This window comes from Lemur catta, chromosome 1 (assembly GCF_020740605.2).
Source record: "Lemur catta isolate mLemCat1 chromosome 1, mLemCat1.pri, whole genome shotgun sequence".
NCBI classification, from domain to species: Eukaryota; Metazoa; Chordata; class Mammalia; order Primates; family Lemuridae; genus Lemur; species Lemur catta.
In genome coordinates, this window is record NC_059128.1 from 65,567,142 (window position 1) to 65,628,089 (window position 60,948).

At 54.6% G+C, this 60,948-nt stretch overlaps 5 protein-coding genes across 8 annotated transcripts in view; 3 read left to right on the forward strand and 2 right to left on the reverse strand.

The window, feature by feature from the left end:
* LOC123620271 (myosin-6) overlaps positions 1-23,248 on the forward strand; it is a 24,206-nt gene extending 958 nt beyond the window's left edge. Inside the window, exons 3-38 of the mRNA XM_045525365.1 lie at positions 903-1,046; positions 1,289-1,445; positions 1,539-1,566; positions 1,813-1,924; positions 2,227-2,319; positions 2,996-3,059; positions 3,289-3,387; positions 3,909-4,012; positions 4,105-4,243; positions 5,562-5,830; positions 6,131-6,301; positions 7,484-7,793; positions 8,450-8,520; positions 8,808-8,895; positions 8,983-9,100; positions 9,243-9,366; positions 9,647-9,783; positions 11,036-11,291; positions 11,451-11,693; positions 11,829-12,005; positions 12,276-12,421; positions 12,671-12,761; positions 14,832-15,221; positions 15,537-15,663; positions 15,755-15,873; positions 16,215-16,411; positions 16,935-17,118; positions 17,325-17,490; positions 17,583-17,707; positions 18,596-18,904; positions 19,152-19,355; positions 20,245-20,370; positions 20,577-20,852; positions 21,952-22,047; positions 22,688-22,822; positions 23,169-23,248. Of these exons, the coding sequence (XP_045381321.1) occupies positions 903-1,046; positions 1,289-1,445; positions 1,539-1,566; positions 1,813-1,924; positions 2,227-2,319; positions 2,996-3,059; positions 3,289-3,387; positions 3,909-4,012; positions 4,105-4,243; positions 5,562-5,830; positions 6,131-6,301; positions 7,484-7,793; positions 8,450-8,520; positions 8,808-8,895; positions 8,983-9,100; positions 9,243-9,366; positions 9,647-9,783; positions 11,036-11,291; positions 11,451-11,693; positions 11,829-12,005; positions 12,276-12,421; positions 12,671-12,761; positions 14,832-15,221; positions 15,537-15,663; positions 15,755-15,873; positions 16,215-16,411; positions 16,935-17,118; positions 17,325-17,490; positions 17,583-17,707; positions 18,596-18,904; positions 19,152-19,355; positions 20,245-20,370; positions 20,577-20,852; positions 21,952-22,047; positions 22,688-22,822; positions 23,169-23,192 (5,619 nt within the window). The 3' untranslated portion in view covers positions 23,193-23,248. The remainder of the gene's footprint in view (positions 1-902; positions 1,047-1,288; positions 1,446-1,538; positions 1,567-1,812; positions 1,925-2,226; positions 2,320-2,995; positions 3,060-3,288; positions 3,388-3,908; positions 4,013-4,104; positions 4,244-5,561; positions 5,831-6,130; positions 6,302-7,483; positions 7,794-8,449; positions 8,521-8,807; positions 8,896-8,982; positions 9,101-9,242; positions 9,367-9,646; positions 9,784-11,035; positions 11,292-11,450; positions 11,694-11,828; positions 12,006-12,275; positions 12,422-12,670; positions 12,762-14,831; positions 15,222-15,536; positions 15,664-15,754; positions 15,874-16,214; positions 16,412-16,934; positions 17,119-17,324; positions 17,491-17,582; positions 17,708-18,595; positions 18,905-19,151; positions 19,356-20,244; positions 20,371-20,576; positions 20,853-21,951; positions 22,048-22,687; positions 22,823-23,168) is intronic.
* Positions 23,249-25,483: 2,235 nt separating this feature from the next.
* On the reverse strand, positions 25,484-28,111 carry CMTM5 (CKLF like MARVEL transmembrane domain containing 5). 3 transcript variants are annotated; one of them, XM_045525389.1, is made up of 5 exons: positions 27,852-28,111; positions 26,729-26,881; positions 26,133-26,225; positions 25,863-25,947; positions 25,484-25,764 (listed from the first exon to the last, which is right to left on the reverse strand). In XM_045525389.1, exons 1-5 carry the CDS (start codon positions 27,975-27,977, stop codon positions 25,751-25,753), a joined length of 471 nt encoding a protein of 156 aa, XP_045381345.1. In that variant the 5' UTR covers positions 27,978-28,111; the 3' UTR covers positions 25,484-25,750. The 3 variants fall into 3 exon arrangements, with proteins under 3 accessions (XP_045381345.1, XP_045381363.1, XP_045381354.1); XM_045525407.1 differs by lacking the exon at positions 26,729-26,881; XM_045525398.1 differs by lacking the exon at positions 26,133-26,225.
* Positions 28,112-29,329: 1,218 nt separating this feature from the next.
* IL25 (interleukin 25) lies at positions 29,330-31,956 on the reverse strand. Its single transcript, XM_045539810.1, is given in 3 exon segments — positions 29,330-29,377; positions 29,379-29,586; positions 31,547-31,956. Coding segments are annotated over 3 exon segments (666 nt in total).
* An 8,261-nt stretch (positions 31,957-40,217) lies between these two features.
* EFS (embryonal Fyn-associated substrate) lies at positions 40,218-48,873 on the forward strand. 2 transcript variants are annotated; one of them, XM_045525430.1, is made up of 6 exons: positions 40,218-41,001; positions 44,426-44,704; positions 44,976-45,116; positions 45,211-45,921; positions 46,286-46,375; positions 47,881-48,873. In XM_045525430.1, exons 1-6 carry the CDS (start codon positions 40,984-40,986, stop codon positions 48,313-48,315), a joined length of 1,674 nt encoding a protein of 557 aa, XP_045381386.1. In that variant the 5' UTR covers positions 40,218-40,983; the 3' UTR covers positions 48,316-48,873. The 2 variants fall into 2 exon arrangements, with proteins under 2 accessions (XP_045381386.1, XP_045381394.1); XM_045525438.1 differs by lacking the exon at positions 40,218-41,001 and having other exon boundaries at positions 44,438-44,506; positions 44,593-44,704.
* A 4,233-nt stretch (positions 48,874-53,106) lies between these two features.
* On the forward strand, positions 53,107-59,252 carry SLC22A17 (solute carrier family 22 member 17). The gene is made up of 8 exons (XM_045525451.1): positions 53,107-53,280; positions 53,468-53,974; positions 54,067-54,170; positions 56,165-56,319; positions 56,913-57,078; positions 57,274-57,419; positions 58,368-58,479; positions 58,624-59,252. Exons 4-8 carry the CDS (start codon positions 56,256-56,258, stop codon positions 58,910-58,912), a joined length of 777 nt encoding a protein of 258 aa, XP_045381407.1. The 5' UTR covers positions 53,107-53,280; positions 53,468-53,974; positions 54,067-54,170; positions 56,165-56,255; the 3' UTR covers positions 58,913-59,252.
* Positions 59,253-60,948: the final 1,696 nt, after the last annotated feature.

Here is a 60,948-nt window from a genome sequence, read left to right on the forward strand (position 1 = left end):
CTCTCTCTTTGCCTCAGTTTCCTCCAGGGGTCCACTCGCTCAAATTCCCTTCACCCAAACCAAGAGCAAACTCTTACACCTAGATGAACACCAAGGGCAGAAACATTGGAGCTCAGTGCCCAGTCCCGGGGCTGGTGAGGCACTCAGAAGCCCCTGGTCCCTGGCTCCCTCACACCAGCCCTGAGAATTGCCACTGGTCACCAGCCGCTCAGAGCTGTGTGCCTCACAGACCCATGTGGAATAACAGGCCACGATCCACTGGGGCTCTGACTCTGATCCCAGCTCTGCCACCAGCTAGTCACCGTGCGGGCAACTCATTCAGTCATTTAGAGCCACAGCTTCCTCCACCATTCAAAGTGCTGGGATGCCTGCTGGCAGGGTCTAATGAGTTCAGGGCATGGCACACTGACCAATGCCAGTCAAGCCCCACTGACAGTGGCCGATAGGAAGCGTAGGGGAGATGGGTGAGCTGCTTTTGCAGTAGGGGTGAAGGTTTGCCCTGAGCCATTGACGTCCTGCGGCACTGCCCCCAGCAGACTGCGTAAGGCATGTGTGCACAGCTCCGAGAGCCGCTGGTCCCCAGGTCTGCCCTTAGACACCTGAAACACAAGGGTGAAGGGTGATGATCATGGGCACAGGGTCTGGGGACCTGACAAGAGAAAGGGACCTAGGACAGTCTCTAGGATGGGAGTGACAGTGGGCAGGTAAATTACCCGGGGAGAGTGTCCAGGGGGAGCTATGGGGTGGGGCTGGGGCACTGGTCAGGGAAGAGTAGGGGAGCAAGGCCAAGTCACAGCCTGTGGCCTGGGTGGAGGTCAGTGGGCAAGGCTGGCAAGTGCAGCTGGCAAGGGTCAAGGTGGGAGTATGCTCCCCCCATCCTCCTGCCCATGCGCCCTCTTTAGACGGTGACCGTGAAGGAGGACCAGGTGTTGCAGCAGAACCCACCCAAGTTTGACAAGATCGAGGACATGGCCATGCTGACCTTCCTCCATGAGCCTGCGGTGCTCTACAACCTCAAGGAGCGCTACGCGGCCTGGATGATCTACGTGAGTGGCTCCTACACACAGCACGGATTCGTGTCCTGGATGGAGGTCAAAGTAGTGCAGGGGCACTCTCCCGAGGAGAGGGGTGGGCAGTCTCCCAAGGGACCCAGATCCCATCTCCCACCTCCTCGCCCCTGGTCAGCTGCAGGAAGGGAAGAGCCAGCTGGAGTGACCAGGGATGCCCCTGCCTGCCACCACTGCCCACCCCCGGCTCTCCCCACCAACCTCCTTGTCTTCTCCTCCAGACCTATTCGGGCCTGTTCTGCGTCACCGTCAACCCCTACAAGTGGCTGCCGGTATACAACGCCGAGGTGGTGGCCGCCTACCGGGGCAAGAAGAGGAGTGAGGCCCCACCCCACATCTTCTCCATCTCTGACAACGCTTATCAGTACATGCTGACGGGTGAGCTCGGCGGCCCCTGACCTGTGGCCCTCAACCCCGACACCCACCAGCCCCTCAGCCCTGACCCATCGCCTCTCCTCTTTTCCCTTCCAGATCGGGAGAACCAGTCCATCCTCATCACGTGAGCAAGCGCCAACCATACACAGAGGGGCGTGGGCTGGGGGCACCCAGGCTGACACCTGCGGTGCAGGTGGGGAGGAGAGGTGCAGGGCTCTCATTAGAGGAGTGCCAGAGTGGTGACTGGTGACAGGCAAATCCTGTCGGGTGCTGGGCTCTGGTGGCCGGGCTTAAGGGGAGCGAGCAGTGCTGAGCTCTATGTAGAGACCAGAAGGAACCCTGAGTTCTGATTGGTCCCTGTGGCCCCCAGTGGAGAATCTGGGGCAGGGAAGACTGTGAACACCAAGCGTGTCATCCAGTACTTTGCCAGCATCGCAGCCATAGGAGACCGAGGCAAGAAGGACAACGCCAGTGCAAACAAGGTGCCACAGGCTCCACGGGGGTGGGGAGTGGGCGTGGTGGACAGGCTGACCCAGGTTACCCTGACCCTGTCCTCCCTGGTGGAGCAGTGGGGACACAGGGCTCCAGAGGGTCAGCGCAGTGTGGAAGACTGTCCTGGCAGGAGACACACACCCTGAGGTCTGTGCATGGCCTTTGGAGCCATAGACCCACCAGTAGTTCGTCCAGCCCCAGTCCCAGCCCCAGGGCCAGAGCAGCCTCCTTGCCATCCCACCACTGCCTGGAGGCGGACGGAGCTGAACCCTCCGCTCTGCTCCCTTTGCAGGGCACCTTGGAGGACCAGATCATCCAGGCCAACCCCGCTCTGGAGGCCTTCGGCAACGCCAAGACCGTCCGGAACGACAACTCCTCCCGTTTTGTGAGTGCCTCTGCACTGCCCACTGGCTGCATCCAGCCTTGGCAGGAAAAGCGGGTGCTGTTCTGCTGTGTCCAGTTGATTGTACTGAATCTAGTCTAGGGATATAAACAAATGTGTGTGCACGTGCATGCACACGCACACACTCACGCTCCAAACCCTCCCAACTCAGCCTGGCTCCCTGAGTTCTGGGAATCCCAGGAAAGAGACCCAGAGTCACCACAGCTGTTCCACAGCCAAGTAACAGCTGATCTGGGTCATAGTTTAGATTTTTCTTATGAATATTTCCAAAGCTCTTGCACACTGGAAGTGGGAAGAGAGCATAGGCTCTGGAGCCAAAGGCCTGATTTCCGCTTGCTCAGCAAGTCCCCACAGCTCTCGGAGCCCAGTTCCTTAGCTGTGGAACAGCGGTGCTGGTATCCACTTGCACATCTCGGGAGGAGTGCGTGCCAGTAGAGGCACGAGGAGGAAGCGTTCTGTGTGTGTTAGCCTGGCCCGGCTTCCATCCAGAGATCCTGGGTGAGACGTGGGGCTGGGCATCCTTTTCCCCATTTCACTGATAGGCAACTGAAACACAAACAGGTGGTTTGTATTTCCAGAACCATCCAGGGCATTGTGGGCTGAGTCGAGAGCCAAGATTCCATTCTGTCCCTTCTCTCACTGTCCCATCTGCCCCCAGGGGAAATTCATCAGGATTCACTTTGGAGCCACTGGAAAGCTGGCTTCTGCAGACATAGAGACCTGTGAGTACCCGCAGGGGCCGTTGTTGGGGGGGCCCTCTCTCATCTTTCCCTCTGTCTCCTGTCTTTGTCCACTTTGGCCTCTTGGCTTTAGTACCCTTTTTCTTTCAATCACGTCTTCTCCCCTGGCTCTCTCCATGGTGCTGTGGGAGCGCCCCCCACCATCTCCACCCTTTTGCTGGCTCTATTCTCTTTCCTTCCTCATCTGCCTTCCCCCCTCCCCCCACCTCAGATCTGCTGGAGAAGTCCCGGGTGATCTTCCAGCTGAAGGCTGAGAGGAACTACCACATCTTCTACCAGATCCTGTCCAACAAGAAGCCAGAGCTGCTGGGTGAGCCCAGCCTGCCCACCCTCCCCGCCGCCCTCCCCACAGCCTCCCTGTGTGCACGGCAGGGCCCTCCCCCTCCTCACTCTACCCGCCTCCCTGCTCACCCTTCTCCCCCTCCTCCCTTCCCCTTCCTCCTCCCTCTGTCTTCCCACCTTCTCCCTCCCTTGTTAGCTGGGCCAGCTCTCCCTTCCCCGCCTGCCTCTGCTCTCACCCCCCATGCACCTCACTCCTCCACTCCTCCTTCCACTCTTCCCTTGGCACGCGCCTTCCCTCATCACCCACCTGTCCTCCCCCACCATCCTCCCTCTCCCTTTTCATGGGGGGCCTCCGGTCCTCCCTCCCAGGCCCTGCTTCCACTCTCTCACTTTCCTTGGGCCTTCTCCTTGGTCCTCACTGACTTTCTTCTTCTCCATCCTGCCCTCTCCACCTCATTTCTCCCGGCCCCATCCCCTCCCGGCCCTCTCTGTCCCTTCCTTGCCCTCTTCCCGCCCCCTGGCCCCTGCCCTGCCCCTCGCTTGGCACAGACATGCTGCTGGTCACCAACAACCCCTACGACTATGCCTTCGTGTCCCAGGGAGAGGTGTCCGTGGCCTCCATCGATGACTCTGAGGAGCTCATGGCCACCGATGTGAGTGAGGAGACTGCTGCGGCCACACAAGGGCCCCTGGGGGTGCCAGGGCCACTGCTGCAACCCCCTCTTTGCTTTCTGCTGTGTCCCAGAGTGCCTTCGACGTGCTGGGCTTCACTCCAGAGGAGAAAGCCAGCGTCTACAAGCTGACGGGCGCCATCATGCACTACGGAAACATGAAGTTCAAGCAGAAGCAGCGGGAGGAGCAGGCGGAGCCAGACGGCACCGAAGGTGCGAGGGGCAGGCGGGCAGCGCTGGAGAGGCCCCGGGTGCTGGGCTTCCCACGCTGCGGCCTACAGTGGTACCTTTCAACAGTTCTTAAGGAATTAGGTTGACAACAAGGCTGTTTTTACCACAGTGGAGAAAGTGGAAGGAAACCAGGAGAAACATGAGAAGCAGGTGGTCAGAGAGTGGTGGCTTTTTCCAGGGGCAGGCTCTGCTCCATCCCATATGGTCCTGTCCCCAGGCTTCCTCTTCAGTTAGAACCCAGCTGGGCTGGCTCCCAGAGGACCTGAGGTGTGTGGAGTAGAGGGGTGGGGAGGGACAGAGATGTGGGAGAGGTGGACAGACAGGGAGTCCTCCCACAGTCCCACGGACTTCTCCACCTCAGCTGCACTAACCACAAGTGAGTTCGGGGCTTTTCCTCCTGTGCCCAAGACACACCCAGCCCCAGGAGGCACAGCCCAAGCTCTGCACATCGCCATCATTAGTGTGGGGTGTTTGCCTGCCCAGCCCTTGGGTGAGCCCCTCACAGGCTCATGCCACGTTCTATTTGGGAGGCAGCAGGCCAGGGGTCAGGACACAGCTCAGGGCATTGGTGTGTCACCCCCTCTGGGCTCAGTTTCCTCCTCAGTCCTCTGGAGGCTGCTGTGAGACTCTTTGGAGAAGGAGACGTGGAGACGTGAAGTGTGTTAGACAGATGCCCGGGAACTTTCCTCTTGGCCCACCTTCACAGACCCTTTCTCCAAGTCTGTCCAGATCAAAATGTCAGCTGGGTTTCACGAAAGCATGTCAACAGTTATCACAAAATTCTTGAAATTACACGAAATAAATCCCCTCTAAATAGAGAAATCCACATGTTGGATGGCACAACGGGATGGCTGGGAGTGGGGGATGGGTGCTGAACAACACACTCGTTGGGAGCCTTGATTTCCCAGCCAGTCAAATTGGTCAACATGTGAACTAAGAGCAGAGCACGCCCAGTCTGGGGCTAGATACTGGGGTGGAGAACACAGGAAACAGGGAACAGAGGACACCTGCCTCCATCAGCCACATCCCTGCCCTGGAGGGGCAAGGGCTGTAGTGAACGTAGGACCCAGTGCCTGTGAAAGGCCTAGCCCAGAGACGGGACAGAGAGACAGAGCTGGGAGGAGATGAGTGTGGCTGGAGGCCGTGGGCTAGACAAAGGGGCCTGGGCTCCTGCCTGACTCAGCACACGCTGGCTGTGTGACCATGGGCAAGCCTGTGCTCTTTCAGACCTCCACTTCCTCCTCTTTAAGGGAAGGAGGGTCAATTAAAGCGCTCACTCACCCCTTTCCCTCTCATTCAGATGCTGACAAGTCTGCCTACCTCATGGGGCTGAACTCAGCCGACCTGCTCAAGGGTCTGTGCCACCCTCGGGTGAAAGTGGGCAATGAGTACGTCACCAAGGGGCAGAGTGTGCAGCAGGTGTACTACTCCATCGGGGCACTGGCCAAGGCAGTGTACGAGAAGATGTTCAACTGGATGGTGACGCGCATCAACGCCACCCTGGAGACCAGGCAGCCACGCCAGTACTTCATAGGAGTCCTGGACATCGCTGGCTTTGAGATCTTCGACGTGAGTCAGGGGAGCCCTGGGAGTGGGCAGAACATCACTCACTCATTCGCACCCTCAACTGCCATTGCTGAGTGCCAGCCAGGGGTTAGCATGGGAAGGTGGTGGGGACTGTGTGGGATGGCAGAGGCAGTCATTGTCCCTGTCTCCAGGGGAAGCTCTCCTCGCTGCCCTGACCTGGGAGGGGACCAGCTGCACCCCAGCTGGGCTCGGGCACAGTGCATGGGCTCAGCCCTGGGCCGACCCCAGTGGCCACTCAGACACCCACCTACCTGCCTGCTCCCACCCCTCACTCCCCTGCAGTTCAACAGCTTTGAGCAGCTCTGCATCAACTTCACCAACGAGAAGCTGCAGCAGTTCTTCAACCACCACATGTTCGTGCTGGAGCAGGAGGAGTACAAGAAGGAGGGCATCGAGTGGGAGTTCATCGACTTCGGCATGGACCTGCAGGCCTGCATCGACCTCATCGAGAAGGTGCCACCTCTGCCCCACTGCCTGTGTCCTCCACCTCTGCCATCCCAGACAAGGAGGCAACCCCAGCCACTATACACCCAAAACACTAGAGTTCCCGGGATCCCAAGCCTCTCTCCAGGCTCAGCTTCTACTCACAGGGAAGTCATGGCAGGCATAGGACGAGCGCCTTCCTTCTTTCCCCAGGACCTTGCCCCTGTATGGTGGTCACCTCTCAGTGTCTTAAGAGTGAGATATAGTGAAGGAGAGGACCCTTGGCCCCTTGACATCCCATGAGAAGAAGCATCATTCATGGAAAGATCCTAGGCTAAGACTAGAGATGTTTGGCTTCCTCTCATCTTGCTGTGTGTTGAGAAATAAGCCAGTCTCCAGCCCCGCCTGTCTATAGGTGTTTCTTGGGAGGGACAGGGGCACTGGTGGCAGGCTCCCCCGTGCCAGGGCAGAGCTGCTCTCAGTGTGCCTTCGCTCTGCGAACACAGCACAGACCCTCACCCCACCCTAGCCACTGCCTTCAGAAATTGGGAGCTTCCGCACTGGCTCTGAGTCATTATCCCAAGATTCTTAACCCGGATTCTCATCTTTCAGAGGCCTCAGAATCACCTAAAACTGTGCAGGAGAAAAGCATACATGTGGGCTTGTTCATGTGTATGCATATATGTGTACATGCGTTGTTCTGGAGAGTCAGTCTTTGGCTTCATCAAATTCTCAAAAGGATTCCTGCCCCAAGAAAAGTCAAGAACCACCACAGTTTCTGAACTGCAGATTATTGTATAGAATCTGGGTCCTTCTAAGCATCCTTTGGAAAATTGCTACCAGAGTCACACAGATAGGCAGCTGGCCTGCCCCTGCAGTCTGGTGCCTCTGACACATCCGTCCCTGCCCTGGTGTCTCTGGGACAGAGAGCCATTGGGAGGAAGGGGCTGTGTTGTGAGGCTGTGGGGGCCTCAAGGGGTGATTAGGAGTGCATAGCTCTTTGTTGGGTCCACTGGGGCAGAAAGAGGCCAGACCTGAATGTAATTGGATTGAGGTTGATTTCAGGAAGATGGGCTTCCTATCTGGGCTTAAGAGGTACCAGCGCGGCCAGCAGTACTGGGCTGTAGAGTCTTTTGTCTGTCAGGGTGTGGGACTCTGGGAGCCTGGGAGTGCACTCAGTGACTCTGTCTCTACCTCTCACCCTGCCCTCAGCCCATGGGCATCATGTCCATCCTGGAGGAGGAGTGCATGTTCCCCAAGGCCACCGACATGACCTTCAAGGCCAAGCTGTATGACAACCACCTGGGCAAGTCCAGCAACTTCCAGAAGCCACGAAATATCAAGGGGAAGCCGGAAGCCCACTTCTCCTTGGTGCACTATGCTGGCACTGTGGACTACAACATCCTGGGCTGGCTGGAAAAGAACAAGGACCCTCTCAACGAGACGGTGGTGGGCTTGTACCAGAAGTCCTCCCTCAAGCTCATGGCCACGCTCTTCTCGACCTATGCTTCTGCCGATAGTGGTAAGGGGGCAGCCCCTACACTGGGCCAGGGGACTTCTGGAGGCACGAGGGGTCAGGGTCCTGCTGCTTCAAAGCACGTGACTCCAGAAGCAGAGGGAGCCCGGGAGCCAGCCCACAGCAGTCCCTCTGTACCTGCCACTTTCCACCTTGTGTTGCGGATGGTGGTGTTTCCTCAAGACTGTGAGCAACTGGAGGTCGGTGAGAGTGGCGCCCGCCCCACCGGAGCGTGCCCAGCGTGGAGCAGTGCATGCAGGAGTCCTCAGTAAATGTGAAGAGGACCACTGAACAAATGAGCCTCCAATCCAGAGAAGGAAGAGAAGGGTGTGGGTTAAAATGAAGAGGATAAAGTATGAGGAGAAAAGTAGAAAGGGGAAAGATATAAGAATGAAAGGTGAGGCCGGAAGAGGGAGGGATGGGGCACTAGCGTTATTTCAGTGCCTGCTCCACGGCAGGCATTGGTGAGCTGCCTCACATCTTGATCTTATCTAATGCTCTTTACAACTTCTATTAGTGCTGTCATCCTCATGGAAAACTGAGACTGACTTGGAGAATAGCTTGCCTGAAGTCACACAGCTACTGAGCAGCGGAGCCCTGCCTCTGCCTGAAGGCTTCTCTGCTTTCAAGCTCTTGGTCATTGTTCCTTCTCTTGTTTTTAGCGGATAGCGGTAAAAGCAAAGGAGGCAAGAAAAAGGGCTCATCCTTCCAGACAGTGTCAGCTCTCCACCGGGTAAGCAGGGCCCAGAGCAGCCAGGGCACCTGTGGGGCAGGCCTGGCTCGGGCCTCTTGGCTGCACCGCCGTGTCCTGATGCTCGGAGTCTGGGGAGGAAAGAGGCCAGAGCTATGTGGGGCTTTCTGGTATGTAGCTTCCACACAAACCTGAACTCACATCATAAACTATGTGTCAAGCCCCTGGCCCTTTGATTGTTCTGGTGACAGGGTGGCTGGGACCCAGGGCTCAGGGACCTAAGGGATGGTCCTTGTGGCCCCTAACTCCCCACCTTCATCCACTCCCAGGAGAACCTGAACAAGCTGATGACCAACCTGAGGACCACCCATCCTCACTTTGTGCGCTGCATCATCCCCAACGAGCGGAAGGCTCCAGGTGAGCCAGGGGGAAGGCCACAGTCTGGGGAGGATGCCTGGCATCACTTGCCCTAAGGCCGACTGCTGCCCTCCCCTCTCGCCGCAGGGGTGATGGACAACCCCCTGGTCATGCACCAGCTGCGCTGCAACGGCGTGCTGGAGGGCATCCGCATCTGCAGGAAGGGCTTCCCCAACCGCATCCTCTACGGGGACTTCCGGCAGAGGTGGGTATGGGGCTTCCCCAGAGCTCAGGGAACAGGAGCAGCTGGGCTGCCGTGAAGGGAAAGGGCGTCTGCCGGTGGCCCTGGCATTCTGCGGGCAGGGATCAGTGCAGAGCGTGGGTGACTCCGGCACTTCGCTCCCCAGGTATCGCATCCTGAACCCAGCGGCCATCCCCGAAGGGCAGTTCATTGACAGCAGGAAGGGGGCAGAGAAGCTGCTGGGCTCCCTGGATATTGACCACAACCAGTACAAGTTCGGCCACACCAAGGTGAGCACAGGAAGCAGACAAATCAGTTAGAGGAAGACATCTCTTGTCCCTTGACTCCTCACCTCATGACTCCTTTCCTTTCACCAGTCAGCTTGGCAACATCTCTGCCCCGCCTCCCCGTGCTACCCCTCCCAGTGGGACATCCAGCACCACTCCTGTCACCCCAGCTCCCGCTGCTGTGCACCTCCTCCCTCCAAGCCTGTCCTAGTAGTCACCCTTCCCACCATGCCCCGCCCCACCCCTGCCTAGCAGCCCAGGCCCAGCGCACACTTCCCTGCAGGTGTTCTTCAAGGCGGGGCTGCTGGGGCTACTGGAGGAGATGCGGGATGAGAGACTGAGCCGCATCATCACGCGCATCCAGGCCCAGTCTCGGGGCCAGCTCATGCGCATCGAGTTCAAGAAGATCGTGGAACGCAGGTGAGGCAGGAGGGAAGGGAGAGTTGCTGCAGAGATGTGAGAGCAAACAAGCAGCACCAACTACTGAGAGTCAGAAGACCTGGCTCCAGATCCAGGCTCCACCACTGACTAGCTGGCCTGGGCAAGTTACTTTGCCACTCTGGATCCATTTTGAACTCTTTTTTAAAAAAATAAAAAAGAAAATTCCCTATAGGAGAATACAAGTTAAGACTCCAATGAGATACCATTTAAAAAAACACTAGATTGACAAAAATTAAGAGGTCTGACCACACTTGCTTACAAGTGTGTAAATTAGTGCAACCTCTTTAAAAAACAATTTATCATTATCTGTTAAAGTTGAACAACTGTATACTTTTCAGTTTTGCCCCTGAGTGCATTCCCACAGAGAAACTCCTACATGTGTGCACCTTGAAATGAAAAAGAATCTTCATAGCAGTGTTGGTCATAATAGCAAAGATCTGGAAACAACCCAAATTTCCATTCACAGGAGAACAGATAAATAGTATTATAGTCATTCAGTGGAATATTACACAGCAATGAAAAAGAGTGAACCACAGCTCCTATGTCTGAACCTTAAAAGCATATTGTTGAGTGAACAAAAGCAAATCACAGAAGGATACATACAATATGATGCAATTTTCATAAACTTCAGAGTATAATAATTAAAACCACCAATACATTTTTAAAGATACATACATATACGGTTAAAGTTTTTTATTCAAAAAAGTAAAGAAAGGAAAAACAAGATTCAGAGTAGTGGCTGCTTCCAGTGGGGGGACCAGGGAAGGGTCCAGGGAGGAGCCACAGGTAGATCCAATGACTGGTGCTTTTGTTTGGGGTGGTAAGTTCATGGATAGCCATTTTGTTTTCATGCTTCATAAAGTACATATATATTATAGATATTCCTATATGTAAAACACTACATAATTTTTAACATAGTGAGGTTCTTATGAGAATAGAAACACTGAACATGGTAAACAGTCTATAACTGGTAGCTTCCATTACTACTAACACCCCAGTAGGGAAGATATAAACATTCCTTTCATTGGTTAATTAATAAATACCTATTGAACAACTCCATGTTCAGTGTAGTGATATTGGGGGTGGGAGTATATGCAAGGAGTAAGGTTACAAGACGGGACTCCTAGTGCCTACAAACTTGCTTAGATGGGGGAAGCCAAGTGCAGTTGGGCCCATGATTGTGAAGTGCTCTAACATAGTGTCCCTCCCTGCCACCATGTTTCCTTGTCAGGGATGCCCTGCTGGTAATCCAGTGGAACATTCGGGCCTTCATGGGGGTCAAGAATTGGCCCTGGATGAAGCTCTACTTCAAGATCAAGCCATTGCTAAAGAGTGCAGAGACAGAGAAGGAGATGGCCAACATGAAAGAGGAATTCGGGCGCATTAAAGAGTCGCTGGAGAAGTCTGAGGCTCGCCGCAAGGAGCTGGAGGAGAAAATGGTGTCCCTGCTGCAGGAGAAGAACGACCTGCAGCTCCAAGTGCAGGCGGTGAGGCCATGTGATTATTTCTTCAGCTCTCCCCTCCCCTCCCCTAGATTATAGTCCTTCATAATCAGGGACTGAGTGTCTAGGAGCGCCCACTCTCTTTAAGATGCTGAGTCTCTCCTCTCTTTAATCATCAGCTTCCTCCGTGTCCTCTTCTTCCAGGAACAAGACAACCTGGCTGATGCTGAGGAGCGCTGCGACCAGCTGATCAAGAACAAGATCCAGCTGGAGGCCAAGGTGAAGGAGATGAACGAGAGGCTGGAGGACGAAGAGGAGATGAACGCCGAGCTCACTGCCAAGAAGCGCAAGCTGGAAGATGAGTGCTCTGAGCTCAAAAAGGACATTGATGACCTGGAGCTGACACTGGCCAAGGTGGAGAAGGAGAAGCACGCAACAGAGAACAAGGTGAGGGCAGCTCCCTCTGGCTCCAGCCCAGGTCTCCCCAGGACTCCCAGACCAGAGTGTGGTCCTGGTCCTTGACATGAAGGTCTCCAGGATGATGACCTCTGACCCTAAAGGGGGTGGGGTTCTTGGTCACAGGTGAAGAACCTGACAGAGGAGATGGCTGGGCTGGACGAGATCATCGCCAAGCTGACCAAGGAGAAGAAAGCTCTGCAAGAGGCCCACCAGCAGGCCCTGGATGACCTTCAGGCTGAAGAGGACAAGGTCAACAGCCTGACCAAGTCTAAGGTCAAGCTGGAGCAGCAGTTGGATGATGTGAGTAGTAGGAACCATGCTTCCTCTCTCAAGGTTTTGCAGGCAACACCATTGGTCCTGGTCTCTAGAACTAACTTTTACGGCCCCTGGAGCTTTTTTGCTCTCTTCAGTTTCTCACTAGGCTGTGTTCCTGAATCATTTACAGTCGCAGGATTTCTCTGCTGGTTTGACTTCCAATCCCACTGGACTTCGAGTTAAGAAGGCAGCAGAAGAGCGTGCACTGTGGATTCCATGTTTTCTACACTTCACTCATTTTCTTCTCTCCGTCAGCTGGAAGGGTCCCTGGAACAGGAGAAGAAAGTGCGCATGGACCTGGAGCGAGCAAAGAGGAAGCTGGAGGGTGACCTGAAGCTGACCCAGGAGAGCATCATGGACCTGGAGAATGACAAGCTGCAGCTGGAAGAAAAGCTCAAGAAGTAGGAGCCCATGGTGGCCGGGAGAGGCTAATGAAGGTGTCTGGCCTGGTGGAAAGAGCACCGGGTGCTGTGCCCCCAGTGGCCACGGTTGCCTTGGGCATATTGGGAATGAGGGAACCACAGCCCTCCCCCTTCACTCTCTGGGCCAGGGGGAGGGAGCTGGCTCTGGCATGCTAAGGCAAAAGAAGAGAATGTGCCCAGAGGAAGAAGGACCACCTGTCACCCACAACCCCCACCCTTCTCCTCCAGGAAGGAGTTTGACATTAATCAGCAGAACAGTAAGATTGAAGATGAGCAGGCACTGGCCCTTCAGCTGCAGAAGAAACTAAAGGAAAACCAGGTAACTTTCTTCCCAGAGCAGCCAAGGGGGAACTCAGTGGCCGTGAGGTGGCTGAGGCTATGGAGCTGCTCAGGGTTCTGGAGAGTATCTGGAACTCCATGCATTCCCATAGACCCAACCACCCCCGATTCACAGGCTCCCGGGAACAACAGCCTTCCCCTAGTAGAGCAAGAATGTGTTATTTTAGCAAAACTATTTGGGGGGGGGTAATCATACCCACTAGAAGGGCTTCTCTTCCTGAGACATGCTCTGCCTCATGGACTTTCTGCTCTGGGACAAATGATGGGGCTCCATTCTCCTCTAACCCTCCCTTTGGTAATTCTCCTCTCTGTATAGTGGTGACCACTCATGGATCACCTTCCTATGGGCTGCTCTGTTCATGTCCTTCCTGGTACTAACCCCAGCCACTCACCCGGGCTAAGTCCCCATAGGGCACCCACGATGGGAATCAACTCCTACAACCTCGAGCAAGTCACTTACTCTCCCCAATCCTCAGATTCCCTTCTCATCTGTAAAATGGGACTGACAATACCTGCCTTACAGGACCAGAGGCAATAATGTATATGAAACCACTTTGTCAACTAGAAAATTCTATATAAATGTCATTTAGGTATACTCCCCCAATTCCTTCTCATTCCCTCTGCAGGACAACATTAAATGAACAGCCACAGTCTCTCTTACAATTAGTGTACCTCAAACTCTAACTGCTTTTAGTCTCAGGTTTGTCATAGGAGCCCTGGAAGTAAGGCAATTACTCTCACCCCCATTTTATAGCTGCAGAAGCTACATGGGCAGATCTGGACATAGTGACCCCAAGGGTAACAAGCATTCAGCTACTGAGGCAGAACTTTGTCCTCTCATTTTCTGGTCATACTGTAGCCAGTAAAAGAGCTAGTCTCCCCTCAGTACTTGGAGCCCATGGCTCAGGCTGCTGGTAACATGTGAACACAGTTCTACTCCTCTGGGGCTGCCGAGGGCCTGCCGTCAGTAATAATTTGACCTCCTGTCTTCTTGGATGCCCCCTCTGGGTTTTAGCTAGACTATTGGGTTATCCCAAGGTTCTTCTACCCTAGATCTGGGCAACTTCTCTGGCCTCTTGGACTCAGAACCACAGTACTGTTATCTTTACCAGGTCTTGGCAATGGGCTGTGGCTCCTCCCTCTTCCAGCTGAAGGTGGCATACAAGTCCCACCTTCTCCATCCTGGGAGCAGAGGCATGGTGGCCCTCTCTGTCCAGCTGCCAGGACCACCCAGGCACTGTCCGTTAAAGCTGTCTGTAACCCCAGATGAAAGGAGTCCCACCAATCCTCCCCTTTGCTCTTGGCTAGCCAGACAACAGATCAAAATGGTAGATGAGACATTTTCCCAATTTAGTTAAGACCAAGGTTAAGGCCAGAAATATGAGATAGAAGCATGATAAAGAAGAGAGCACCCTGCTAGCACTCACCTGCAAGAGAGCAATAAAGCTGAAACTCAGTCCTGGGCCTAAATAAGGCAAGCCCTGGAGAATGAAGAATGTGGTTGATTGAACTTTGTGGTTAACTTGGAAAATTACAAAAGAATTGATTGTTTCAAGGCATATTGTTGCAAATATTTTTAAAATACAAGCACCTACTTTCCTGTCTTATGGATAGCAGAGCAGAGCCTAGTGAATCTGTGCACACTTAGAGATTCATGATTGCGCAGGATCTCAGGATCCTCCTGTGGACCCAGATTCTCAGGATTCAGGGCTGCAGATGCTCAGACTGGGTCTGGGAAGCCCTCAGGAAATTCCTTGAAAGTTTGGCTTCTACCAAATTCCTACTGATGGCCTGTGCATTAGAGAATGTTTAGCAGCATCCCTGGCCTGTACCCATGAGATACCAGTAGCAACCCCCCCCCCCACCAAGTCATGACTATCAAAAATATCTCCAGACTTTGCCAACTGTTCCCTGGGCTGTAGAATTGACCCTAGTTGAGAACCACTGCTCAAGAGAGACCTGAGTCCTTGGGAGCCTTTTAGAGCCCTGGGGTGGGGGCTCTGGTGGAGGGGTCCAGGCGGTGGGTCCGAGCCCTCTGTGTCTGGCCCAGGCACGCATCGAGGAGCTGGAGGAGGAGCTGGAAGCCGAGCGTACCGCCAGGGCCAAGGTGGAGAAGCTGCGCTCAGACCTGTCCCGGGAGCTGGAGGAGATCAGCGAGCGGCTGGAGGAGGCCGGCGGGGCCACGTCCGTGCAGATCGAGATGAACAAGAAGCGCGAGGCCGAGTTCCAGAAGATGCGGCGGGACCTGGAGGAGGCCACGCTGCAGCACGAGGCCACGGCCGCGGCCCTGCGCAAGAAGCACGCGGACAGTGTGGCCGAGCTGGGCGAGCAGATCGACAACCTGCAGCGGGTGAAGCAGAAGCTGGAGAAGGAGAAGAGCGAGTTCAAGCTGGAGCTGGACGACGTCACCTCCAACATGGAGCAGATCATCAAGGCCAAGGTGGGCGCTGCTCAGCCTTACCTCACCTTCTTCCTCCAGACAGCTGTGCTGTCCTTCCACCTTCTCTCTCTACCTGCCATCTCCCTTGTCCTTCTCACTGCCTTCATCAGCCCTTGGTCTCGCTTCCTCTCTACACTGCCCACTCCTCACCCTCACTCACATTTGTCTCCAAATCCCTCCTCAGATTGTGCCCTCCTGCCCTGCCCCATCACCGTCCTGCCCTCTATGCCCTCCACACCTCAGCCCCTCTCTTCCTTCCTCTGGTCCACACCTCCCCTCCCACACTCACCCTTCCGTGTCCCTTGCTGCCTGAAGGCAAACCTGGAGAAGATGTCTCGGACGCTGGAGGACCAGGCCAACGAGTACCGCATGAAGCTGGATGAGGCTCAACGCTCCCTCAATGACTTCACCACCCAGCAAGCCAAGCTGCAGACCGAGAACGGTGGGTGCCCTCAACCTGCCTGCCCTGACTGTCTGGAGTAGGGCATTACTTGCCCCTTCCAGGGCCCACAAGCCCCTCATTCCACCTCCAGGAGAGCTGGCCCGGCAACTGGAGGAGAAGGAGGCGCTGATCTCCCAGCTGACCCGAGGGAAGCTGTCCTACACCCAGCAGCTAGAGGACCTCAAGAGGCAGCTGGAGGAGGAGGGCAAGGTGAGGCCACCATGGGCAGCAGGCCAGGCTCGAGGGCAGCCCCAGAACAGTTAACCTCCATGGCAGCCTAGAGCTGGAGAGAGGCCACTAACGGAAGACCTTCTAATCTAGTTTCTTCTACCCTGCAGCTAAGCCACACCAAAAAGTCATTTAATGCCTCTTCCCTTATTTGTAAGCGGGGGGAGTGGGCAAACTGGGAAGTTACTCAAAGATGCTGAGATGCCATCAGCCCTCACGCTGTGTGAGGCTGGGCTTGGTTGAAGTAAATAGATGTGAGAAGGATCCAGAGAATGGAGGGGGCAGGGATTCCCTCCTACCTTCTGGTGCCCGCCTCCCCCCAGGCGAAGAACGCCCTGGCCCACGCACTGCAGTCGGCCCGGCATGACTGTGACCTGCTGCGGGAGCAGTACGAGGAGGAGACGGAGGCCAAGGCCGAGCTGCAGCGCGTCCTGTCCAAGGCCAACTCGGAGGTGGCCCAGTGGAGGACCAAGTACGAGACGGATGCCATCCAGCGGACTGAGGAGCTCGAGGAGGCCAAGTGAGCTCCAGACAGGCCCATCCTGATCCTCAGAGAGGAAGGAGAGAGAGGACCTAGGGTGGGGACAGGCAGAGTTGTCATGGGAAGGAGGTGGGAGAGACTTGGTGGCCACAGAAGTGGTGAAAGAAAGCCTGGATCCTGCACTCTGTGAACCCTTTCTGGCCCTGACCCACTTCCTATGACGGGCGAGCTTTTGGCCCGGGTTATACCTGATGCTCACGTATAAGACGAGCAAAAAGCTTGTTGGTCAGAGGAGCTACCGTCGATCAGCCTGGTGTGGAGGAGCAGGGGACACTGACACCCAGATGCCACCGCATGTAGGGAGGATGCCTGGGCAACCGGTGCTGGGGGACTCTGTTCTAGGACCGGTCGCGGTGGCTCCCTCAAGGCTGGGCTTCCGGCATGCCAAGGAGCTGTGGGCAGGGGGTGCTTCCTCCTCGTTGGCAGTCGGTGGAGGGAAGGTCGACCCAAGGCCCCACTGCTGCCAAGTAGAGTCACACACACACCCCACCTGCCCTGGCAGGAAGAAGCTGGCGCAGCGGCTCCAGGACGCCGAGGAGGCCGTGGAGGCCGTCAACGCCAAGTGCTCGTCGCTGGAGAAGACCAAGCACCGGCTGCAGAACGAGATCGAGGACCTGATGGTGGACGTGGAGCGCTCCAACGCCGCCGCTGCAGCCCTGGACAAGAAGCAGAGGAACTTTGACAAGGTGGGCTGTGGGGGGGCCACAGCCAGTGTGCGGGGCTGGTGGGGGACCTCAGTGTGAGGCCAGAGCCATCCTGCTTGGAGACGAGGGAGGAGGCCTGAGCCCCGGGGGCACGGGGTGGCCTGGGACATCCCCGGGTGGTGGGGCTGAGGCTGGGGGCTGGGGGTTGCTGCACAGTGAGCCTCATCCCTGTGCCCGTCCCCGGGCAGATCCTGGCCGAGTGGAAGCAGAAGTACGAAGAGTCGCAGTCAGAGCTGGAGTCCTCGCAGAAGGAGGCGCGCTCCCTCAGCACTGAGCTCTTCAAGCTCAAGAACGCCTATGAGGAGTCCCTGGAGCACCTGGAGACCTTCAAGCGGGAGAACAAGAACCTTCAGGGTGCGCTGGGGGCCTGAGAGGCTGGGGAGGGGCTGGTGGCAGGGAGGCCCATGTTGGGACAGGCTTTGAGCTTCTGGCCCTCTGATCCCCAGAGGAAATCTCGGACCTGACCGAGCAGCTGGGAGAAGGAGGAAAGAATGTGCACGAGCTGGAGAAGGTCCGTAAGCAGCTGGAGGCAGAGAAGCTAGAGCTGCAGTCAGCCCTGGAGGAGGCCGAGGTGAGAGCCTGGTGCTCCCTGCTCCTCCAAAGTCTGCCACTGTCTCTCACCCCTCCCTCACCTGGGCATGGTCCCCACCCCAAGACAAAATCTATTAGTTCTGTATTCTTTGTCATCCAAGGTCATCTACCCACTACCCATGACTACCTCCAAAGCCAAGGTCTGCAAAAAGGAAAATGTCACAGTCTGATCATAGGCCAGAAGGCTTTTGTTCCCCCACCAGGTTTTCAAAGTTGGAATCTGGCCCTTATAATAACTCCTCAGACAATGGGTAGGAGCGTGGCCTCCAGAGTCAAACAGACTTGAGTTTCAAACTCAGCTTGCGGACCTCTGATGTGTCACTGGGCAAGATCCTTCAACTCTCTCTGCCTCAGTTTTATCATCTGTGAAATGGGATTTATTTTACATACCTCATAAGATTTTATGCATGATTATTATGAAGATTAAATGAGGTAACACACTTAAGCATTTAATACATGTTAGCTATTGCTATTATTCATTTTTAAGCACCTGGGCATAGCTCTGAGTTTTTTAGCTTCTAAATTTTCTCACTGAAGGGTGAGAGGCCTGGGAAACAAACATAAAATTTTGAATTTGTGGTTATAAAATTCTTTCCTTTTTCTATAATGTTTTAGATGAGTCAAGAACTCAGGCAATGTTAGTGCTAGACGGTCCAAACACTCCTTGACAAAGGAAGCCCAGAGAGTCTGGCACTGCCTCCCCTACAGCACCTTGGTGGGCATGGGGTGCAGGTCCCACCTCCCCATTTCTTCCCACCTCTTTTTCTCAGGGCTATGGTCCTGGCTGACACCCTGCATCCTCCCAGCCTCCCTCCTACACCCTGTCCTGTGCCCTGTCTGCCCTGACCCCCTCTCCCCACCCCTCCAGGCCTCCCTGGAGCATGAGGAGGGCAAGATCCTCCGGGCCCAGCTGGAGTTCAACCAGATCAAGGCAGAGATCGAGCGCAAGCTGGCAGAGAAGGATGAGGAGATGGAGCAGGCCAAGCGCAACCACCTGCGGGTGGTGGACTCGCTGCAGACCTCCCTGGACGCGGAGACGCGAAGCCGCAACGAGGCCCTGCGGGTGAAGAAGAAGATGGAAGGCGACCTCAATGAGATGGAGATCCAGCTCAGCCATGCCAACCGCATGGCTGCCGAGGCCCAGAAGCAAGTCAAGAGCCTCCAGAGCTTGCTGAAGGTACACGGAGACCTTGAAAGCAGGCGGTCACCTCACCCAGAGGGGACTGGCCCCATGTGGCCTAGTGAAGTGGTGGTGTCCCGTTGCAGGTGCCAGAGCCCTCTGCCCCTGGGTCATTGCAGAGACCTGTGAGGGCCCCTCCTGAGCCACCGCAATGGGCTCTCCACTGAGGCCACTTCCACCTAACAGCCTTGGGAAGGGCAGCGAGGCCAGCTCCCTACCTCATGCCCCTTCTCCTGGTCCTCAGGACACCCAGATCCAGCTGGATGATGCGGTCCGTGCCAATGACGACCTGAAGGAGAACATCGCCATCGTGGAGCGGCGCAACAACCTGCTGCAGGCTGAGCTGGAGGAGCTGCGTGCCGTGGTGGAGCAGACGGAGCGGTCTCGGAAGCTGGCTGAGCAGGAGCTGATCGAGACCAGTGAGCGGGTGCAGCTGCTGCACTCCCAGGTGAGGGGCCCTGGGGATGCCATGTGGAAACCTGCTCAGTGTCAGAGCCCAGGACATTTGTAAAAACCAGATGTTCTAAGTGAGCATGTCTATCCAGGGTTACAAATCATATCATCTCTTGGGCCAACTCTCATCTGTTAGTAGTGGCTGCCAGAACCACTGTCTTGAGAAAGAGGTCTAGACTTAAAAGCTAAGAGTGACATGATTGATTGGTGATGCCTGCCAACGCCACAAATCTGGGAGAAATAGAAAGCATGCTGTTATTTGATATCCTTGATCTAAAAGGCTACCTCCAGCTTGCTCTGTAAAGATGAGAGTTTGGGAGTTTAAAGAAGCATAACTGTATTTCTTGCAAACCAAACTCTGGATAGAACACCATTTTTCTGCAATCCCATCCATAGTACTTTCAGTTTTACTCTGCAATGAGTTTTTGTGCCCACCTATTGTAGTGCCTGGTGGAGTTTTGTTCTGTAATCCAGTATGTATGGGAATGACATCATCCTCTGACCTTGTCCCCTCTTCCTTACCCCACCACATTCTTGTTATACCTAAAGTCATTTCCAGAATATTGTCCTAATAAAAACGTTTCCATTTTCCTTGGAATATTGCCATGCTCTGACATAAACCATGTTACTAAAGAGCTCAGGAGTAGAAGTGTAGACCTTTTGCTATTTGAAGTCTTTTGTCAGAGCTGAGTAATTGTAGACCTAATATCCAGAACATATCCATTTCATAGGAAAAGGGAAAGCAGGTGCAAAACAAGGAATATCCTAAAAGCAGTGCTTGTTATTTTAAAAAAATGACCACCTTTCGTTCCCTCTGGATAAAGGTGTGGAATCAAATAACAAAGCACAGTATATATGTGATGGCTTTCTCTCCCCATGTCTAGAACACCAGCCTCATCAACCAGAAGAAGAAGATGGAGTCAGATCTGACCCAGCTCCAGTCAGAGGTGGAGGAGGCCGTGCAGGAGTGCAGGAACGCTGAGGAGAAGGCCAAGAAGGCCATCACGGATGTGAGTGACCACCCACCCCTCCCCTAAAGACACAAATGAGGCCCTGCGTCCGGGCAAGGCCACTGTGCTGTGACACCAAGTTGACTTCGCAGTTCTGTAGGTTTGAGGGCCTGAGGGAAGAAACACACAGATGGAAGAGAGGAGACCTTTCGGGGAAAGAGGCCAGGGTGGGCCCTTGTTCCGTGATACTTCTGCCCTGTGCACAGGCCGCCATGATGGCAGAGGAGCTGAAGAAGGAGCAGGACACGAGCGCCCACCTGGAGCGCATGAAGAAGAACATGGAGCAGACCATTAAGGACCTGCAGCACCGGCTGGATGAGGCCGAGCAGATCGCCCTCAAGGGCGGCAAGAAGCAGCTGCAGAAGCTGGAGGCGCGGGTGCGGGAGCTGGAGAGCGAGCTGGAAGCGGAGCAGAAGCGCAACGTGGAGTCGGTCAAGGGCATGAGGAAGAGCGAGCGGCGCATCAAGGAGCTGACCTACCAGGTGCAGCTTCTCTGGCCCCACACAGGGCCCTGCTGCACCACCTTCCAGGAATGCCCCGAAGCCCTCCTGCCACCTGCTCCTTGAGATGCTATCTGTAGATTAATCTTTCCCATTCTCTGCAGTCGCTTTGGCTTGAGTCCATACATTTTTCTAGCAAATGGAGAATCTACTTCTACTTCCTGAGAGCTCTTTTAACCGGCCTTTCTCCAGGCTTTTTAATAACTCCAAGTGCTACCATGAAAGCTTCAGAACAGTCCAAAGAGTCTTTTCACCTTCTACCAGCCTGACAGGGAGGGACACTGTGGCACTTTAGGGGTAAGAGTCAGTTGATGGGAAAAGACTGAGATATTTTCCATGGAACGTCTGCCAGAATGTTCTCAGACCTCCATCAGCATAGCTCAGAGCTTTTGCCCTTGGCTTATTATTTTTAGTGTGCCTGGGAAGGAAAGACAGAGGAGATAAAGTCATCAGTGCATTTGACAGATGGACACCAGAGGCACAGGAAAGAAATTGCGGATGTAGAACCCCATGTTTATTGCAGACAAAAAGTGGAAATGGCATCCTAGCACATGCAATGATTTGGAGACAGGAATGATCGAGTAACATCAGAGCCAGTGATCCTCCTGCCTGAATTCTGGCCCAGTACGATATGTTAGAATACTGAGCTATAATAGATTAGGATAATCTGGATTATGACAATACCCCCTTCTTTCTGCATTCCTCATTATTCCTCTCCTGGTCACTCCAGAACCACTGGCCAAGAGCACGTATTTTGCTCCAGGTTGGAGTTTCTCCACCAGATTGGAGCTGGAACAGACCTGGTGCCTCCACATTCCACTGGGATCTGGGCCCCTCTCCCCGCTCCCAGCCTTACAACAGAAGCCCTCATTGCTTCCTGGATCCCTGACTGAGAACCTTGCCTTGCCCCTTTGACCTATAAGTAGAGTCAGAAATGGAATCTTCCCCACCACCTCTTTGACCTGAGCCATTGGAGGGAGCGGCAGCCAGGTGTGGGGAGAAGAGTGGAACCATGGGGGAGGGAAAGGTGACTGCACTTGCTCCTCTCCCAAAACTGGTTTCTTCCACCCGTCCACCCCAGACGGAGGAAGATAAGAAGAACCTGCTGCGGCTGCAGGAGCTGGTGGACAAGCTGCAGCTGAAAGTCAAGGCCTACAAGCGCCAGGCTGAGGAGGCGGTGAGTTCTCTTTCATAAACATGCCCACTATGTGTGAAAACCAATGAGTGTCCCCCACAGCAGGGCCTGGACAAAGGGTTTGCTATAAATGTTAATTCTCAAGCATTTATTATACTCATCTGGTGTGCTCAAAGCTGTGTCAGGCACTCTGAGTTAACACACCTGTCCACGAGCTGCTTATAATTCATACACCATCAGCCCAAGAGGAGGCAGTGTAGATGCGAATGCAGGCCATGCAGCAGCCAGGGCTGAAGGCCAGAAGGTGGCCTGGACGGGGACCCGACTCCTCCTGGAAGGCACAGGGCAGTGGGGAAAACATCTGGGTGGACATGAGGTGTTGACGAGCACGCCTACACAGGAACCCGGGGTTGGGAGTGTCTCTGTGAGTCATGGTGGGGCAGGTGCAGTGAGACTGGATTCTGAGGGGGCCCAGACCAGGCAGCACGGGATTCATCTTGGCAGTGGATGGCCGGGAAGGATTCCAAGTGCTGGACAAGTTTGAGGAGGGTGCCAGGTGCAGGCTGCCCTTGGGAAGGCTGTTACAGGACCACGGGTGAGGAGCAAGTGGCTCAGGGACAGAGAGCTGGACCCCACCCTCACAGCCCCTCTCCCCTCACCCTCCCATCCTCCCACCCCACAGGAGGAGCAGGCCAACACCAACCTGTCCAAGTTCCGCAAGGTGCAGCACGAGCTGGATGAGGCGGAGGAGCGGGCGGACATTGCCGAGTCCCAGGTCAACAAGCTGCGGGCCAAGAGCCGCGATATCGGCGCCAAGGTGGGTCCCTCCCCTGGGCTCTGCTGGTCACCCCCACGTCAGCATGCCCCCTAGCATGAGTGCCCCTCAGGGTGGGCACTCCTTGTTCTATATGTGGGGGGACCCCCCCAAGGGTCCCACAGCACCCGTAACCTGGGAATCCACCCTCCTGCTCAAACCAGCCCCCTCTCCAAAAAGCCCCAGTCCTACCTCCTAAGCCACAAGCACCCCTAACATGGGACCCCAAGATCCCCAGAACCCTAAACTCTCCCTCCAAAGGCATCTCCCTGGGGGCCCTCGGGATTCCTCCCCACACTCTTCCTCCCTCGTGCGAGCTGTCCGCTCACACATCTTATTCCCTTCTCAGCAAAAAATGCACGACGAGGAGTGACGCCGCCTCCGAAACCTCACCCTTGGTAACATATAATAAATATGAATGCCAGCCTCTGCCTGAGCCACTCTGTCCTTCCTGCCAGCTGTCCATCCTGGGGCAGGAGTGTTGGTGGCCCGAGAAGAGAGAGGCCCCAGAGCCTGTGTCAGATGCAGCAGCTGGAACACCCCACATCTGTAGAGAAGGAAAACCAAGGCCCAGGGAAGTGAAGGGTCCTGCCTGAGGTGGCACAGCCATGGGTCCCAGTTCTGCTCAGTTAACCACACAAGGGAGGAGGGGGAGAAATTTCAAAAGTGGAGAAAACAAAGGCACTAAAATGGTGAGCCAGTTCTAGATCATGGGAGGTAGAATTTTGTTGCTAAAGCTGAAGCCAACCTCCCACCTCTCAGGCTGTAGAGGTTATAGGTGTCCTTGGATACCCACCCTTTCCAAAACGAATTTCCCACTGATGCCTGGAGGGGCTTGGAGCTGGCTGGGGACTGCGATATGGGGAAAGGAGATGAGAGAGATCTCCCGCTAATCAACGCCCTCCCTGTCATCCCCCAGGGGTCTGACCCCAGCCTCTGTGAGTCAGCCCCTTATCATGAGGGCAGCCTGAGACTCTGGGGCCGGCTGACACTGAGCCCAAACCAGTGTGCGGTGAGGACCAACCCTGGGCATTGCTTGTCCCATTTTGGCTCTCACACTCGCAGACAAGCACAGGTCTGTGTACAGGTACACACCACACGCTGCATTTCTGCTCTCTCTGAGCTCCTACCAGGGATGGTCTGGCCCACGACACACAGCCACTCAGGGGACAGGCCTGGTCCTGACCCCATTCTGGTCTGACCCCACTCCCCACTGGCCCTTGCAGTCAGACTCATCCCTTCACCTGGCACCCCATTGCCCCGATTCCCCAAGCTTTGTCCACCCCCCACCCCCCCCCAAGGTCAGTCAACTAATCTTGAGAATAGATTGTGCCTAAGGCCCTGAGGACTGTGAGTGGACATCAGAGAAACACAAAATCTGGCTTGTTCTAGCCAAGCAGGGGCTTCCAGCCCTGATGGGGAGCCAGGACACAAGGACAGGAAGACAGGAAGCAGGAAGCAGGAGGCAAGAAAAGTCAGACCAAGAGAGGAGAGGCCACCACCACGGGCAGCAGAGCACCACCACCAGAGTTCCAGACCTAGGGTTCAGGCAGGACTTGGGAGCTGGGGCCTGCCACTGGGAGGAGCACCCCAGAAGAAGAAGGATTGTGTTTCAGGGCAGGAGCACGTCCGCATTAGAGAGAGGAGACAGCAGGTCAGCTTGGATGGAGCTGCTGAGCCAGGCCAGGCTGGGCCACTCAGGCTCGGCAGGGTGTCCTGGCTGCACTGGACTGTCATGGGCCCCATAGGGCTGATGCCCGGGCTGCAGCAGTGCCCGCTTCAAACTCCCCTGGAGCTGAGCCCTTCCGTAGCATTCATCGTGGAGAGCCCTTCACCAGCTTGTCTCTCTTCCAGTCTGTGAGTGCTCAAGAACAGGCCCACCTGTAACCTCTGAACCCCTGGTGCCCAGCACAGGGTCTGTGCACGGGAGGCCCTCAGGATATGTGTGCTGAGGAGCTGGCAAGCTAGGAAGGTGCGTCCTCCAGTAGAGGGAGCTGCCGATGAGGCTGGCCAATTTTTTCTAGTTACGAGGGCACTCACTACAATATCCAGAGCACCTGTTCAGGTGTCAGGAGAGCTGGATTCTAGCCCTAGCTCTGTCACAAATAAGAGAGTCACTTCCCCTGGCTGGACCTCAGGGCATTGAGCCAGCTGATGTCTAAGAGCTTTTCCAGAGTCAACATTTTGTTCTCGAACTTCTGGTCTCAAGCAAACCTCCCACCTTGTCCTCCCAAAATGCTAGGATTACAGGTGTGAACCACCACGCCTGGCTGCTCTTTCCCTGTAACCTGCAGGCCATGTCCTCCCCACACCACAAGAGGGGGCTCTACACACGCCCCAGGCGAGGACTTCTCCTTGGGCCCCCTAACCTGTGTGACCAGGTATGGCGGGTGGGCACTCACATCAAGAAGGCTTGTGCCTCCTCAGATACAGAACTCCGGGTGCCCAGCTACCAGGCACACCACAAAGTGGCCTCACGCACGGCGTGGTAGCGTGGAAGTTCTGTGTTGGAGGGTGCCTTCCGCTTCTTCATGCTAGCCCCCACCTCCCCACTGCTCAGACCCGGTCCCAGAGGGAGCCCACGACCTGCTCCAGCAACATTTTCCTGAATACTTCTTGGCATCTTGATCTGCCTAAGTTTTGGAGAAGAAAAAGGCTCACCAGTAGGATTTGAATCTTTTAATCTGGGCATGACTTAGGGGCCCAGCTTTCTCCCCCTATCCCGTAAGTCCCCTCCTCTGGCCGGAGCTTCAGCAGGAGGCAGATCCAGAGCACCAGGCTCCACAGACAGGGCCCCAGTGACTTCTCAGGCCAGACATCTCTGTAGGCCTGGGTGGGGGACGGTGGGGAGGGGACTAGTGAATCCAAAGGAGATGTGTCTGGGCTCCACAGTCTCCTTTGGCTGAGCCTGGGATACAGGTAGCCCCCGAGTCACTGCTGGTCCCCTGTGAAGATGGAGCCAGGCAGGGAAGCCATGTCAGGATGAGTTAGCTAGTGGGAGGGGGGCGGGGACATCTCCTCTCCTCACAGCACAGGCACTCACCCTGGGTGGCCCTGGGCGCCATCTCGGTCCGGTAGATCTTGAAGGCATCATAGGCAAACACTGAAACCAGGATGATGCCAAAAACCTGTGGGAGTAGGAGCGGGGATGGCATAACAGAGGCTACTGAGCCATTGGATTAAGGGAGAAGGAGGTGGGTGGTATGGGTGAGATGCAACCAAAGCCTGGGCTCTGGCTTTGGCTGTTGACACAGTGTGTAAGCACCAGCCAGAGGTCCTGAGGGGCTGAAGAGCCCTGCAGGGCTGAACTCACAAAAGCAGCAATGGCAGCTCCATCCCGGGAGGTCACGGCTGCAAAGGAGACCACCAGGAAAATGATGATGGCGCTGACACAGCGGAGGAAGTCCTGGGGGCCAGGGGTGCAGGGTTAAAGGGACCTCAGAAGGCAGGGGCGCATCACCCTGAGGTCTCACAGGCTAGTCAGCAGCCTGACCCTCAGGCATTCTGAACTCCTACGGGAGGATATCCCCGGACACAACAGAAAGCACTTTGGAGAGAGAGCGAGCTCATACTGCCACCCAGGGAACGGAAGCAGATGAATGGAGAGCAACCAGGACGAGAAGCCAGGGGCTGGGGTGGGCTGAGCAGGCACAGTGGCTGGAGCCCAGGAGCAGAGGCTGGAGCACACCAGCCAGGAGGCCTGGGCCAGGGCTGGGGCTGCACCTTTGGTGAGTTGGGGGAGCAAATCTAAGGGCTGTGTCCTTATTGTCAGTAACCCCATAGCTGTGAAACCAATGTGGGGCAAAGCCCAGCTGGGTGTGGAAACTGAGGAAAGCTGGGAGAGGAAAGGAAAACTCAGCATTCAGAGAAGGAAGGGACCAAAGCAGGCTGGGAGTCAGGGTTCCTCACCAGACAGGGCCAGTTAAGCCGGTCGAAGCGCTGGTAGTACTGGGTGGCGTAGAGGAAGAGGAAGGCGAGCGTGATGAAGAACTCCAGCAGCGCTGCGGCCATGTAGGCAGAGATAGAGGCCGTGAAGCAGATGAAGATGATGAAGGTCAGGGCCTGCAGGACCAAGCATGTGGAGCTTGCCAGGGAGGGGACACAGACGTGTGCCAGGCCTTTGCCTTCCCCTCCTTGAGAGCTGCCCCAGACTGGCACCCACCACCCGTCCTGAGAGAGGGGAAGGAAGAGCTCTGGCATGTCTCCCCATCCCTGGTGTCAGGAGCCACCATTGCAGAGTATTTGACCATCAGGGGCATTCCCCAGCCTCCCACTGTGCCTCCGAGGCATCCCAGCAACCCCAGCAGTCTGGCCAAGCTGCACGGCAGCGGGGGGCACTATTCGAGGGCGTCTCCCAGGAGCACAGAGTACAATGTGAATGCCAGCCCCTGGCCACAGGGCCTGCCCCCAGGAGGCACCCCCTGCCCATAATGCTTCCCACTCCCAGACGCCTAAAACTCCTCTGACAAGGATCAGAGCTTTGACTCCACACCCAGAGAAAAGGCTCAGAAGGCAGATGCTGCACAGTGGACTCTGGGGGTCCCTTCAGCTCTGGCGCTATAGGATGGCATATATGCAGAGGCCTTAACTTTGCACTGGGGTCTTGCTAAGTGACCAGGGAAGAGCCTTTCCTGAGAATAGATGTCCATGGGCAGCAGGCAACAGATCAAGCGCAGCTGCAGGAATTCTGTGCTTTTTGATAGTTGGACTTCTTGGACATGGCAAAAAGTGGCCATCTTAGAGGCCAGGGAAAGACAGGCTGGTGTTACCCCTGTCCCATCCCTATGTCGCACACTCCCTCCTTGTCCCCGAAAGCTGTCCTTTTATCTAGTCTAACCTCAGTCTTTCCTGCTGCAGCTGAAATCTGCCTTAACTGCCTCCGGATGGAGAGGCAGCAAGAAGGAAGAACAGTAGACAAGGAAGGGGCAGCTGGGAACAGGAGAGGTGTCCCCAAAGCTTGGGGAGAGGGACTGCTGAGAGGTGAGCCAGGGATGGGGAGACAGAAGCACCAGGTCGGGGAGGCAGCTGTTACCAGCTCGGTTTCCAGCAGGATGCCTTTGAGGGAGGAGAGGAAGGTCTTGTCCACGGCGAAGCCCCGGAGCTCTGCAGCCGCCCCCTCCTCAGGGGGCCGGTCCCGTCGATCCCAAGCACTGAGCATCTCCGTGGGGCCCACCACACGGCCCCCCACTGCCACCAGCCCAGGAAGGGAAACAGAAACCTGGCAGGATGGGGAAACAGACAGGAGCGAGAGGGCACTTCAAGAAACCTGAAAGTGAAGCAGGGAGGCCTGCCTGCCTGTGGTCGCTGGGGGGGCCTTCACCCAGCTGCACCCAGAGCCCTCTGCTGCCGCTGCTCGGCCCCCAGGAGGCACGTGGGGTGGGGAAGCGGGGAGGAGGGGCTAACCCCTCCCCTCACTCGGAGCCCAACCCCATCTGGAGAAGGGGAGAAAGAAGGGGGAAAGGCCGAGAACAGAAACCAGGAGGAGCTGGGAGGTGAGCCGAGGAACTGGGGCAGGACTGGGAGCCCCCAGAGCCCTAAGCCTGAAGAAGTTTGTGTCCCTCCCCGCTAACCTTAACCCTCTTCCTTGGCCAGTCCTTTCTCCCCTTTCCCTTTGGGGAGGATGGGAGCTGGAGCCTGGCCCAGGCAGCACCCCCAGGACCAAGCTGCAGCAGCCAGGACCAGAGGACAAAGACGGATTGTTGGGGGGACAAGGGGGCGCTGTGTGCCCGCAGCAGTGCCTCAATGGGCCTCTGTCTCTCCAGCATGCCAGGAGCTGGCCTGGCCCCCACCCTGGTGTTCGGGGTGGGCCAGGGAGCCAGAGAGGGGAGGGAATGGGAGGCACAGCGGAAACTCCGGAGGGCAGAGAGAGCTGGCAGGGTGGGCGGAAGGTGAGGGCTGACAGTGGGAAGCAGAAGGGACAGGCTGGGAGACCACAAGATGTTCCGGCACCATGGACGCCAGGGACAGGTTAGGCATTTTTAAATACAGATATTTATTTGGATAAATCACTCCATGTTCAATAATAGCTTCTTCCTCAGAATTATCCATGTCAGAAGACTAGTAACTATACCAGAACGTGCCCAAAGTAGATGCTCGCTGAGTGTCTGATGAATGAATGAACAAATGAATGAACAAATAAAATGGAGGGCTCTGCACGGGCAAAGAGAAAATATCAAAAAAGTGCTTGTGCTGGGCCAGGGCATGGGGAGGAAAAGATATAGGAGTGGTGGCCTCAAGAAATGGGCAGAGTTTTGAAAACCTTCCCTGAGAGGAAATGCCAAGACACCAGCTTCCAGCAGCCCCAAGCAGCAGCTGCTGCCTTTAAAAAATGTTTCCAAAAAATATAAAAGTGCGGTTGCCTCCAAAGCCCCCCATCCTGTTCCACTTTCCAGCTGCTCCAGGTGGCACTTTGCAGGGGCAGAGTATTCGAGTGTCCTGGTGCACCGTGGCAGGGGCTGGCACACCTGGCTCCAGTCTTCCTAACAGGGGACCAGCCTCAGGCGGGCACAACTAGGCCATCACACGAGGCCGCACACACACACAAGCCAAGGAGACGCGGGTAGAGCCTGCGCTCCAGGCAGTAGCCGCTGTGGGCCTCCTGCGCCCTGCGGCACGGCCGCCGGTAGAAGACGGTCTGGTTGTGGTACAGCAGCTCCGAGTTGCCCAGGGGATCCATGTGGGAGCCCGTCTGGAGGCTGACGCAGTGTGGGCACAGGCAACGGGCGTGGTACAGGTCCTGGGGGAACCGGTTCAAGTCCCTGTCCAACCTGTGGAGGTGGCACTTGTCAGGCCCTGCAGGGATAGGCCAGAAGCAGAGAGGGCCGGGTGGGTGGGGTGGGGAGGCCAGAGGAGGCTGGGGGGCCTGGCTTCTTTGTCTCAGCTCTGGCAGCCACTTGCTGTGTAACTTTGAACAAGTCACCTCCCCACCTCTGGATTGATTTTTCCCCAACTGCAAATGAGGGTAGGGTGCAGAAGAGTGACTTTCCAACTGAACCTGGGACCTTTAGGAAGGCAGGGAAGAGGAGCAGGCTCCTGCCTTAGCTTCCAGCAGACCAGCAGTGCTTCTGTCTGATACAGACACTGGGCTCTAGCATGAGGTTTCTTGTTGTAATTATGAAGCTTAGATGGTTTTACTGTCATTATTATTATTTTGCAAAAGTAAAAACTACTCTGACATCTAAGTGTAAAAGAGTATGAAGTGAAAACTAACAGTCTCTCCCACCAGTTGCACTCCCCAGAGGGAGCCATCATCAACCATTTCCTGCACATCCTTCCAAACGCTGTCCCAGTACAGTTATACGCACACTAGAGAGTGCATGGGTGGCCAGGCGCACTGGCTCACACCGGTAATCCCAGCGCCTTGGAAGGGCCTGGCAGAAAGATCACAACAGAGTGAGAACCCCATCTCTATGTTCTAAAAAATTTTTTTTTAATAAATAAATTATAAGAGTGCACAAGAAGACTTCTTTACTTATTCTGAAAGGATTGCATGGCCAAAAAAAAAAAAAGAAAAGAAAAGAAAAAGACTTGAAATCCTCTGAAAAGTAGACCTTCCAAAGATCTGGGACTGCAGTAGTCTAGCAGGAAACAGCCCGCAGGTTATAGAACCATTCCGCATACGGACAAGCCTTGGCACGCGGGGCTTCAGCTAGCACAGCATTTCCCAAAGTGGGTTCCCTAATAAATTCCCCGCAAGAAAGGGGTTGGGTGGTCAAATGAGTTTCGGAAACACTCAGTTTAACTGTTTCTTTTCTACAGACTTTTTGCAGACTGGAATGTATGGAAGGCATTCTGAATCTCCAAGGAGTAGGGGCTGCAGCAGCCTTTCTCAAACTTACTTGACATCATCACTTTGCCTGAGGAGCAGCTTGTGGGATGAGGGTTGCACAGAACACACTTTGAGGAAACCCAACTGAGTGGCTGTCAGGAATTCATAGCCTCCCACCAAGGGGTCTGGATCAAAGCTGAGTCAACCATCTCAACCGTCCCCTTAAGAGGTTCCCACACCATTGGATTTGGCCCAGTAACCAGTCAGCCTTCTGAGACCACTCCAGAGCATTGTGACCTGTAGTGTCTACCCCTAGATCTAACCTCAGTTAAAGCCGACACCCTCCCCGCTCCACTGAACTTCTCTATCCCCAAAGCCAAGGCTAAGACTTATGGGGAGTGGGAATGCAGACACCTGGTGAGAACACAGGACAGAAGAAGAAAAATGTTTGAGACCCCTAAGGCCCTAGAATTGAGGGTTTTACTCCTTAGAATATTTGTAACCCATCCATGGCCCAGGGCAATACCACTTGATATTGGGATGCTTCATGCCTGTATCATGCCATTATTCTCTGATATTTTTGTTAGAAAAGCATGGGCCATTATAGGGATTTTTAAAAAAGAAAAGGAGAGAAACCACATAAGTATGGACTTTTACATACATTATATCACTTGATCTGCACATTAGCCTATGGGATATTATAGAGTTTTACAAATGACAAAAAAAAAGAAAGCTGGAGCTTCAAAAACTTGAGTAATTGGCTCAAGGTCACCCAATGAGAGTCAGAGCTAGGACTCAAATCCAGGCCTTGTCTAACTCCCAAACATTTATGGCCTCTTTGAGATCAAAAAGGGAAGGGAGGCTGGAATTGGATGGAACTCCCTGGTCCCTCACACATACTCTGACCAGCAGACATAGGGGAGCTCCTGCAGGCATTTGGGAGGGGACAGCAGACTCACTCATATCTCCAGGGGGAGATGGCTCTGCTGTTGAGGGGTCCATCTTCGCTGGACCTGCAGGATTCTGGGTGGGAGGCGAGGCTAGCTGGTTCTGGGGGAGTCATGAGCACAGTGCTCCACTTCAGCCATTCCTCAGTGGAGTCCTGCCCTTTCCTGGGGCAGCAGCTGGGCCGATGGCTGCAGTCCTTCTGGAATCCTTCATGGGAACCAAGAGTGTGGGTTCCCATGACCATTGCCAAGAATGCAGCCACCTGTAGGAAAAGGCCAGTGAGAGACCTGCTCCCACCTAATCCAGGTCCCCTTCCCACCCAAACCCAGCCCCAGCTGCTTTCTGAGATGCTGGTTTCCAGCTCCACCTGGCTTCCAGCCCCAAACTCAGGAACCTGGCCTCCCTCCACCCTCAGCAACATCTCTGCTCCTTTCTCTCTCAGCAGGCGCTCTGCTCTGCCCACCCTTTGTGCACTCACCTGGTACATGCTGATGCTGCTCACTCAGCCACAGGTGTGGAACCAACCAGCAGCCCTTCTGGAAGCAGGCTGACTGGAGCAGGTTAGGAGTCCTGGTTTTATTTTCAGCTAACCTGTTTTGTTTATTCAAATTTATTTCCACTATCTTTTGGAGGGAGTGACTTGAGATTTAAGAAAAACAAAAAACAAAACTGAAAGTACTCACCGTCAAATTGGTACTAATTGATAAACACTTATATGCACATATGGAAGTAACATTCACTGGGTGTCGGGCAGGTGGGAAGGGGATGGGTATATTCACACCTAATGGGTGCAGTGTGCACTGTTTGGGGGATGGGAACACTTGTAGCTTTGACTTGGGCAGGACAAAGGCAATATATGTAATCTAAACATTTGTGCCCCCGTAATATTCTGAAATAAAAAAACGAAAAACCCTGAAAGTATTTCCAAAAGCTGCTTAAAATGCAGTGAGCATCATTATAAGCCTGATAGCTGATTGGATAAACTTTGCTCTTTGCACTTTTCCAGTGTGGGGTCAAAGCAATAGTGTTCCGCTATTCTGTGTTCTTGCGAACTGCCATTATGGGAATTTCCCTGGCTGGTTTGGTACTCAAAATTAGGCAATATCTTCTGGCCTGGAGGCCTCATTTCCATGACCTCTGCTGCTCCCACCCAGGGTCTGGTCTCCACGATTTTCCTTCTTCTCAGATGTCCTCCTGATCACCCACCTTGGTGAGCACTTCCCTCTCTCTTGGTCTCCTTGGACCCCCATCCCCTTTTGTTCTCTGACCTCTTCCCCAACTTCGATGACACCAACTCCCATGATGCCCATCATCTGTAACTTCCCCCCCATTGTCCCTTCCCCACTCTCCCACTTCCCCTTGCCCTCTCCAGTCGCTGCCCCCAGCCCCATCCCCACACTCTCCCTGACCTCCTCCTTGGGATATGGAGGCAGCCCTCACCCCACAGGACTGCCAGGAAGGCCCTAGTTCCATGAGTTTGTTGGCCAGATGGGCAAGGTCTGATGGAAGAACCTGTGGGTGACTGTTCCCATTGCACAAATGAGAAGGTGAAGCAAGGAAGAGGAGGGACACTGTAACAGCCTCACCTAAGACCCAGGGGAGGTCTCAGTTCCAAGGACAAACCTACCCTCAGCCCCGCTCACAGGGCCTTGGGGACATGGTCCATGGCAGACATAGCTGTTGCTCTCATGCCATGGGTGAGTCCACTCAGCCCCAGCACCCCCAGCAACACGGGCCACTGTCAGCCAGGAGGGAGAACACGTGCCCCAGAGAGGCCTGGAGCTAGGCCTGACCTGGAAGACACAGGTCGGCCGGGGTCCAGCCTGCTTGTGGGCAGGGTGCTGAGAGCAGGCCAGAGCTCACACCTCTCCAGGCCTTTCTCTTCCTTCCTGCCTAGCACCCCCTCATTCCCCACCCCTCGTCTCTAGAATGATGCTTCCTGATTTGCATGTGCTTTCCCTTAGAAAATACTCCTGTAGTAACCAAGGACTCAGGAAATAAACAAAGGGAGCCAGGAATAACTTAAACTGTAGAGCAAGAGGTACTCCTTCAAATTTGAAATGCTTTAAGGCAAAGCAGCACCAAAGGAGAAGAGTGATGACGTCAGAGGCCATTCTGGAGAATTGGGAGAAGCTGCTCTGATGAGTCTTAGGAGGGCTGAAACCACAGGGGCTTGGGGGGGGGGTTAGGAGAAGCAGGTGGTGGCTGGGGGAGCAGGGCACTTAGGAAGAGCAATAAGACCACTGTTATCACCCCACTGCCACTGGCCCCCTCTGCCCCGTGTTCCCAGACTTCCTCCCCCTTCCAGATACCACAGGTCTCACCTCCTGTGCATTCACCTGTGCCAGGCATGGTGGTAGGCCCCGGACATTCTTTATCTCATTTTATCCTTACAATAAAACCACGACATGGAAGCTATTATCCCCATATTACCAATGAAGAAACTGAAAGAAACCCAATGAAACTTAGTAACCTGCCCAAGGTCACACAGTTAAAAAGAAGCTAAGCTGGCTTTCCGTTCCAGCCCTGACCAACTCCGAATCTAAGCTCCTGGTACAGAGATGCCACATTATGCCCATCCCCAGCTGGCTATGAATGGAAGGGGAGCTCCCACAGGGGGTGCTTTCCTACTCACCTGGGCTTGGGCTGGAACAGGTCTCACCTGCACCTGCCCAAGGCTACAGGGTATTTGTGGCCACTTAGGCATTCAGCCCTGCTGGCTGGGATTCACTCTCCAGCTTTCTGTTCCCCAGCCTGTGGTCTGGCACATGGCCTCTGGGTGGCTTCTGGTGTTCCTGAGCAACCCCTAACCCCAAGACAGGCTCTTAGGGGGCAGTGCTGCTTTAGAAGAACTGGATGCCTATGGGTCTCCCCATACCAAGGAGAACCGCAGGGCTAAGGAAGCAGTAAACCTTAGCCCAGAGGTCCTATCCTGGCCACTGTCCGGGAGGGGGTGCTCAGAGGAGCTAGAAATGATTCCAGCTACTTGTCTCACTTGCTGACTCTGCAGAAAGGACACAGCTAGACTACCAGGGACATTGCCCTTCAGGAGATGCCTTTGGGGTATCACCTTGAGGCAGAGGGCATGGCCCCCAAACACACAGTCTCCCCCAGGGTTGGCTCAACCCACCCTATGATGCCTGGGCCTGACCGGGGAACCTGTGCTCTGAGCCACGTGCCCCCACCCCACACCCATTTGCTCAGCCACTGCCCTTATCTCGGTACCAGCTCTGTGGGACTCCTTAGGGTGACTCCCTGTCATGATAAACATTTTCCAGAGGGGTTTCCTCTTGGGATGACTTGTTTTGGAACCCCTGAGTCATCTCAGCTTCCAGGGAATCCCAGGAGGTGTGGGGATACGGGGGTGGCAATGGGGAAAACGCAGGAGGCTGGAGCAAAGGAAAGTTTACACACCCCTCACATCAAGGGTCCCCTCCCAGCACGTCCCCATCTGCCTGAGCCTGACTTGGCAGCCAAAGAGGGCTTGCTGGGATTCCTACCCCCATGCCCCTGAGAAAAGAGGTCAGCACCTACCAGGAAAGGGCAGGGAAGATGTGTTGGAATACACCTGCCACCTCGGCTTGGAAAGGCTGTTGGGGCTTGCAGGAAGTTAGAATATGGCTGTCCTGCCCTTTCTCAGGAGGATATTCAAGTCCTTGTCTGCTACTTTGAAGTCTTGGCCCTGCCAGTGACCAGCTCTGGGGTCCTCCCTCCTGTCCTTGGGTGGGTGGGGGTCGGGGGGAACATTGGCCTGGATGGCCACAAAGGTGCCAACCAGATTAGCTACTCTGGACCTTAGCTCCTGAAATAGTGCTGGATCCAAAGGCCTCAGCAGGGTCTATTGAAGCTCACCTGTGCTCACCTTAAGCAAGGCTGGGGCACTGATGTTAAAATGTTGAAATGCTTCTGCATCTGCTCATAAGTAGATGCTGCTCTCAGCTTTGGGACACCCTCCTACCACACTTCCCTATGATCCAGCACCTAAAGGATGAACACCTGGCACAGAGAGAGGCCTCCAGAACATTGCTCCCATTTTCTGATTGGTAGGTGATAATGGTTTAGCTACAAAAATGCTTAGGAGTATAGCCTCAGGAGCATGCCCTCAGGGAGAACCCAGTTTGGCCTGGGAGACACATGAAGAATCAGAGTTAGCAGGACAAAGAGCCCAGCAACCCCCTACACCCAGCCCAGGGCTGGTGTCTCCCTATGGAGCCTTCGGTTTACTCAGCTTTGTCCTATAGTCATCGCTGTCCTTGTTCATTCAGCTGCTCACCACATGTTTGTTGAGCACTTACTATATGCCAGGCACTATTATAAATGCTAGGAATGCAGAGGAGGACAAACCAGATAAGGTAAGCCTCATGAAGCTTATATTTTTGGAGGAGACAGATGATAAACAAAGAAACAAGATAATTTCTGATAATAATAAGTGCTGTGAAGAAAACGAAACAGCGTTATGAGATAGTGGCAGCAGGGAGTTCCAGGGCTGGGGGAAGGGTTTAATGTTGTGAATCAGGGAAGGCCTTTCTGAGGATGCAGTATTTGACATAATGATGACAAGGGTCTGGGCAAAGAGTGGCCTAGGCCGAGGGGGCAGGACATGCAGAGCCCTAGAGGTGGGAAAGAGCATGGCATATTTGAGAAACAGAAAGCACGATGGTGTGGTTGGAAAACAGGGGATAATGGGGAGAGTGGGATGAGATGAGGTGGAAAAGGTAGGCAGGGACCAGATCACACAGGGTCTTACAGGCTACAGTGGAACATCTGCATTTTATTCCAAGGTCAGTGGGAAGGTACTGACTGGATTCAAGCATGAGTTACATGATCTGAGTTTCTCAAAGGCAAGCTCTAGGCTCTATGTCCTTGACATTCTGGTACCCTCTCAGGGCTGGCACCAAATAACAATAATAGTTGCTTTTGTCCAACATGTATACATCACGGGCCAGACACTGTTCTCAGGATGCTCTTAGTCCTCATAACAAGCTGGCACTATAGGTTCCTTTATTACCCCCACTATACAAACAAGGAACCAGAAGCTCCAAGAGTTCGCGTAGCTTGCCAAGGTCACTACCTACTGTTGGAACCAGGATTAGAACCCAGACATTCTGGATGCTTTGGGTCCAAAGTGAGGACTGAAGAATTAGTGAGCACGCAAGAAGTTTTGGGTAGCAGGAGGAACAAGAAGAGGTCCAGGAAGTCTCAAGGTGGGGTGAAGAAGAGACCAGCTGGCTGGATCCTGCAGGGAAGGGGAAAGAATTAGAGAAAAGACTGGGACCTGGGAAGCCAGAAGGAGGGGCTCCTTCTTTTCCACTCCCTGAATATGGCAAGGGCAAACCTTGAGAGCCTGGCTGCCTGAGGCTGCTGCCCACCCAGGATCTCAGTTACCCACCCAGCCTAGATTTTCTTCAACCCTACCTGTAGCCTAGAGCTTTCCCTGGACAAATCAGAATTACCTTAAACTTCTGTTTGTGAAGGAGAGGGCAGAGATGAGGGTATAAGGACAGGGGAAAAGCTTCTCTTGCCCTTAACAAGAAACACTTTCAGCTTTCAGGAAAGCGTAAGTTTGGCTGGGCAGTGACTCACACCTGTAATCCTAGAGCTCTGGGAGGTCAAGGTGAGAGGATCACTTGAGGTCAGGAGTTCGAGACAGCCTGAGCAAGAGCAAGACCCCTTCTCTACAACAAAAAGATAGAGCTGGAGCCTATTGTACTAAGTGAAGTATCACAAGAATGGAAAAACAAGCACTACATGTACTCACCATCAAATTGGTATTAACTATCAACACTTATGTGCACATATAGCAGTAACATTCATCGGGTGTTGGGCAGATGGGAGGAGGGTGGAGGGGATGGGTACATACTCACCTAATGGGAGTGATGCACACTGTCTGGGAGATGGACACACTTGAAGCTCTGACTCAGGTGGGGCAAAGGCAATGTATGTAACCTAAACATTTGTACCCCCATAATATGCTGAATTCAAAAAAAAATTAAATAAATATAAAAGAAAAATTAGCCAGGCATAGCGGTGCATGCCTGTCATCCCAGCTACTCACAAGGCTGAGGAAGGAGAATCTCTTGAACCCAGGAGTTTGAGGTTGCTGTGAGCTATAATGATGCCACTGCACTCTACCCTGGGTGACAGAGTGAGACTCTGTCTCAAAACAATAAAAATAAAAATAAAGTAAAGCATAAGTTAGAGGGAGCCAAGGTAAAGAGGAAAAACCATGGAAGAAGAGTATTGTGCTAGGCATTCTATACACATTTACTCCTCACCAAAGTCACTGTTAGAGATGAGGAACTGAGACTCAGAGATGTTATATAACTGGGCTAAGATCATGCAGCTAATAAACCAGTACTGACTCCTGAGTCTGGCTGGCTCCATTCCATGCCTGGGCATTCCAGAAGCACAGTCTTATTTCCCAGCGGGTTTGTACTCTGCTGTCCCTCATCTAAAATTTATTTCCCCAGGCAGGAAGCCCCACTGCCCATCTCCAAGCCACCATCTTGCTTGGTCTTAGCAGCTTCTTTCCTGCTTAGCCTTTTCTGACCTCCATCTATTTTCCCTAGTGCCAGTCACAGCATTAATCTTTGGGGACAGGGTTCCCTGCTCACCTTCAACTTTGGGCCCCAATTTTTCTTGGCAGTCCCCTGGGCAGAGATCACACAAAGTCACTCCCCTACTTGAATGCCTGCACACCAGACAGCCAGGGCTCCCAGGTCTGGGTTCTGGAGGAGGCTGGAAAGTCTTCCTAATGGTCACCTCTGACCAGACTGGAGCTGGGAAGGGGGAGCTCTCCTTTCAGATGTACCTGGAAACTTAAAAGTTCCTCTACTAGCCTAGGGCAGTCTGAGTCTGTCCAGGATTCCCAGCCCCTTGCCCAGATCTGCACTCCACTGACCGTCAAGTCCGGAGCCAACACCATTCATCCCCATGTTCACCCTAGAATCTCTCCCCATTCTACCCCATAGGCTCACCCCTCCCCTCTGCAGAGCGTTCTTCATAGGTGCCCAAGCAACAGGGTGTGCAAGGAGCTGGGGCAGATGCCCCTGCCCCATTCACTGTCCTAAGAGGTGCCTGGATGTGTCGGCCTGTGGAATGGGGGGCCGGGGGCGGGAATCTGTCCAAGGCCTCAGGTTCACAAAGAGGCTTAAATTAGACTTCTGATCTTACCGACAAATGAGGTTATGCATAGACTCATTCTCCATTTTATGTGTTTGAAGTGTTAATTTGTTAAATGTAAACACTGAAAATACACTACAGCTTTTCAATCCTGTTTGGCATCTTGCTTTTCAAATATCAGGAAGCTCGAAAATGGAAGGCGGCAGGCTTCCCTGAAGCCTGAGAGGCCCTGATGTGTGCCCCAAAAGGAAGATCCAGGAAAGCGGGGTGGCTGGAGGGAGGCAGCACACACTAAGGAGTAATATAGGACACAGGAGGTGTGGGGCCTAAAAGCCCAGTCCTTTCAGATGAAACTTCTGAGGAGCCAGATCCCAGCTCCTGAAAGAGTTCTAGACCTTTTTGTGCCTGCAGTCCCCGCTTCTTCTCCTCACAGCCGCAAAAGTGAGCCAGGCTGCGGATGCCGACAGGCCCAGACTAGCACGGGAGTGTAAGAGGCCGCACAACCGCCCGCCTGCAGCTCTGGGGCCAGACGCTCAGGCTTCAGGTTCTTCCGCCAGGGCCAGAATCCACGTCCAGCGCCAAGCTCCCGGGCTGTCCCCGACAAGAACCGCCGGCCTAACCCTGCCACCCTGCACGGCAGCACCAAGGGGCGGAGAGGCTTCGCTAAGGACCCCAGCAAGGCGGAAGGAGCGCGCTCCCTCCCATGGGAAAGACAGATGTGGGGCTAATGAAAGGGAGGCAGAAAGAGGCGCGGGCCGGCGGGGGAGAGCGGGGGCGTGGCGGGGAGAGGCGAGCCCCCGGGAGGGAGCGGACCAGACCACCGCCAGGGCTGCAGCGGAGTCCGCAGGAAGAAGGCGCGGGAGAGAGGGGCCGGGAGGGGACGCGCGGTTGGTCCCGGAGGGTCGCGAGCTGAAACTCTACACCCGCCTTTGGAAGGATCGTCCCCCTTTCTCCTCCGCCCCTTCTCTTCCCCTCCCTTTTCCCTCCCTCCTTTCTCTTAATCCCCAGGACTGAGACCCGCGCAGGAGAGGAAAGGGCCCGAGGGCAGAAGGAAGGAGCCGCACTGAGAGGGAGCCGGGAGCCCGGGAAAGGGAGAGAAGGGCAGCCGCGAGCCAGGGGGCGAGGCTGGGGGCCAGGCGCGACCCCCGGGGCCTTCCCGGCCCTCTCAGTGCCCCCACCCCCGACCCCGGCGAGTCCTCAGGACCCCGGCCCCTGCTCCTCCGCCTTCTCTTTGCTCCTTTTGCTTTGTGGCCTTTCTCTTCGTTCCCAGAGACACCTGGGAACTGCCCCAAGCTCTGGGGCGCAGAGGGCCCGGCCGAGGCTGCGTGTGAGCGGGGGCGGCCAGGGGGCCGAGGGTGGGAGCGGGAGCTCGTGGCCCCGCGCCCTGGAGCCGAGGGCCGGAAGGGGGCTGGGCCCCTCTGCTGCCTGGGTGCGGGCAGCGCGGTGGGAAGCCCGTCCCGCCTCTTCGAGTCGTGCCCGCGTGCGGGTTGCAGCGGGCCCGGCAGCCGCCGGCGAGGCGGCGTCGCGGCGTCCCCAGACCCCCGGGGCGTGCTGAGAGTGCGGGAGAAGCCGCCTCGCCGCCGCGGGTGCGAGTGTCCCAGCAGAAGCACTCACTCGGGCAACCCGGCCCGACGGCCACGCTCTCGGAGGCCTTTGGTGCCAGCCTGGCCTCCCTTCGCTAACTTGGGCAAGTTTGACGAGAGACAAACGTCTCAGTTCTCGCTCTCCCTCCCTCCCAGCGGGTCCCGCTGCAGCGCCCCGGGCCGCCGCGACCACAGCCCTGAGAGCACCGCTGCCCGGCGCGCTCGGCCGGCGGGGAGGGTTGGCCCCTAAACCCGCTAGTCCAGCCCAACCGCCCCGGCGGCTTCTCCCAGCCCTCGGGGCTCTCCGGGGCGGCCTGGAGAGACGTCGAGCGCAGCCCCAACTCCCGCCTGCTCGCCCGCCTCGGCCCCGGGAGGGAGCTTTGGGCCGGTGCGGGTCCGGGGGCCTCCGCGGCCTGGGGCAAAGCGGGTCCGGGGGTCTGGCCAGCCCGGCGGCCCCCGGGAGGCCGCGGGGACAGTACAGAGCGCGCGCCCTTGGATGCGGTCCCGCAGCGACGCCCCGGCCCGCCCCGCTCCTCCTCCTGCCTGGTCAAGCTGCCTCCCATTTGGGAAGTTTTGTGGGTTTTCTTTCTCCTCCTCCAACCTTGGCGGAGGCCACGACTCAAGCGCCACAGCCGGGGGCGGCCTCCTAGCCTGGAGGCCGCGGACCATGGTTCAGGGCAGCCACCGCTGAAGTCAGCAAAAGCGAGCCTAGCCTGAAGCAGGCTGCACGGGAGGCCAAGGCCATGGCCATTGCCACGTCGGTGAGTCCACCAAGGAGAGGAGACTGCCGGGCAGAAACCTCCACAGCCTGCCTTGCACTCTCCTGTGACTTTTATTTCTGCCCTCTCTTTGTCTCTCGAAGGCCCCTTTCTTCTCACTTTTGTTTCCCTTCTCCCTCGCACTCCTCGGCCCCTGCGGCTTCTGGTTCTGGGTTTGCCCCTCCTCCTCTCCTTCTCCCCCTCCCCAGTCTCCCTTTTCTTTCTAGAGTCTGGTTCTGGGTGGAGGGGAGGAGGCAAGTGTAGCCCGAGTGCCGTCTGCTCTTCTCTGGGCGGGAACAGATGGCCGCTAGTGGTTGGCAGGGGCTTGTGATTGGGAGGCAAGTAAAAGGTTGGGAGGGGGCTGAAAGGACCAAGTGGCTCAAGGAAAATGGGAGAGGCCCAAGGACTCCAGGAGGCCCATCTCTAGAGAGGGGATGGAGGAAAGGGGGAAACAGATCAAAGGAGGGAGATCTGGCTGGGAGAAAGAGAAAATAGAGGGAGGAGGGAAGGTGATGTCAACCAGCCTCAGGCCACTTTCCGGGGATTGGGGACAAAGGGAGGAGACAGCTGGCATGACGAGACAGTGGGAGGAGGCCTCCCAGAGAGCACTGTGGCCCCCTGCCACCCCCATTAAGCCAGCCACTCCCTCACAAGCCAGCTGGGCCTCTGAGGAGGGGTAGCAGGGGCGGCCACACCCGTCATCAGTCAGTCAATCAGCAACTCTGGCCTGGGTTCTTGGAATTGCAGGACCCAGAGGTTTGGCCCCATTGGCCAGAATTCAAACCTAACACAGGGAGGAGCGCTGCACAGCCCCACCTCTGCTTTCTGTCCTGCACTCTGTGCTGTCTGAATCCAGGCAACTCCATCCACTTTCCACCCTTTTGGAGGTCCTGCCTGGGATTTCTAGGGAAAGTGAGCTTGCCACCTGCTTTCTGGTGCTCTCTGAATGGGGACTCTGGGAAAGAGAATTGTGAGATGGGGAAGAGAAGCACAGAGCCACCCAACATCCTCCCATACCCCTTGAGGATGGGTTTGATTTGGGTTCCTGAGACCAAACTCCTTTTAGTTCCTCAATCTGTGGTGCCCCGAAGACCTTAGCTCAGAGCTGGGAAAGAGGGAGGTCCTTTGGAGGTGGAGCACCTCTGGGGTACTCTGACATAGAGATGCTGGCCCAGGAGCCAGCTGCTCAGTTTCCTAGTCCCATAGCTAGATTTTCCCCGTGTATTGGGGTGGGGGGATGTTTATGCTAATAGAGCTCATGAGATCCTAATAATAGCTATTTATTAGCGTTTAGTACACCTGGCCCCGTGCTAAGCTGTGTCATGATTTTTTGATGCAATTATCTCATCCAGCCCTCACAACAACCTTGTGAGGATAGTACTGTTATTATCTGAAAACGGATATTTGGATAGGGATTGGGAATTCTACAAAGGAGGAAATTGAGGCTCAGAAAAGTTAACAATCTGCCCATAGATGCCCAGCTAGAAAGAGATGAAGCCAGGACTCAACCCCAGGTCTTTCTGCCTCTAGAACTGTGCTTTTATCCCCCTGGCTAGATACAAAACACTGATTTATAATTTACAATTAGAAAAGTGTGGTGCTAACCAGGAATTTGTGTCATCTGGTTAGCATATTTTCTTTGCATGGGACAATATCCTTTAAAAGCCAAAATATAATCAGAAAATGTTTGATGGGTTTGGACTCAGGCAAGAGGAGGAGTCTATTTGTTGTTAAAGTCACCCCGCCTGGACAGCCTCACCACCAGAGGGAAACATCAGCCAAGAGGAACATGAGCTCCTGCTGGCTAAACAGGGCATCCTTCTCCCCTGCCCGATGGCAGCCTGCCTGAGATCTTTAGCTTGAGATTTTTTGCCGAAATTAGTAAGTCCACATGGTTACAGGGCCTACCGTGCCCAACTAGCTGCTCTCCAACACTACGTGTAAGCCACCACTGCCTGGGACCCTACCCTACCGGCAGGCCCAATCATTTATAGTTATAACCGAAGCTGAATGTAATCTCACATTTTAAGCGCTTTAAGTTTGATTCTACTAAAGGACATCATGGAGCAAGAGCACTGAGAAGGGCTATAGCAAAGGGTATAAGGAAGCCTTCATATGTGCTTTACTCATCTTTGAGTTATGGACCCTCTCGATTTAACCACTGTTTCTAATTTTAAAAAAAGAAGTAGATTTGAACATTTGTAATTGTGGAGAGGTTGTAGAGTGAGTAATTGAGAGAGTGCACGCTCTGGAATCAAACAGCCTGGGGTTCAAATCATGCTCCACCAGCTGTACCGGCTGTATGTCACTGGGCAAAATACTAACCTCTCTGTTCCAGTTTTCTTTCCAAAATGGGGATAAGGATGGCTTCTGCCTCATAAGCTGCTTGTGAGAATTAAATGAAATGAGATGATTAATGCAAAGATTTGCATGGTGTCTAGACATACCATTTGCATTTGGTACCTGGACTTTATATTACCTGAGCATGTGGTCCTCATTGGAAAAAGCTTAGATGCCCCCACCAGACAGAACTAGAAACAGGCTGATAAATGTTTGCTTTTGGTTGCTCTGCCAACCGCACTCCATGCACACTACACTAGAGCGTGTACACTTTTCTCTTCTCCATGGTAACCTCAGCCTCTTCTGGTAGAACCTTATTTGCTCAGACTGAGAACAAAACAATTGCTTCGTTTCTGTTTTCTTTCTTATTAGGCCTAGGCCTAGGCTGTCTGGACGAGGCTTCTCCCAGTCTCTCCCAAAATGAGGGGTCTCAGCAGCTGCTTAATCTAACCTTTTGCTTGTGAGGGACAATGGCTAGGGAACAGAGGGAAGGTAAAGGAGACTGTACGGGAGACCTTAGCAGGACTTCTTCGTGTGGAGACTGTACGGGAGACCTTAGCAGGACTTCTTCGTGTGCTGTGGAAGAAATTCATTCAACGTGTGTATTAAGGATTCCAAGTCAGACCTCACTGCAGAGGCTAGGAATATGGCAGTTCCTGTCCTCATAGGGCTTACAGCATACGAGAAGAAATAGATAATTAAAAAGTAAATAAACAAATAGTATAAAGTATTATGAAGGAAACAATAGACGGAGACAGACACAGAGAATGGAGCAGGAAGAAGAGTGAAGAAAAGGCCTCTCTGAGGAGGAGACATTTAAGCAGAACTGAAGGATGAAAAATGACCAGTCAGGAGAAGAGCACATTGGGTAAATGACGCAGCAAGTGCCAAGGCCCTGAGGCAGGAAAGAGCTTATTTAGTTCGAGTAATAAAAAAGAAGAGGGAGCATATGGTCAGGCAGAGCTGTGTCAGGAGCTCAGATTTTTAGCTTGAGGGAGATGAGGAGCTCTGAAGGGTTTTGAGCAGGGGTGACATGATCTGATATGTGTGTGAAGACCCCTCTCCCCACCTCCCCCTCACCCACCAGGCCCAGCTGGCCCGGGCACTGTATGACAACACCGCTGAGTCCCCCCAGGAGCTGTCCTTCCGCCGAGGGGATGTTCTACGGGTACTGCAGCGGGAGGGCGCTGGCGGGCTGGACGGCTGGTGCCTCTGCTCCCTGCACGGTCAGCAGGGCATTGTGCCCGCCAACAGAGTGAAGCTCCTTCCTGCTGGCCCAGCACCCAAGCCCAGCCTCTCCCCGGCGCCCCCATCCCAGCCTGGTTCACCATATGCAGCCCCAGATCACGGCAATGAGGACCAGGAGGTGAGAGTGGGAGCCTCCCCAACCCCAAGCCAGGAGAACCCCATTCCTCCCCACCGCCTCCCACCCCGGGCCTGCAGTGAGGTGGGCAGCTAGAACCCTGAGGCCGCAGCTCTTCCCTGACTGTGCTGTGTGAAGCCTGTCTGCCAACCCTTTCTGAGCTGTTTCCCTCTCAGTACAGGGCAGTTTGGAAAGTCTCTAAGCTCCTTGCACTCAGACGTTATCAATTCACTGGCCCCTACTCCTGACCCACCCACCTATCTTGACCCCCCAGGTATATGTGGTGCCACCTCCAGCTCGGCCCTGGCCTACCTCAGGACCTCCGGCTGGACCCTGCCCACCCTCCCCTGACCCCATCTACAAGATCCCCAGAAGCAGTGGGACCCAGCTGGCTGCCCCCGGAGATGTCTTGGAGGTGAGGGCTACAGTTCATGTGTATGTCGGTTGGGGACAAATAGCCCTCAGGGTTCATTGCTGAGTGAAGAGTAACTCACCACTCCTCTCTCCAGGTCTACGATGTGCCCCCAACTGCCCTCCGGGTTCCATCCAGTGGCCCCTACGACTGCCCTGCCTCCTTTTCCCCTCTGGCCCGGGCTGCTCTGCAGTCCCCTGGAGAGGATGAAGCTCCCTACGATGTGCCTCTGGCCCCGAAGCCACCTGCAGAGCTGGAGCCAGATCTGGAGTGGGAAGGGGGCCGGGAACCAGGGCCCCCCCTCTATGCTGCCCCCTCCAACCTGAAACGGGCATCAGCCCTCCTCAACCTGTATGAAGCGCCCGAGGAACTGCTGGCAGATGGGGAGGGCGGGGGCACTGACGAGGGTATCTACGATGTGCCCCTGCTGGGGCCGGAGGCTCCCCCTTCTCCAGAGCCCCCAGGAGCCTCAGTCTCCAATGACCTGGACACCTTGGCCCGGCTTCTGGCCCCATCCCCACACAGGCCCCGGCTGCCCTCAGCTGAGAGCTTGTCCCGCCGCCCTCTGCCTGCCCTGCCTGTCCCTGAGGCCCCCAGCCCTTCTCCAGCTCCCTCTCCTGCCCCAGGCCGTAAGGGCAGCATCCAGGACCGGCCTCTGCCCCCACCGCCACCCCGCCTGCCTGGCTATGGGGGCCCTAAGGTCGAGGGCGATGCAGAGAGCAGGGAGGTGGAAGACGATCCAGCAGGGCTACACAATGAGTATGAGGGCATTCCAGTGGCCGAGGAGTACGACTATGTCCACCTGAAGGTAAGCTCCCCTGGGCAGCCCCACCATAATTCCCCCAGGCGAACTGGGGGAGGAGCGTGGAAGCCTGGGGCACACAAACAGCCACCCCCTCCCCTCCCTTCTGCCCCTTATCCTCTCCCTGGCCCTCCACCCTGCAGCCTGAGACCCCAGTGCTTGGCCACAACACTTGTACCAGTGCCACATTCCGCCCCCAGACCCAGCTTAGGGCCACTAGAGCTCTCAGACCAAGAGTCAAGGGACTGCCGTGTCTGATGACAAGAGCGTCCTTGGGAAGGAAGGGGGACTGGGTACAGAAAGAAAGGCCACATGGGCCTCCCCACCCTGTTCCCCTACCCCTGCTCTGAGACCTGATCTCCTCCTGCAGGGCATGGATAAAGCTCAGGGATCTAGGCCCCTCGATAAGGCTTTTGCAGGGGATCCTGAACTGCTGGAGAAGGGGCTGCCGGCCCAGCAGGTAACCCTGGTTGGGATGGCCTAGAGAAAGGGGCTGGGGAAGGAGGAACAGGAACCTGGGAGAAGGAGCATTCCTAACTGAACCATGGAGGGAAGTAGATTAGGGTGCAGTGAGGCAGCAGGGTCAGAGTATAGAGGAGTTAGAATTCAACAGGAAGGAGCTGGAACTTGAAAGAGGATGTTAGGAATTCAGAAAGAGGGGAAAGAATGTGTTGGAGAGGAGTCAGAAAACCGAGCAGCCAGGGAAGCAGAGTTTCTGGGCTGCAGGTCAGACCTGGGCCGGGTGACTTCTAAGGCTCCTTCCAACTGTGAACTCCTAGATTCCTAAGAGACCTGGCTCCCAATCCCTGCTCTACTACTGAGAAGCCAGGGGCTCTGAAGCCATCAGTTAATCTCTCTGGGCCTCAGGAAAGTGAGGTGGTTTTCTCAACCCTGTCTAGAATGTTCATAACACAATAGCCATCATCTATCGGGTATTTACCAAATACCAGACCCTGTGCTGAGCACACTGCATGCATCAATATTAATTATAGTCATAGTTAATACTCATGCAGTGGTTACAGTGTGCAGTGCACTGTGCTAAGCCCTTTCTATATATTATCTCAATCTTCACTGCAGGCCAGGTGCGGTAGCTCACGCCTGTAATCCCAGCGCTTTGGGAGGCTGAGGCATGGGGATTGCTTGGGGCCAGGAGTTTGTGACCCACCTGGGCAACACAGGCGAGACTGTCTCTACAGGAAATAAGGAAAACTTAGCCAGGTCTGGTGGCACACACCTGTAGTCCCAGCTACTTGAGAGGCTGAGGCAAGAGGGTTGCTTGAGCCTAAGAATTCAAGGGTGCAGGGAGCTATGAACACACTGTTGCACTCCAGCCTGGGCAACAGAGCAAGATCCTGTCTCTTAAATAAATAAATAAATAAATAAACTTTACTGCATCTTCATGAGGTCCATACTAGAACTACACTATCCCATATGGTAGCCACTAGCCACAGGTGGCTGTGGAGCACTCGAGATATGGCTGGATCAAATTGAAATGTGCTGTAAATATAAAAGGTACGCTGGATATTGCAGACTTAGTATGGAGAAAAACTCAAGAATTTTCATATTGATTACATGTTGAAATCAGAAATTTTCTTATATTTGGAGTTAGATAAAACATTTGTTTCTTTTACTTTTCTTAATGTGGCTACTAAAAATTCTAAAATTTCACACGTGGTTTGCATTACATTTATATCGGGCAATGTAGTTCTAGACTCCCTGTTATAGAGATAAGGAAACAGAAGTTCAGAGACTTGAGGTTATTTGAATCCACCTCTATCTGACATCAAGTCTGGGCACTTCACTGCCTCTCTCTCTAAGAATCTAAGTTTTGTGAGGGGCAAAGGTAAGAGCTAAAGGGATCGCCCTTGGGAAGAAAGGAAGGAAGGAAGAACGAAGAGAGAGAAGCGGGGGAAGAACGTGGCACTGATGAGCGCGTTCCCACTGACCACTCTTCTTGCCCCTCAGGAGGCCCTGTCCCCAGGGGAGCCGTTGGTTCTGTCCACCGGAGACCTACAGCTTCTGCACTTCTATGCAGAGCAGTGCCAGAACCACTACTCGGCGCTGCAGGCAGCTATGGCGGCCCTGATGTCCAGCACCCAGACTAACCAACCCCCACGCCTCTTCGTACCCCACGGCAAGAGGGTGGTGGTGGCTGCTCACCGCCTGGTGTTTGTTGGGGACACGCTGGGCCGGCTGGCGGCCTCTGCCCCTTTGCGAGCACAGGTTGGGGCTGCAGGTACAGCGCTGGGCCAGACATTGCGGGCCACTGTGCTGGCTGTCAAGGGGGCCGCCCTGGGCTACCCATCCGGCCCTGCGGCTCAAGAGATGGTGCAGTGTGTCGTGGAACTGGCGGGTCAGGCCCTGAAGTTCACCACCCTGCTCACCAGCCTGGCCCCCTGAGGGGCCCTTGGCACATTTCTGCCCCTCTCCTGCCTGCCAAAGCCCCCTCCAGTCCTTGGGTGGCTGGAGGGCTCTGTTTTAGGGACTAGGAGAGGTGGTGGTATCTTTCCCCTTTCCTGCCCCTTCCTGTCATCTCAGCCTTTCACAGAGGCATCTCCTCCCCCAACCCGCAGCTTTTTGTACGAGCCATTTTGTATAAATTATTTATATTTAATATTATTCCCTGCTTTGTCAGGGGCAGGCATCAGGCCCTCTGGGGCAGGGAGGCACTTGACTCTTCTCCTCCAGCATAGGGTGGCAGTCATTGCACTGCCACCCACCTCTGGAAGCTTGCCTGCCCAGAGAATGAGAGGGGCAGAAACCTGGGGCTACATGGAGCTTCTCTCTGTTTCTTGGCTCTGGAACATCAGTGCCACACTGTTAGCTGAGAGTAAGGGCAGGACGTGGACTGCACAGAACGAGAAGATTTGGGAGAGACCAGGCTGCTCCTCCCCTCCAAAGGCAGGAGAGGGCTGGGCTCAGGTGTGGCCGTGCACCTCAATAAACCCTGTTGTCTGCTTCCCCGACTGCTTCTTGGGAGCCTGGGGGGCGGGCTAACGCCCTTTGGCCATACCTATGGGACACTCGCTGTGAGCAGGATGCCTTTAGGGCTTTGGGGGAGATTTTGCTCCTTTTTTCAACACTATTCAGTGGACAGGTTCTCGGCTCCCATGACACACCAGGCACAGTTCTGAAAGTACACTGTGAACGTACCTTCCTAGTGAAGGTGGTATAGACATAAAAGTCAGTTAAAATAAGTAAATAAAGAAATAAAACAGATTTGACAGTTGCTGGTGATGGAAATCAACAGGGTGATGTGAAGAGATTAACTAGAGGAGGGGAGGCACCAGTGAAGGAGACTTTAGAGAGGAGGGTTGGGAAGTGATATATGAGCTGAAACCAACTTGGAGGCTGACAGAACCAAGGAGAGTCTCAAGATTAGTGTTCCAAGCAGGCAGACACCAACTACTGACCTGAAGGGGCTTCCTCCAAGACTTCATCATCAAGTGATGTCATTAGAGAGATGTCGATGTGGAGAGAGGTTGACCCCATGAGAGCCTCAAAATGTGCTGCCCTGGCCAGCCATGGTAGTTCATGCCTATAATCGTACACTTTGGGAGGCCAAGGTGGGAGGATCACTTGAGGCCAGGAGTTTGAGACCAACCTAAGTGGGACCCTGTCTTTACAAAAAATAGAAAAGTTAGCTGGGCATGGTGGCACATGCCTATATTCCCAGGTGCTCCAGAGGCTAAGACAGGAGGACCCCTTGAGCCCAGGAATTTGAGGTTGCAGTAAGCTATGATGACATCACTGCACTCTAGCCCTGGGGGACAGTGAGACCCTGTCTAAAAAAGAAAAACAAAAATGGCATCCTGGAGAGGCCACCCCAACCAAAGGCCTAGCCCCAGCTTTGCACCGTAGGATAGTTCTAGCCAACTGGAGACTGCTGTTGGCCAGCCTGGCACCCTTTTCCTTAGAGGACCCCAAGAGAGTCTAGCCCCTTACACTCTGCTTCCCAGGCTTCCTGCTGATCATCCTGGACAAACCATCTTTTAGAGGAGCTGAGACAAATGCAAATGTGTTGGAAGTCCATAGTCCTCAGGACTTTAGTGAAATTGATGGGGCCAGGGCTTCGATGAGGGATTACTCCAGCCATTTACAAGGGAAGTAGTCTGAGCCACAGATCCATTGCTTCAGTTCTGCTTTCCCAGGATGTTACCCTGACATGGTGATTGGATTGCAGGCACCCCAAGTTTCAATCACAATCTTAGTCTCTTGGCACCCCTATGCATTTGCCCCTTCCATTTTAGTCTCCTTTCTCACTTCACTCAAAGGAAAACTCATTTCCATATTCTGGGGCCAACAAAATTTACCCCTATGTGTTGAAGGCCATCCCTCATCTTCCAGACAGAATTTCAAGAAGGTAGCATGAAATTAGAGTTTTCAGCTCAAGTCTCAGGTCTGCTATGTACTTGTGTGTCTGTGGGTAAATCATGCCAGTCCCTCAGAGTCCTGGTTTCATCTTTAATATGAGGATGATCATAATGGTCTTACTGGGTTGTTGTGAGGACCTAACCGTATAATGCTTGTGAACAGCCCAGCACCACATAAAATTAAGAGATTATTATATTCCAGGACAAACACAAGGTTGCAGACAAATAAATCCCCAAAGAATATTGGCTATGACAGCACCATAGTAAATCCCAAAGAGGTGCTGAAATGAGTTGGGGGAAGGGAAGCGGTGGGAGGCTGGTTGATGCATTAGAAAAAAGTCTCCTCTATTTGGAAACAAGTTAAAGGTGTGGTTTGGTGGAAAGAAGGGGGAATGATTTCTGGTCTGAGATGCTCCTTTCCAGCCTGTACCTGGGATTAGAGAATAAATTAACTATCAGGTAACAAATCTCTTAGAGAAGTGTGTCTCTAATGTACATACATCTGGGGACCTGGTTAAAATACAGATTATGATTCAAGGGCCTGGGTAAGGCTTAGACTCTGCATTTCTAACAAGTTCTGGGTGATATGGATGCTGCTGGTTCATGAACTATGCAGTGAGTAGCAATTCTAGGGGTTAGGAAAGGTTTCCCTGAGGCAAAGATGTTTGAGCCAAGAGCTGAAAGCATGAGGAAAACTTGATTAACAAGACTTCTAGACAGAGGAACCAGCCTATGCAAAGGCCCTGTGGCACTGGAAAAACTGAAAGGCAGCCAGTGTGGCTGCAGTGCAGAGAATTTGAGGAAAGAAGTGAGGTGGAGCTGCAGAGAGCATGTGGCCAGGCATGCAAAACCAGGTATGAGGTGTCTGGATTATTAATATTCACCTTGACAGTGAGAAGAAGCCATTGAAGGCTGTTAAGCAGGAAACGGACATAATCAGATCTGCATTTTGAAAAGCATTCCATCTGCACTATAAATGACATATGGGGGCCAGGCGCGGTGGCTCACGCCTGTAATCCTAGCATTCTGGGAGTCTGAGGCGGGTGGATCACTCAAGGTCAGGAGTTCGAGACCAGCCTGAGCAATAGCGAGACCCCGTCTCTACTAAAAAAAATAGAAAGAAATTATCTGGCCAACTAAGGTATATATATACAAAAAAATTAGCCGGGCATGGTGGTGCATGTCTGTAGTCCCAGCTACTCGGGAGGCTGAGGCAGGAGGATTGCTTAAGCCCAGGAGTTTGAGGTTGCTGTGAGCTAGGCTGTCGCCACAGCACTCACTCTAGCCCGGGCAACAGAGCAAGACTCTGTCTCAAAACAAACAAACAAACAATAAATAAATAAATAAATAAATGACATATGGGGAGTAGAAACAAAGTGGATACAGAACACCAGTTAGGAGTTAGGGGGCTAATGTAGTCTGTGCAACAGGTAGCTTGACCAACAGTGGTAGAGATGGAGAGAAACAAGATATCTGAGAATATATAGGAAATAAAATGGACTGAATTTTGTAAAAGGATTTGACATGCAGTGAGGAAGAGGGCACTGTAAGTGCTGTCACCTGAACATCTGGCCACAGTTGGATAAGGAGGGTGCTGTTCACTGAAGAAAAAGGCACTAGAAAACAACCAGGTTATATTGAGGGAAGAGCATGAGCTTGGTCGTGAAAGTATTGAGGTCCCTGTGAGTCATCAAAGGTGAGAGGCCTAAGGTCATATAAGAGGTGGCTTCATGGATCTGGGGCTCAGAAGAGAAGTGGGAGCTGGATGTGTCAATCCAGGAATAAGGTTTGTACTGTTGGCATTGGTGGCGATCAAAGCTGTGGGCATGGGTGAGAGCCCAAGGTGGAGACAATAGTGTGAGATGACAGGAGGGACCAGGACCAAGCCTCTGAGGATTGCAGACACTGGATGATTGTATCTGAATGATGCAGCCAGGAATGGTCCTAGCAGCTAGCACTGCCAGAGGTGTCGCCACCAGTATGGACTGCTACATGCAGTGGCCTCACCTGGCTGGACTTCAACCATTGCCCCAAAGACTGGACTGTAACAGCCTGCCGGTGCTCACCACCACCATGGGCCAAAAGAGGAGGATGAGCCTGCAATGGCAAAAAGGGGAGCAGGAGAGGAACAACCAGGGGAGTATGGCACTTAAGAGCCAAGGAAGAAAGTGTTTAGAGGAAGGGTTGGTTGACAGTGCCAAGTGCTATTGAGAAATGGAGATCCAACCGGGATGCGGTGGTGAAACGCAGAGAAGTGGTCCCCTTGTAGAGGACTGAAGCTAGAGCTGAGTACAGTGCCAACCCAGTCTTCCATATGCATAAGCTGTGCTGTAATTGCCATTCACGTGTGTCTCCGCCTCCCCACACTAGTAACTGTCCTTAAGGTGGGTCTTGTGCACCCTGTTATGCCCAAAACCTAGTGCAAGGCCTGGAACATAGTAGATACTTAACAAATTTTACTGATTAATTAATGAGCGCACGGATGAGTGAACGAGTGATGGCGAAGGATTGGAAGCAAAAGAGGAATCTCTGGCATGTGCCTGGGCTAGCTATTATCCTTCAGCTTTTTTTCCTTTTTACCGCAATGGCCCGCAGACCCAGGGAACAGACGACAGAGCCCCCATCCCCTCCCTCCCCTGGGCCCTGGCCCCCCTTCCTCTCTCTGACGAAGAGTCTGGACCGAAGGCTCTGCTGACGTGGGAAGGGGAGGAGAGTCTGGAGGAAGGGGAGGGGAAAGCAGCGCAGAGATCGCAGAGACCAAGGAGGCGCCCGCGGCTGCAGAGCTGCAGAGCGGGGTCTCTACGGGCTCTCTTGAGTCCCGCACCCAGTGCGCAGCTGGGCCAGAGAACCGCGCATCCTTTCGGCGCGGGCCGGAAGGGCCCCTGCGGTCGGCAAGCTGGCTCCCCGGGTGGCCACGGGGACCCCCGAGCCCAATGGCGGGGGCGGCAGCAAAATCGACAGCACTGTAGAGATCACCCCCAGCACCAACGGAGTAAGTGCCCGCGCCCCAGGGGGCTACGCCATCCTCTCCCCGTACCCCCGCCCCCGCCGAGCACCTGGCATTTTCCTCCTGCGCATCCGCCGCCCCTGACTGCCTTCCTAGCCCTCGCTCCCGCCCGCCCCCTCCCCTTGCCTCTGCGGCTTTCCCCGCTTCACCCTTCTCCTCCCCCCCCACCCAGCAGGTCGGGACTCTCGGAGATGCGGTGCCCACGGAGCAGCTGCAGGGTGAGCGGGAGCGCCAGCGGGAGGGGGAGGGCGACGCGGGCGGCGACGGACTGGGCAGCAGCCTGTCGCTGGCCGTGCCCCCAGGCCCCCTCAGCTTTGAGGCGCTGCTCGCCCAGGTGGGGGCGCTGGGCGGCGGCCAGCAGCTGCAGCTCGGCCTCTGCTGCCTGCCCGTGCTCTTCGTGGCGCTGGGTTTGGCCTCCGACCCCATCTTCACGCTGGCGCCCCCACTGCATTGCCACTACGGAGGCTTCCCTCCCAATGCCTCCGGCTGGGAGCAGCCCCCAAATGCCAGCGGCGTCAGCGTCGCCAGCGCGGCCCTAGCAGCCAGCGCCGCCAGCCGCGTCGCCACCACCAGTACGGACCCCTCGTGCAGTGGCTTCGCCCCGCCGGACTTCAACCATTGCCTCAAGGACTGGGACTATAATGGCCTGCCGGTGCTCACCACCAACGCCATTGGCCAGGTGAGGCGACCAGGCGGGCCGCGGGTCCGGGGGCGGGCTGAGGGCGGCGAGGGTGGGGCCTCACGCCCGCTGCACCCTTCTCACATCCCCAGTGGGATCTGGTGTGTGACCTGGGCTGGCAGGTGATCCTGGAGCAGATCCTCTTCATCTTGGGCTTTGCCTCCGGCTACCTGTTCCTGGGTTACCCCGCAGACAGGTGAGGGCTGTTGTGGGGGCAGGGCTGGTAGAAAGGAGGGGGTGCTAGGGAAGCTAGACCAAGCATCTTGGCGTTTGCAAGAGGTCGAAGATGATTCGCTGGACTCTGCAGTCTTCTCTGGACTTCTTCTAGTCAATGACCTACCCCTGTCTCAACTTCACTCCCCATCAAGAAATACTCCTTCCATATCTCTTCTGCACAAGGGAATGACCCCACCTCCCTGGAGTCTTAGCCCCGTTCCCACTGATCAGTTGCCCTTTACCCATGGATCAATGGCCTCATCTCCAGATAGTCTCGTGTCTCACCCCACTGACCAAAAATCCTATCTCCACAGATCAAAAGTCCTATCTCTCTGTGCATTGCCCTCATCACCCTAACCACCTCCCTCACCATCTTCATGGATTGATAGACTCATTTCCACCGACTAGTAGCCCACATGGGCTGTTAGCTCCATCTCAATGGTCTCATTCCTAACAATCTATATGTTAATTCCTAAATATCAACAGCCCATTCCCCCGACCAGTAGTTCAATTTTACAAACAAATCACCCAAGCTCTGACCAGTGGCCCCTCCCCCACAAGTCAGTAACTATCTCCAAAGAGCATTGCCCCCATCCCCAATAACCATAGTCCCATGCCTGCCACCAAAGGACTCCATCCTCATGGGTCAATAGCCCATAGATTAATAGTCCCACCTCATGGATCCTCAGGGCTCTCAGATCCTCTCAAACCAAAATCCCCATTTCCACAAATTAGTGGCCTCACCTCCAAAGATCCATAGTCCATCACCACCAATCAATAACTCTCCCCACAGATCAAAAATTCCATCTCTGATTCTGAACACCATCACCTCTGACCAGGTACTCCAACTCCACTGACCATCCCCACTGATCTATAGTCCCTCCAAATGAATTAGCAGCTCACCTTCCATGGATCAAAGGCATCCTAATGTTCAGTAGTCCAGTTCCTTAAAATCACCCATCTTCACTGCCCAGTAGTCACACACCCCTGTGGGCCAGTGATTGTAAACCCACAGGTCAATAGCCCGTCCCCATGCATCAATGGCCTTACTTCCACAGTCCTACAGAACAATGGCCTCATCCCCAAAGATTAATAATTCAGTCTCCTAAAATCAGGAGTGTTCACCACATTAATCAATAGGTTCATCTTCATGAAAATAATACCCTGCTCCATGGGTCAGTAGCCTCACTCCCTTTCCAATGACCAGTGGCCCCCAATGTTCATCTCCCACAGATCAGTGGTCTTATCCCCAATAATCAATAGCCAAGGATCAATAGACCTGTCCTCACTAACTCGTAGTTAGTGACCATCTTCACTGGCCAATAGTCTCATCTTCCCTGGTCTGTGACCCTGTCCTTACTGATTATCCCCATGGATTAATAGATTCATCCCCACTGATCAATAGGCCTATGGATTAATAGACCCATTCCCATGAATTAGCAGCTCCATCTCCCAGCCAGTGTCCCATCCCCACTGACCATCCTTATGTATTAATAGACCCATGTCCCAATTCCGTGGAACAATGGCCTCATCCCCCAAAATCAATTACTCAGTCCCCTAATATCAATAGCTCCATCTTCACTGACCAGTACTATGCCCATGCACAAGAGGCCAATGGCTTCACCTCCACAGATGAATAGCTCCAACCTCCTATATCCATGACCCCCATCTCCTCTGACCAGTCGGAGTAAGACAAGCTCCACCCCCACTGACCAGTAGCTCTATCCCTAGGGATTAACAGTCCCAAATCCCATCCACTCTGATGGGTGATCTCACATCCACAAATGCCCTAATCTTTGACCAATAGCCCTATCCCCAAGAGTCAATGGTTCCACCCCCAACAGAACCACAGCCTCACCCGGTGCCCAGTAGCCAGACTCACTACCCACAGCCCCCATCTTCTCTAGCCTCTGAGACCCACTCAGCAACTCCTCCAGAGAGTCTGGGTGACCAGAACCCCTCCCCACTTGCCAGGTTTGGCCGGCGTGGGATTGTGCTGCTGACCTTGGGGCTGGTTGGCCCCTGCGGAGTGGGAGGGGCTGCTGCAGGCTCCTCCACAGGCGTCATGGCCCTCCGATTCCTCCTGGGCTTTCTGCTTGCCGGAGTTGACCTGGGTGTCTACCTGATGCGTAAGTGCCATCCTCCCTGAAGTCCCTCCCTTGGGTCTCACACACCTGCCTGTCTGCATCGCCAGGCCAATCCCACTGCCCCCTAGGGTCCCCTTAGTCCCTTCTTCGGCCCCAAATTTCAGCTGCCTAGAATCTCAGCTGTCTTCCTACCCAGGCCTTTGAAGACAGAGGGGTCCTGCTTCTCTCCACGTCTGTTTCCCCAACCACACACACACACACACACACACACACACCATCTTTAAAGCCTTCCTTGCACTGGACTTAATGCTGTCAGGGAATAGCAACTTATTTAGAAAATGAAATCCTGACTAGCTATGTGACCTTGGACAAGGGTTGACATGAAGGTCAAATAAGAGGCCTGCAAACTGGGAATGCTGAACACCCACCAGCGACTCTGACCCTAGAGCCCTCCTAGGTTTGAGCAGGAGAGGAGAGAGGACTGGACAAACCTCTCTGTTCCTTACCACCCAGAGGTTAGTCTGTGGGAAGCAATGGCTGCAGCCTGCACTCAAGGTCTGACCTTCTCTCTGCCCTCCTCCCTCCCTCTCTTCTCTTCTCTTTCATGCCTCCCTCCATCCCTGCTGTATCTCCAGGCCTGGAGCTGTGCGACCCAACCCAGAGGCTTCGGGTGGCCCTGGCAGGGGAGTTGGTGGGGGTGGGGGGACACTTCCTGTTCCTGGGCCTGGCCCTTGTCTCTAAGGACTGGCGATTTCTGCAGCGAATGATCACCGCTCCCTGCATCCTATTCCTGTTTTACGGGTCAGTATTGCCCTTCACCTGTCGTTTGGCAATTCCCATTTCTACCTCCAACCTAGTTCTAGCCCAGAGACCCCTCCTCTTCTCCAACTGCCCCTGGTCCAGGCCTACCCCAGCCCCAACCTCAGAGGTGGGAGTTTCCCCTCCCCGGATCAGGAGAAGGGAGGCCTCACAATGCACCTCCCGCCCCGCCCTCAGCTGGCCTGGTCTGTTTCTGGAGTCCGCTCGGTGGCTGATCGTGAAGCGGCAGATCGAGGAGGCTCAGTCTGTGCTGAGGATCCTGGCTGAACGAAACCGCCCCCACGGGCAGATGCTGGGGGAGGAGGCCCAGGAGGCTCTGCAGGGTAAGAGACAGGGGCCCTGTGAGTGATGCCTCACGTGCACACATGCTGCTGCCCTCCGCATGGTTGTAGCTGTGCCATGTTTTCCCAGGGACCCCACCACCCATGTGGGAGGATCCTGGGTTCCCACCTGTTCCTTCTAACAGTCAGCTCCTCTCTCTCTCCCAAAGACCTGGAGAACACCTGCCCTCTCCCTGCAACATCCTCCTTTTCCTTCGCTTCCCTCCTCAACTACCGCAACATCTGGAAAAATCTGCTTATCCTGGGCTTCACCAAGTGAGCCTGGGTGTCTGAGCTGAGGGCCAGGCCAGTAGCTGGGATGGCGGATGGCTGGGTGGGGAAGGTCCAAGCACCCCTGCAAAAGACGACCAGGGTTGTGGAAGGCTGCAGGTGGGGATTCCGACATTGTTCTTTCCTTCCTCGCCCCTTCTCACAGCTTCATTGCCCATGCCATTCGCCACTGCTACCAGCCTGTGGGAGGAGCAGGGAGCCCATCGGACTTCTACCTGTGTTCCCTGCTAGCCAGCGGCACAGCAGCCCTGGCCTGCGTTTTCTTGGGGGTCACCGTGGACCGCTTTGGCCGCCGGGGCATCCTTCTTCTCTCGATGACTCTCACTAGCATTGCGTCCCTGGTCCTGCTGGGCCTGTGGGATTGTGAGCATCCTCCCTCCCCCACAGCGTGGGCTCGGCAAGGGAACCCTAACAGAGGTGCCTCGGACAGGCTCAGCCATTACTTTTGGCACAGGCCTCCCAAGACAAGACCCAGACCCTGCCCAGATCTTCCACAAGCCCCCACCTGGCCACACACCCTGTCTGTTCTCCCAGTCACTTAGTGAATGCCCAGAACCCACCCAGCTAGAGCCATGCGATCAGAGCCAAGGGGATGACACTGGGGATAGGCCAGGCATGATCTCCCCACCTCCACCCATATCATCCCTCTTGGTCCTCCAGATCTGAACGAGGCTGCCATCACCACTTTCTCTGTCCTTGGGCTCTTCTCCTCCCAAGCTGCTGCCATCCTCAGCACCCTACTTGCTGCTGAAATTATCCCTACCACTGTCCGGTGAGAGCAGGGTGCAGCTGGGGCAGGGCCAGGCCTCTTGGCTCAGTGGGAGGCTGGGCCTGAGGGCTGAGGGAGGGAGGGCTGCTGGAGAAGGGCTGGGCAGGCCCGCAGCTGTGAGCTGAGTGCCTCCTGCATCTCTCCCAGGGGCCGTGGCCTGGGCCTGATTATGGCACTGGGGGCACTTGGGGGGCTGAGTGGCCCGGCCCAGCGCCTCCACATGGGCCACGGAGCCTTCCTGCAGCAAGTGGTGTTGGCGGCCTGTGCCCTCCTCTGCATTCTCAGCATTATGCTTCTGCCGGAGACCAAGCGCAAGCTCCTGCCGGAGGTGCTCCGGGATGGGGAGCTTTGTCGCCGGCCTTCCCTGCTGCGGCAGCCACCCCCTAACCGCTGTGACCACGTCCCGCTGCTTGCCACCCCCAACCCTGCCCTCTGAGCAGCCTCTGAGCACCCTGGCGGGAGGCTGGCCCACACAGAAAGCTAGGTAGGGCCCTGGCGAGGAGGTCGGGAAGGCTGAGTGAGGAAGGCAGGGCTGCCCAGAAGGCTCAGAGGCACCTCACGCCAGCCAAGGAGAGCTCAGAGGGCTGTCCCCACCCCCATCTCCTCCCTGCTGCTTCGTGTTCACTTCCTCAGCAAGAGTCAGGGGACAGGGAGAGAGCTCCACACTGTAACCACTGGGTCTGGGCTCCATCCTGTGCTCAAAGACATCCACCCAGACCTCATTCTTTCTTGCTCTATCATTCTGTTTCAATAAAGACATTTTGAATAAATGAGCATATCACAGCTTGCACTTCCCTCCCTTCTGTTGTCCTTCTGTCCTGGGGGGTGGGGGGGTTCTCAGTGGAAAGCAAGCAAACCAATAACACTCTCCCTTCCCCTCCCTCTGCCCTGCCCCTAAGTGTTAACTCACAACTGTCACCACTTACTGACCGCTTGCTATGCTGCCAGGACTGGGCTAGGCACTTTACACACTTCCCATCATTTAGTCCTCACAACATTGCGAGGTAGGTGTTTGATCAATTATGGTTTTTGTTGTTGGTGGTAAGCAATAAAAACTGACTCTAATGAAAAACCGAAAGGGAATTTATTAGATGTGGGAGCTCACAGAATGGAAGAAACAGAACTAGTCACAAAAGGTCAGGAACCGAGAGGCCTCCTGGTCCAGGGAGCAGGAACCAGTGACATTTTTATCAGGGCTTCTGGATGAATGAACTCCAGTGGGATTCAACCTTTGGGTCAGCCCACTGCAGATTCATTTCCAGAGGGCATGTGACTGGGTAGCTGGAGTAACATGCCTCCCCAACCCCTGTTACTGGCAACTGGGGAGAGGGAAAGCAAAACATCTGCACTGGTGGCAGAAGTGGGACCGCTTGCCCACCCATGGTATTATTACTCTTTTGCGGATGCTCAGAGAGCGTCAGTGACCTGCCGAAGGTTACAAAGCTAATAAGTGACAAAGCTGAGATATGATTAGATCCCGGAGCTACAGCTATTCACCAATGCACACTGTGGCCACCTTCCCAACTCTGAACTTGTGGGCACTTCCTTGGAAGTGAGGAGTCACATCTCTTGGCACCACTGGGAGAAGGCAACCAGAGACTACGACTTCTACCTCAATGTCAGGGCCTACCTGTCAAACCAGTCCTGGCCTGGCTCTACCACTGTGGGCAAATTTCTTAGGTTCCAACTTCCTTCAAGGGTTGCTATAAGGATTAAACAAGATAATGTATTCTAAGTGTCTCGTAAACTACACCACTAGATGGTAAGCTCCTTGAGGGCAGGAAGTGTGTCTTATTCAACTTTGAAATAACAATGCCTGACTCATGGCAGATGCTCAAAAACGTGGTGAGTAATAATTCTTCATTCTTTCAGCAAGTGTTTCCTGTGATGGATTTACAGACCAGAACCATCCTGGATACTTAGAGATAAGCCATCCTTCAAGGAGCTTAAAGTCCATCTAACACTAGGAATATGAATGTGGAGAAAGAGGCCAGTGGTTTGGTGGACCAAGAAGCTGCTTCTTGAAGGGGATGAGAAGTCACTCAGAGAGGCAGGAAGCCCTCAGACAAGGGCCTGCCAGACAGGCACCGGCATCACCTGGTGCTCTTACTCTTGACTCTAGGTAAAGAGCACAGGAAGAGCAAATTCCTGGAGGGAGGAAAAGGTGAGTTTTCCTGAAAGAGTGGTCCTGGAGAAAGGGATTCTTAGGAAACAAAGTCTTAAGGCCAGTTCCCTCCAGAAAAGGGAGGCCTGTTGCCCTCAGCGTCCTGCAGTGCTGGTGTTCCTTTTGCCTTCCCCTCTGCCACTCCATGTCTGAGTCCCAAATCTCTATAAATTAAGCCATGCTACTTGGCTCTCAACAATAATCATGATGTTACCGGAGGACTCATAAGGACCTTCCTCATTTAATTTTCACAGATCTCTGGTATAGGTAGTGTTACTTTTATCCCTGTTTTACTACTGAGGAGATGG

Bases quoted from the DNA above. Each gene is read 5' to 3' on its own strand.
- CMTM5 (XM_045525389.1), bottom strand. From the start codon at position 27,977: ATGCTCAGTGCTTGGGATCGACGGGACCGGCCCCCTGAGGAGGGGGCG. The intron at 26,882-27,851 runs GTAACAGCTGCC...TTGGTCCTGCAG, and splicing joins TCCTGCTGGAAACCGAGCTG to GCCCTGACCTTCATCATCTT. The intron at 26,226-26,728 runs GTGAGGAACCCT...CCTGGCCCCCAG, and splicing joins GGCTTAACTGGCCCTGTCTG to GACTTCCTCCGCTGTGTCAG.
- EFS (XM_045525430.1), top strand. The intron at 44,705-44,975 runs GTGAGAGTGGGA...TTGACCCCCCAG, and splicing joins ACGGCAATGAGGACCAGGAG to GTATATGTGGTGCCACCTCC. The intron at 45,117-45,210 runs GTGAGGGCTACA...TCCTCTCTCCAG, and splicing joins CCCCCGGAGATGTCTTGGAG to GTCTACGATGTGCCCCCAAC.
- SLC22A17 (XM_045525451.1), top strand. From the start codon at position 56,256: ATGGCCCTCCGATTCCTCCTGGGCTTTCTGCTTGCCGGAGTTGACCTG. The intron at 56,320-56,912 runs GTAAGTGCCATC...CTGTATCTCCAG, and splicing joins CCTGGGTGTCTACCTGATGC to GCCTGGAGCTGTGCGACCCA. The intron at 58,480-58,623 runs GTGAGAGCAGGG...CATCTCTCCCAG, and splicing joins ATTATCCCTACCACTGTCCG to GGGCCGTGGCCTGGGCCTGA.